The 65369-nt window shown below is 31.5% G+C and overlaps 4 protein-coding genes and 2 long non-coding RNA genes across 13 annotated transcripts in view; 1 reads left to right on the top strand and 5 right to left on the bottom strand.

Annotated features, from left to right (window-relative positions):
* Positions 1-5010: 5010 nt before the first annotated feature.
* On the bottom strand, positions 5011-9150 carry LOC118040642 (glycosyltransferase BC10). Of its 2 annotated transcripts, XM_035047625.2 has the most exons (3): positions 8849-9150; positions 7973-8546; positions 5011-5880 (listed from the first exon to the last, which is right to left on the bottom strand). In XM_035047625.2, exons 2-3 carry the CDS (start codon positions 8489-8491, stop codon positions 5242-5244), a joined length of 1158 nt encoding a protein of 385 aa, XP_034903516.1. In that variant the 5' UTR covers positions 8492-8546; positions 8849-9150; the 3' UTR covers positions 5011-5241. The 2 variants fall into 2 exon arrangements, with proteins under 2 accessions (XP_034903516.1, XP_034903515.1); XM_035047624.2 differs by having other exon boundaries at positions 7973-9150.
* A 2408-nt stretch (positions 9151-11558) lies between these two features.
* LOC118040638 (uncharacterized) lies at positions 11559-13331 on the top strand. Of its 2 annotated transcripts, none has more exons than XR_012168671.1 (4): positions 11559-11906; positions 12488-12590; positions 12714-12801; positions 13032-13331. It is a non-coding gene; the product is annotated as an uncharacterized lncRNA (long non-coding RNA). The 2 variants fall into 2 exon arrangements; XR_012168670.1 differs by having other exon boundaries at positions 12488-12595.
* A 729-nt stretch (positions 13332-14060) lies between these two features.
* LOC118040637 (uncharacterized) lies at positions 14061-19347 on the bottom strand. Of its 6 annotated transcripts, none has more exons than XM_035047619.2 (10): positions 19183-19347; positions 18769-18940; positions 18565-18696; positions 18405-18455; positions 18050-18146; positions 16696-16742; positions 15413-15629; positions 14769-14832; positions 14625-14667; positions 14061-14300 (listed from the first exon to the last, which is right to left on the bottom strand). In XM_035047619.2, the coding sequence occupies exons 1-10, from the start codon at positions 19248-19250 to the stop codon at positions 14223-14225; spliced, it is 969 nt and encodes a 322-aa protein (XP_034903510.1). In that variant the 5' UTR covers positions 19251-19347; the 3' UTR covers positions 14061-14222. The 6 variants fall into 6 exon arrangements, with proteins under 6 accessions (XP_034903510.1, XP_034903509.1, XP_034903507.1 ...); XM_035047618.2 differs by having other exon boundaries at positions 14769-14898; positions 18565-18654; positions 19183-19343; XM_035047616.2 differs by having other exon boundaries at positions 14769-14898; positions 18769-18935; positions 19183-19343.
* Positions 19348-28668: 9321 nt separating this feature from the next.
* Positions 28669-31101, bottom strand: LOC118040662 (myb-related protein 308). Its single transcript, XM_035047651.2, has 3 exons — positions 30749-31101; positions 29814-29943; positions 28669-29635 (listed from the first exon to the last, which is right to left on the bottom strand). Exons 1-3 carry the CDS (start codon positions 30885-30887, stop codon positions 28984-28986), a joined length of 921 nt encoding a protein of 306 aa, XP_034903542.1. The 5' UTR covers positions 30888-31101; the 3' UTR covers positions 28669-28983.
* A 33216-nt stretch (positions 31102-64317) lies between these two features.
* LOC118040676 (uncharacterized) lies at positions 64318-64887 on the bottom strand. The gene has a single exon (XM_035047680.1). It carries the CDS (start codon positions 64885-64887, stop codon positions 64318-64320), a length of 570 nt encoding a protein of 189 aa, XP_034903571.1.
* A 164-nt stretch (positions 64888-65051) lies between these two features.
* The window catches only part of LOC118040661 (uncharacterized), a 3172-nt gene continuing 2854 nt past the window's right edge, over positions 65052-65369 (bottom strand). The window contains exon 4 of the long non-coding RNA XR_004686120.2: positions 65052-65367. This is a non-coding gene — a long non-coding RNA (uncharacterized lncRNA). The remainder of the gene's footprint in view (positions 65368-65369) is intronic.

Here is a 65369-nt window from a genome sequence, read left to right as displayed (position 1 = left end):
TAGTATTTTAATTCGCGTGTTTTTTTAAACTTTTTTCTTAAATTATATTAAAATATATTTTCAGATTTTTTATTTTTTATTTTTAATATCAACCATTAAAAAATATATATTTATTTGACATTTTTTATATTAAACATTTTTTTTTAAAATATAAGTAGAAATATGATGACAAACAACTTGATCATCTCCATCCTTTAATCTGTAATGTAAAGGTGGTAAAAATTAATTAAAAAAAGTTGTGAACATGTCACTTAACATGTATATATCTATATTTAGCTGCATTATTTCAGCATTATCCATCCAAATTTAAGAGATGAGGACCAATGACAAGCGTGATTCTACTGCATTTTACATAAGCTTCAAACAATCATGTTATGTTAATTACACCTTTTTATTTTATGATTTATTAATCAATACATTTATTGTTGATTTTATTATCAAGCATATAAATATATGATATGATATCCGGCGAGCTTGATATGTGAAGCACACCTTAGCTTAGACTGACGTAATTTTTTCAAACCAAAGGCACTTTAAAGCTTATTTACTAAAAGAGGCTAGTTTTTTTCTATATATGCAGGCATTTTTTGTAATTAAAAAAATTACTATCCAAATTAAGAATAATAAATTTAAGAAATAAAAAAACATACATATTAAAAAAAAAAAAAAAAACTACGGGCTCTTTTGTTATCTTTTCCCTCAAGTTCAAATATTTATACAACCCAACAACCTTAGTTTGAATACTGTCAATTAAGGTACTTCCAACATTCTTTTGCTCTTTTTTTTTTTTTTTTTTTTTTTTTCCAGTTTGTATATTATACTTTGTAAATTTTAGGGTTTGCACTTTAAGAATAATTTGATTAGATGCTAAATTTGTCATGTATATATATATAACAAAAACCCTAATATTCATCTACTGATTTGATAGCTCAGAAGAAATATTAGAAGATAATGAATTTTTTCTCCATTCAACTTGACCACAAGTGCAGGATAAAGCTACCACACAAATCTGCTAAAGGTATACTGTTTGGAAGACTTTAGAGACAAATAAGCCGATTTGAGAGGAAAAGAAGATCACTAAAATATTTCTATCAACAAGTAAAGAAGAAACTTTTATAGTGAGTAATGTTTGTAAGTAATTCTCTAATAATACACATGAATAATTACTATTAGAAAATTGACAAACAGTCACGCAAACAACGATCAAAATTATTCTATATGTAATTTCCAATAAAAATATTAATGAAAAATTTTCATTGGTAATTTCCCAAAAAAATAACAATGAAAATTGATTACAATTGAAAATTTTTCATTAATATTTTAATGAAAATTGTTTCGTCAATAATTTCCAATTGAATTAGGGATGGGAGGTCTGTTAAAAATTAAGGTATTTATTTCCTATGAAATCAACAATGAAACAGGGGCATCTGTAGAAACATATAAAAAAAATCAACCAATTAAAATTTTGCACATTTCATTTTTATTTTATTTTTACATAAAGAAAATAAATTAAAATTGAAATAAATGATATGAAAAATAAATGAGTTTTTATATATTTCTTGACTAATGAAATGTTGACATATGAGATGATATATTTAAAATTTTTTTGTCATAAATACAAGATTTCATAAATAAAAATCTACCAATAAAATAATGTCATGTGATATTAGTAAAAGACCTTAGTATCCCCACAAATCTCTATAAATAAAAGATCTCACCTTAGACATAAAAAACAATTCTTCTTGGAGGTACAATATTTTCTTTAAGACAAACTCTTGAAGTAAAGAAACTCTCTAAAAAGCTCTCAAGTCTTTTTTATTTATATTTGAATTCTACAAAAAAATAAAATTTTATTGGATTAAACATAAACACTCCATAAAAAATTTTAAGCAACACTTGAAAGATATATCAAAGATATTTTTCAAAACATCAAATCATAAAAATCTTACTTTGCAATGCCTGTTTAAATTTGATTTCTAGCAAAACATAAATTATTATTTGATTTCACAGATAAATCAAATTTAAAAAAATAAGAGATCGTTTTATTTGTTTGTATGAATATTTTAAATAAAAATTGTATTCAATCAAATATTTTAATAAAATTAAATAGTTATATACGTGTGCTTGTTTAATTTTTAGATACTCAAAAATAAATTTAATGAGATCACGGAAATTTCATGGATCTAACTGAAAAAATAAATTAATCAATTAAAACTTCTAAAAATTGAACTTGAAAAAAAAAAAAAGCCTTGGAGGAAGAAGAGTAGAAGTTGAGGATGAGGGGAAACTAATAGACTTGTATATTTAAGATAATTGTACCTCTCTCTCTCTCTCTCTCTCTCTCTCTCTCTCTCTAAAAAATAAAATTAAAGGAAAGTGCACTTAATTTAATCCGTGGAGATTATGACGATTTCCATTTGAAAAAAGAGACACTTCCTATGCCTTAAATCTCAACGGAAATGAGAAGGGTAAGCGTTGAACAAATGAAGTTGTTTGTGAGTTGGAATTACTAAATTAACCCTAAAAACAAATGAAGGGTAAGCTTCCACAAGTCACGTTATATTACACATTTAAGGGAAGGCTAGAGACTTAGATTTGAAATTTTCACCTTTACAGTGCTCTCCTATTTATATTCTCGGAAAGATGAGAATATAAGAAGGATATCCTATATAAAGATTCATACAGGCCCTTTACAAAAAATCAAGACAAAATATATATATATATATATATATATATATATATATAAAAAACAACTGAAATATTTATTTATTAGAATAATTCATCACGTCATTTATAAGTTTCACTAATTCAATATTATATATAAATGTTTTTTCCTCCATATTTATCTTTTATCGTTTGGCATGCTTTTAAATCCACATCCATTATATATATTATATATAAAGTTAAAATAGCTCAATATTTCATTATATACTTTACATAATAAAATTACCATTTTACTTCTAAACAACATAGCTTTTAGGAGGGTAGTTCACTAAATTCATAAGGGTTCAAATATTATTATCAAATTTATAAGAGTCATTATAATAATCTCATATTTTAATGGTACATTTAAATTACTTAATTGTTATTGAAAGTTATTTTCATTTAATTATTGAAGGGGTATTCTCATTTTTTTATATATTTTTTAAAATATTAGAATTACTAAATTAACCCTAAAATTAAATTTTCTAAGTTTTGCGCTAAGGGGTGTTTTTGTCATTTTTCTATAGATTCTTTTATTATTATTAAGTTAGTTTAGGGGTGATTCACTTTTTTCCCATTTCTTAAAAATATTTATATAAAAAAGCTACCAGTGTATTGAACAACTCCACACTTTTTAAACAACGTTAGCCTCCATATGCTGGAAGAACACTAGGTAGTGTTTGGCTGTGCGTTTCAACCTGTATTTCGTTAAATTTTGATTTTTTTTTTTTACTAAAATTGAGTGCGGTTTGTATTTTTTGGATCATTTTGATGTGCTGATGTCAAAAATGATTTTTAAAAAATAAAAAAAAATCATTGGCATGTATTTCGACACGAAAGTTATTTGAAAAGCAACCGCTACCACACTGCCAAACATACTTCCATGACTTTTGAAGCTACACAATGCCATCTTTCATGCAAAGTAGCACATGTAGTGTTTTGAAGGGCAACTTCACTCTTACCTCATCTTCATTTTCTTTTCCTCTTCTCTCTTCCCTTTACATTGAATTCCGTGACAGCCATTAAAAAAAATCAACTTTGTCATTTTATTTTATGACATTTCATATTTGACCCTTAATTATTTTATTTTTAAGTTTGGTTTTTAACTCTTTTATCAAATCTTAATTTGTTTTCAATTTCATCATTGAATCCACAAACTTGATTTTTAATTTTTTTTAAGTTTGGTCCTCATTTTCTTGATTTCTATTTTTAATTTGGATTCTCTTATGAATTTAATTTTTTTTTAATTTTACCCTTCAATTTAAATTTTGAAAATAATTAAAGTTTGGCTCTCAATGTTTTGATTTTAAATTTCAATTCCTAACCCTTTTATCAAAATTTAAATTTTTTTACAATTTTATCCTTGAATCCATAATCTTGATTTTTTAATTTTTTTTTTTCAAACTTAATCCTCATTCTCTTGATTTTTATTTTTTATTTTGGATTCTTTTGTTAATTTTATTTTCTTTATAACTTTACCCTTTAATTTAAAGTTTTATGATATTTAAGGTTAGACCCTCAATATTTTGATTTTAAATTTTGACTCTAAACCTTTTTATCAAAATTAAATTTGCTTTCAATTTCATCATTAGATCCATAATCTTGATTATTTAATTTTTCAAGTTTGGTTCTTATTCTCTTAATTTTTATTTTTAATTTGGATTCCTTATATTAATTTGATTTTTCTTTTCAATTTATTTAACTTAAAATTTTAGATTGTCCTCTTTATTTTTTGGGAGTCAATCCAAGGCAAATATTGATCACATGCCAAGTGGATTGATCTAACTTAACCCAAGTCAAATGAATTTTTTATATATATAAAAATATAAGGATGACATCATTTTGAAAAAAAATAACGAAAAATAGTTAATGATTTTTTACTCGATCTTTACTAGATTTGTCACTGGTTGACTCGGTCATAGATCAACCCATATTTTTTATCATTTCACAATAAAATCAATTCTCCCCAAATTTTTTTTTAAAACCTGACCCACCCTAAGCCTTAGGTTGCAGGTTATCCCACCATTTTACCTTCTATTAGATTATTTCGTTCACATAATTCCTCTCATGAGTTTTGTTAACCTCACTTAAATTTGCTAGTGCTTTTTTTTAGATTTATTTTTATTAATTGATTTGTTTTTTTTTAATTTTATCCTTATATGTTTGGATTCTTTACAATTAACAATTGTAATTTTTTTTCAATTTTCTTTTTATAATGTCATGCCATTTTTTTCGTTTCTTCAAAATAATTAATAGAAAATATTAAATTAATTTATCAATGACTACCCATACTTCAAGAGAGATAGATACAAATAAACGGTTAAAATCATGCTTGTGGCATTAGCTATACCTCCTCTGTACATATAATTGGGCTTTTGGACATGGATTCCCCCAGGGAACAAGCATGAAAGCACACCACATCAACCAGGATGGTGACTGAAAAAGACCTAACGTCTAAAATGCAAAGAATGAATGTAGCATAGCATATTTCTCCAAACCATTCTCAACTGCTAATGGTTGTCTGGTTGAGTTCATTTATCAAAATCCCAAAACGTTTCGTGATATGTGTAACAGAGGTTCCAAAGCACTTGGTGCAAATTTCCTCGCAAAAAGAAAACAAATTGAAGTCGATTGATTATTGTAAATGCAATGCATATCTTCATGAACCTTTTTGAAGAACTCCTCCTTTATGTCCGCTCTTCCGAAGGTAGCTGGGTGAGCTCCACCCCTTGACCAGTCCACCCAGGTAAGGGTTCTGTTCGCTAAGAGAGGTGCTGTTCGAATGGTCAACATGGTGGGGAAATAATGTTCATCAACATAACAATGTGGTTTACAGAATTCCTCAAATTTTGGGTAAAATGTAGTATCTTCCACTATGTTGACTGCAAGCTTTCGGTTAATCTCAAACCATTGAGATCCTTTACGCCAGTTGGTAATATTCACCTCAGGTGCCATGTTCTCATTATACCGCCCTCTCCCATATGGCCCATGGTCGTCAAATGCACTAATGAAGCTATGCTTGGATCTCATTATGTATCCATACACGAAAGTAAAATTAAAGAGAGGAATGCAAGATTCGGACACCAGAACGAACCGCTCATTCAAGATATCGAGCAATGCATTGGCAAGGAGTCTTCGTTCAGCATCACACATACTCATCTTACCCCATTCAGAAATCTGTGTTGGGAAAGCACAAGATAAAATGTAAGTTAGCACAAGATAAAATGTAAGTTCCTTATATTATAAGGTCAAAAGTCAAATGGTTGGTAAAACTTCATGTAATAGAAACAAAAGATGTTACCTGAAAACCAAAGCTTTGTGCAAAATGTTAATCAGGTAAGAAATTATCTTGCTTGTGTAATAATTTAATTTCATGGACATTTTGACATCACAATTTCCAAGATTTTTTTTTTCTTTTTTGACAGTTAATAGGATAAGAAATTATTAAAAAGACGAAACAACTTTGAAGATATGAAGTGGCTACCTTCAGCAAGAAAGGAACCAGAGGTAATAGACAATTTGAAATACACTCAAAGTGATTTCATGTATCGACACAATAAGTAATGGATGAACATGGCTCCATCTTTTTTTCATTGCTACATGTGCAGTCTTCGATTCCTAACTGTACCATCACAAACTCCACACTTAGCTTAGAAATTCAACCTTAACATATTTAAAATTCTTTTCCAACCAGCTCCGGGGACACTAACTTGGTTCATTCAATAAAAGATAACTTTTGACTTGTGTACAAGAGAAAAAAGAGCATGTAGGAACCCATCAAATGGAGTAAAATTAATTGATGGGCTTAGCCAGCTCCATTCCATCACCAGCTATTGCTCTTTCATCTGTTTTCATTGTTAGATGTAGACAAGGTATGGCTTTGAAGCTTAGATATGGGCATCAAGGAAGGAATAGGTATGGAGGAGAAAAGAACGAACTCGAAGCATCAAGGTGCAAGATAGGAGTGCAACACATGGACTCGAAGCAAAAGATAGCAAGTTATCATGAGTCATCTTGCTAAAAATACTATTGCATGTATAATACAACCTAAAGAAGATCAACAATCATTAGTCAACAACCTAAAATGTTACAACCTTCTATCTTACTACAATATTCCAGAATATAACTCCTTGTACTGGCTTTTTCTCAATTAAGGTCAACTCTCCTTCAATCCAACTTCAAACAATGAAATGCCACCAAAATAGTTCCACAAAGATTCCAAGCAATGATGGCTCTGTTGTTAAAAATTTGTATGCAAATTCTAAGCCTTAGCATTTTCAAGGTAATTTTTAACCCAAGCAGTGGCATGTTATGGTAGCCCATAAAACTCTCATAGACTTATCACTAAAGGTATTCTATATAATGCTTTAGTCCATGTCAAACACTCTCAACTCCCTTATTTACAAGTCAATCTCACCTGCAACTGCCATCACACAAGTAATTTCCAACAGGCTTGTTCCAGAGTCTTATATCCTGTCTTGCTGGATATAAATTGTGTAATCACATAATACAGGAGTAAAAGAGTTCATTTACTTGTATAATTTCAACTTGCTATCTGTTGAAACAGAGCAATTGTTTGGGCACTTTTCTCATGGTGGGACTGCCACAGGCTTCCACACAAATTATTGCAAATCCCATTAGAAATTTATATGACATCTAATGACACTTCTATGAATGTTCTCAAAAGTATGCATTCATAGGTTAATTGTCATGAAAATCCCCTTTACCCAAAAGAACACAAAATTTCCTTAAAAAATGCAAGACTAACTAGAAGAATTCAAGTATAAACATACATCGAAAGTTGGAATGAAGAATGGAGAATCCTAAACTTTTTCAACTTCCAACCTAAAAATGTTGCAACTTCCAACAGCAAGTATATCTGAAGTCCTCAAATAAGTGTTAGGAAAAACAGACAAATGGAGAATCCAGTAGCTAGAAAACTGCATCTCTATCTCGAACATGCAGTTATTCTCAAGGAAACTGCTTTGAGCAGTGGAAACTTTTCTATTCAAAAATCCATGTTTAAGAAGTATGCAGATCCAAATAGACATCACAATTTTCAAACCACACTACATAATCGTAAGCAAACTAAAGTAGCTATTTACAGACAACTAGAACCCAGAAAAAAAAAAACCAAATATAGAAAACTGGAGCAATAGCATTTATAAACAGCTCTCAATCATCAAACAAATATCAACATGAAATTCTTAAATTACAGTGAACACTGAATGAAATAAAATAAGGATGTTTAACACGGGCATTCACACACCTGACTTGGGATTTGTCTCCGGTGGAAAACTGAAGAAGGTGGAAATTTGGCTTCAAATGTTGGCATCGAATGAATATAGACCGAATAGAGCCCTTCATGCCCCTTCAAAAACTTTTCCCAAAGAGGCGCCAGAGGCAATGGCCCCTTTGTCAGAAACATAAACGCAATCTTAGGAACTCTCTTGAAGGGATACTTCTTTATCCGAGGAACAAAAGAAGCCCTCCAAAAGAGCTCCTCATCACTCATTTTATGGAGCAGGTTCGATGGACGCCTAATCCAACGATCCAAAGTATTCGGTTCATCAAAGCAATGCTTAAAAGCAGACTTAACAGCTGTCCCTGCAGTCTGAACTCCAGAACGCTTGATTGTATACATACTGATGATTGAAAAGGAGATGCATATAGCTAAAAACAGCAAAAATAACTGGAGTAACCTTATTGGAGAGGACTTGGATTGGCTTGCTTTGATCGAAACTGCAGGGTCCTTCCCTTCCTCTAATGAAACAACTCTTGATTGCATCTTTATAACAGCACTATAATCAGAATTCACCTTCTGGGTCTGATCTAGCTACACCCTTTATGCATTAAAATTGCTTAGAACCTCAAAAAGCTAGAAAAGAAATCAACTTTTCTCTCCAAAGTAAGAACCCCAAAACTCCAAGATTGCATCTTTCAAGAGAAACAGTGAGCTCAAGTTTAAGACGCCACGCTCTTATCAAGCAAAAACCGATACAGATCTAAAATCCAATCCTAAAATACCTTAAAAGATAATGTTATGTTGAAATCCCAGTTTGCAGCAAATGGGGTTTTAGACAAATCAAAGGTTCTGAATCAAGATCACAAAGAGGAAACAAAAAGAACCAAAATTTGAACATACCATGTTACTATTCAGTGGTGCAAAATGAACAAAGTCAAAAGGAAACTTCAATTACGGCAAGATTGAATTTTGAGAGAGAATGGCTGAGAAAGGTAGGCAAAAGAGAACAAAAAGTCTGGTGGAAGAGAGAGGAAGGTGGGAGTCTCTATCTCCAAGAGAGCGGGGAAGAGTGGAAGTTATGTATACATAGGATGGAGTGAAATTGAGGGAAGGGGTGGGGGATTGATGATCTGTGAAATGTGGAGGTTTTTGTAAGAATGTTTTGTCACACGATGGAAGTGCGAGGGGACGGTGGGCCCTGGCTTTGGCTTTGTCGGGGATCTTTCCTTTGTAGTTTAAAACAAGAACTTTCAATAATTTACATCGATGTGATTGGTATGGCGACGAGTCATTCATAGTTGCACTTAGAACGGCTGAAATACCCTTATAAATGAAAAGGCGTATTATACTGTAAGAAAATCATAGAGCACAGACCTGTTTCTTTGTTTATTTCACTATTTATTTATTTTCTAACAAACAGCGCTCGTCCTCCTCGTATTCATACGACACATTGTAGCGACGGTGAAACTTAACATTCAATATTATTTCTCTCAAACGGAATCTCTCCCCCAAGACATGTCATCAACAAGCGTCCCCGGATCCATGAGATGGGCACCTCGTCAACTCATTTCACGTTGTGACACAAGGGAAATTATTTTTCTATTTAGCTAAATATATTATAAAATATACTTAATAATTTTATTTTTTCTGATTTATTTAAAATTCTTATTTTCTGATAAAATATACATGAATTGAAATGCTCCACCATTTACTAATATTTCTTTTGGCGATGCTATCATATTTAAATAACAACGAAAATAATTATATTGTTAATAATATTATCATTGATAAATTAAAGGTCGAGTGTAAATAAAACATGAAAGTGTTTAGTAAAAACACATTGCTGATTTATTTTATGTTGATTTTTTTTATTACAAATTTATTGTTATCACAAAAATATATTTATTCAAGATTTATATGGATACAACACATATTAGTAAAGTAAATTTAAAATTTGCAATTTATTACTTCAAAAACTAAAAAAAAAGGAAACAATTTATTAATGGTTGTTTTTTATACAAATTCTAAAATGTCTAAAATTTTTATACATATGAAATCAAGGAAAGAAAAAAAAGTTGGAAAGTTTTGTTTTGACATCCACAATTTCGAAGCAAAAGTAACTTAAACTCGAAAGAAAATAAGTTTTTTTTTCACCAATGGAGATTGATGTAGGAGTTTTAAAAGAAAGCTTAATTATTTTTATTCTTTCTTATTTGGTTTAGAAAATAAAAAAAAAACATTTGTTTAATAATTTTATTTTTCCTTGTTTGTGAGGACTTTTATTGTTTCTCCTTTATTTTTAAGTTTTTTAGTTTATTTAGATTGTTTTTTGTATTTATTTAATGAGTTATAAATCTTTTAGAGAATATTAAGTAATAAAATTAGAAATTAAAATTTAATTCCAATTTTATCTTTCTAATTTGCTACTATCTTGTTTGTGTTTCTTTGCGTCTTTGTAACCTCACATGCATGATCTTAACATCTTAGGCAGGAAAGGTGAGCTAGCTAGGTGGAGCAATTGAGTTGCAGAGTGAGATGCCTAAACAATTTTGGAGTTAATAATTAATAATAACAACATGGTTGTGACCTTAATCCCGAAGACAAATATATATTTAATAATACTGTTAAACATGTTTTTCGTCAATAACAAATATAACACTAATATTTTTTAAGGGTTTGTTAATGATTTTAATTTTGAAAAACACTCAATTTTTTTTTTCAAATATCAATGTTAAACAGTAATAAGTCTATTGCGGGAGCTCAGGAATTACAGAAATAGTAATCGGTCCTCGGAAGCCAAGCCACAATTCCACATGCCTTTCCGCGTTCACCAAAATACGGTGATGTAAAAGTTTGTCGCACGAGAATTCAACGGAATCTCCATGCAGACTGAAGAACCAAATAATTGTGATGGGGGCTCAGGCTCACATGTCAAGATCAACGGGCATCAATTGATCGTGTTGCCAAAAGCAAATTATAAAATGTACTTGAAAACATTACTAAATAAACTAATTTGCTCAGGTGTTTGTTTCAATATAGTTTTCGGTACTGTGGTGTCTCTAGTAGTTCACCATGGATTTCAACAGTGAATTTATTTTAGTCATCATTTTTTTATAAGGAAGCAATCTTTAAAGTTTTGGATAGGAGAGCGGTGATCAATGGTGAGAGTGAAATGGGTTGTTGTTGACTAGAATGTTAATGCCATCAAGTTTTACGAGGAAATGGGTGCTTTCTACTATGGCTTCACAGATGAAGCATTTGTTGGAGTTGAATGGAGGTTATAGTGAGTGTGGATCTATGATTGTTGTGGTGGGTAGAAAAGGTTGTTGGATAGCTTCGGTTTTGTGAGGAGAATGAATGAGCCATGTGTTTCCAGTGGCCGAAAATTAAAAGATGAACGTGGCAGTGTGAGTCTTGTGGCGGTGAAGAAACAAGGCTACCATGCATAAAAAAGAAGAAAATGAGAGCTGCAATGGAGATGCTGGTTCCGAGGAAAGAGGGGAGAGACGGGTTGCAACCAGCTTTAATCATGTAAAATGTTATTGGCTTTAGAATTTAAATTGTAGGTTATAAAGTGTAAAATGTTTTGTAAATTGAAAAAAAAGGACAAAGCATAGTATGCTCGGATTAATTTTCTCATTGATAAAAACCACCAAACAAAAACAAAAGGAGACATTTTTACCTGATTACTCTTCAGCCAACTCCAAGATCTACAAATTACTACCCCCTTCTCCTCGATCTCACCACTTCAAATCCTCTCTACATTTCACCACGAACTTTGCTGATCGATCATGGATTTCATGAAAGTCTTTGACCAAACTGTCCGCGAAATGTCAGCTTCCAATCCTCTCTTTTCCTCCTTATCTTAACAATTCTATCAATAATATACGGTTTTGTTTTTTTCGCAGAAAGAGAGGTCAATCTCAAGGTCTTGAAGGTTCCCGAAATCGAACAAAAGGTAATATTTCGTAAATGACTGATTTGATGTTTTCTTCAATTTAAATTGATAAAAACCGGTATTAATCTGGTGCATATTGGTTTTGTTTTTCGTGCAATGCTTGTTTGAGAATTTTTTATAGGGTTAATTTTTCCTTTCCGTGTAAAAATTGTTGATATATGCCTCCTCCGTGTTTATGTGATAGAATTAACTTGATTTGTGCTGCTGGATTTTATGATTCGATGACGTTCTGCATCCGTAGTAATATAGCTTGGGTTATGAAATTATGTTAAACGCACTGTAGATTTTCTGTTTCCGCTTTACAGTGCAGGCCACGAAGTTCTTACAACAAGTGGATCTATCGTATGTGGTTTTTTCTGCAGGTGAACTTTTTGTAAATTATTAATAAAGGTGTTGGATGCCACTGACGATGTGCCATGGGGTCCGCATGGCTCTGCATTGGCTGAGATTGTGCATGCTACTAACAAAACAGTGATTCATGACTTGTTTTTACGTTCCTTTACTAAAGTAGTTTGCTTATGCTCGTTTTGTTAGGGGAAGATGGGGCGTTGATTTTTGTTTGTGTATTTGTTTTCTTGCAGTATCGTGTAGCACGGAATGTCAAATGATTATGAATGTTCTGTGGACGAGGTTAGGTGAGACGGGCAAGGGCTGGAGTCTTGTGGACGAGGTTAGGCGAGACAGGTTAGGTTACCTTTTCAGATTTTCTGCTTTAGAGTTTTTTATTATACAGGCGTAAGCTCCCCAATCTTGTAATGTTATATTGCCCTTTAAAGCCTCTGATTTGTGAAATCATTTTGATATCAGGCATTGACTGTCATAGAGTATTTGGTGGCAAATGGATCTGATCGTGCTGTTGATGATGTGATAGATAGAACATCCATTCCAGATTTCAGTGAGGGCTATTTTCATATCCAGCTAAAATTGACCATGCTTGTCTGTCTTTACAGAGCAAGGTTGAATTTTCATTAACATTTAAGTTCCCTTTTGAGAAATAAGGATAAAATACTTGAAGTCAGAAATAAGGCTACTGATAACCGAGACAAGTTCATGCTTCAAGAACTGATATTATGTTTTAGACTCTCTTTCTTTTCTTTTTTGACTAAACTGTTAGCATTATCTTAGGTATGTTGGTTTTTCATCTAGTGCAATAAAGTCAAGTTCAGCGTTGTTTGGTAGCAGCAGCAACTTCCAAAATAGAGATGGGTATGGAGGTGGCGGAAGTGGTATGACAGATGAAGATAGCTATGATTGTTATAAAAAAGAACAGAGTCAAAAGGATTCCTACACAAAGTCACATCGAGGGGGTAAAAATGATTATCAATGCAGCACCTTGAAAGAGGTTCTACATGCTTTGGAAGGTTTTGTTTTTTATCATTAGATTGCTGGGAAATCATAATTTTTCATTTTTATGCCTTGGTGGGTTGCAATTCAATTTTGATGGTTCTGATCTTTTTGGTGCATTCACTTGTAGCTCCAATCCAGCTTCTACAGAATCAACAGAGTCCTGGCAGTTAACAATGTGGATGGGGAGTCTTTGGCAAGCTCCAATCCTCGACAAAAGGAGGGTTTTCAGGTGAAATCTGGAATATGGGCAGATTCACTGAGCTGGACTGATTGATCTTTTTTTTTTTTTTTGATTTACGTGGGTGTCCAGGCCAGCTTACGCGTACTACGACTAATCCCACGGCTCACTGAACATCCTGCAAACCCAATAAGCATATAAAGCACCGCGAGGGTGACAGACATGCACGGTAAGGTTTGAACCCAGGATACAGAGGAAGAGAACAAGTCCCTTCAACCGCTGGGTCAAGACCTCAAGTGCAGATATATAAAGAACTAGGGCATGAAAAAGGTTAGCTGCTGCTCTGGCTGGTTAGGGCCTTTTTGACCATGTACCCACACATGGTTAACATCCTGCACTAGATTTAAAGCAGAGAATTTCACATCCTATCCTATGGCTAACCTCTGGAATTTGCAATCAATCCCAAAATCACGGTTTGAACTTGGAAAAAAGACAACCCAGTTGCAGGTGCCCAAATGGGTAAGATAGTGGCTGATAATTGCCATCCCTTAAATTGGCAGCCAAAATTCCTAATTTTTGGAATTATTCGCCATTGAGCTTGCCTCTAAATGCAATATAGACACTGATAATTGTATCAAACCACATGAAACCCGCAAATCACTGAACAAATTAGCATTATCGTGATCAGATTGGGAGGCAAGTCATCGGAAGTTTAAGAAGGCAAATTTTGTCTCAAACTTGCCATTTTTACACTGAAGATTAAGTTGAACAAGCATGACAAATCCAGCTCCCTAAAATATATCCAGCATTTTCCCCCTCAACATGGCTTCAGCTTTCCTCACTTGTTTCACCGGTCCTACTATGAATACCTACATGAAAATAATCAACATTTACCCACGAGGATTACAATGAATAAATATTAAGTAAATCCTGAACACAGGCCGCATGGATTATATTTTACAGCTTTGTTTTGTAAGTCTCTCTCTACTAAGGTTACTTTTCTTTAGATTAAAAAAAAACAAAACACACATTATTTGAAAAATAGAGTCAAACACTTCCTATTGTGGTTAAATACAAAAATCTCAAAGCAGGTCTCATTTTGCATTGACTTAAATCCCAAGTTAGCTGGATTTTGTTCAATGCTAAGTTGATCACCGGGCAGGTAGTTACCAAAATTAGTATGATAGACTTACCTTGTCAGTTGGACCCTTCGCACCTCCAATGAAAATCTCCGCCCTGCAAAATAAATGCACATGCAGGAAATTAAAGAACAGGAGAACAAATTGAATATAAAGAACACAAAGGTTATGATAATGGGAGGGCAAAGAGAGACATACTTGCAAGATTCCTTTACTGACAAAATGGATGCTCCTCGCCTTCCAATAACACGTCCCATCTTTCCTGGGGGAACATCAAGAACAGAAAGGATTTCCTCTTCAGGAGCATTATCCTCGATGATGAGGTTATCTATGAGGAGAAGGCACGGCTAGATCAGTATTCAATTAAGAAGTAAAGCATCTGTATACTTTCCTAAACAATGTCCATCCAGAAGAGGTCAATGTTTATTTATTCACCCTTAGTTTAGGGTGCATGCTGTTGGAGTTCTGGTAGCTTGCTCATACATAATCCATTCTTTTCCAAAATTTAGACTCCCATTCATGCATTGTACTTGAACTTTAAATCTCCTTTCAAATCTATACATGGTTAGTGACATTATCTAGTGGAAAACAGCAAACTTAATTGGAAATCCTTCCCCATTGTTTCCAACAATGGAAACCCATTGTTATATCAGATACAGTGTAGAGCCAAACTCTCCTATTTAAAGAGTTTGGCACCGCTTCTATCTTCTTTAATTAATTTTTTTCAATACAGCAATAAAAAACAAGGCAGATGAACGAATTTCAAAGAGTTGGGTAATACAATTCCTCAAACATAGGGAAACAAGAGTAATGTACACTAATAGGTTGGTAAAACATAAAACCTGGAATAGGAGGGATATGGGGCCAATCAGCATAATCATTCTCATTGATGCAGAAACATCGACAATACAACACCCCACGAACTGCAAGATACCATAAAGATCTCTGGTTGAGCTTTTCCATCATCTTATAATAGATGCAGAGAAGAAAGCGAACATCATCTGCAGCTGCATGGATCATCATTTCAGATAATGGCCTGTATGTCCAGAACATAGGATCCTGAAAACAATGGAAAGATAAAAATAATGTAAGGAAACACTAGCTATAAGACACTGCACAGTAGTGTTGCAGCCGAGTGGGTGTGCAGTAGCTGGACAAATTTCTCTTACACTCTTAGAGAAGATGCAAGTACAAATAAACACAAAAAAGAAAAGAAAAAAGCATAGTCAAAATCATAAAAAGAGAAAGCCACAACTTGGTTATTGTAGCTATCCAAATTATGAATTGATTTTCTCTATTCTGTTTGAATATTTTCAAATCTTAAAAAACGGTCAATCAAGTAATTGTTCTGAAAATACCATTCTGAAGAGTTTTGCATATCAGTGATCATAAGGATCTTTTCAGAACAAATGCACTTGAATGATCATTATTTAAATGTACATCTTGTGTGGAAAATATTAGAGTACACGAAAACATAAAGTTTTTGATTTAAGTAAAAATACTGGCATCTCTTAACAAAATGTTGAGATGTATCTCCTTTTTAATTTTCATGGGATGAGAATAAGTATGGAGACTCTAAATATGTCTCATTAAGGTCACTGGTAAGATCAAATAGCTTGTGAAGGCTTCTGCTGTACCTTCAACTAACCATTAGAAAAGAAACACCTTCACTTGCCAGTAAAATTTAACAAGACAAGTGACTAACTCTCTGGTGAGGTTCAGATGGTAAAGAAGTCACTTGTCTAAATGCCAAATGCCAGCACATCACAAAACTCTAAATTGTAAAACGGAAGCATTCTTCACCAATCTAGCAACAGAAAGATACCCTCTTAGGGGTGCAAACTTGAGAGGCAAATGTGTTCAAAGACAAAGAAACAGTAGAACCAACCTAGCAACAGAGAGATAGCTTATTAGGGGTGCAAATTTGAGAGGCAAACGTGTTCGAGGACAAAGAAAGAGTGGAAGGAAATGTTCCTGGCTAGTGCCACTTATTAGTTTATCTTCCCAAGACACCAAAATGTTTTATAGAAACAAAACAAAGGCGGCAGAGAATAACTTTTCCAATATAGTTCTCTCCACTTTACCGGAGATAGGGATAGTGAGCATGTCAGATGTTTAAGCTAACCTGTCGGAGGAGAACACGAACCTCTTCCTTCTCAAGATAAGATATGCCTGGCATTCAAATTCTCAAGATAAAAGTCTCAGAAATACAATGGATAATACAGGAATTCAATTTTCTTGCCAACTATATACCACAAAGTATGTGCAGTTAAAAGGAAAAGCAAGCTGATATAAACATTAGTAGTTGAAGGTTTATGATATAAACAACATGAAGAAGCTTCTGAATACCTTAATTCTCAATCTATATACTCTAGCTTTTCTGTAAAACCTAGTCTATTCAGGAATTCATTATTTACAAATTATGGTTTATTTAGGAAACGAACTAGAATCGTTAGGAGTTTTATTTTACTTATGGTTTTGGTGCCTATAAGAAGAACACATGTTCTATGTCATGGAAAGGACTTGAATGATGTTATTATGAGTATTTTGCTTTAGTTTGAAGGCTGTGGCTTAGGGTGTTTCTTTTCTTCTTTCCTCTCCATAAATGCTATTTTCTTCTCTTCTTCCTTTTCTTCTACTTCTTTCTTGCTAAAGTAACCTCAGTTACTATTGACAGCTATGGTGAAAACCTTTTTCTTTTTTTTCTAAATTCCTTCTCCAAATCTTGCTCATCATGAATCCTTTTTAGGACACAAATCCAAAGTTTTCCTGCATCAATTTAACTTAACAAGTCAAGTATGAACACTGTAAGAACACTCAAATATTACTCTCATATGGAATCCACTTTCAATTACAGAACAGAAACAAGTGGTGAAAACTGTTAGGAAATGCTAGGGGAGTGAAAATAAGGTTGCAGTATTTAACTATTTATCAACTTTCTTATTAAATGTTAATCAAAAGTAATCATAAGGTCTATCATACAACAGCATTCCCACTGAACAAGCAAACATGGAACATAGATAATGAAGCTAAATGCTCTTATGATGCAGACGTTAACAAAAATTGCCCCTACACAAGTCAGAAGCCTCTTCATATTAAGAATTGTGTCTAGGAGCTGCTTCTCAATCCCAAACAGTTTTTACCCCATCAGCCCGTTGCAACATGATTCCAATTGAATGCTGAAAATTTCAAAAGACCTTTTCCCCAATCTCTTTCTTTCGTTTTTCTTTTTTCTTTTTCCTTTTTGACAAAGAGTAGTTAAAATTTCAAGAAACCCACAAGCATAGTTAAACTATAGGCATTAATGCAACACGAGTCCTTTAGCATGAGAGAAAGCAGGAAATGATGTCAAGATTAGGGAGTTATCATCCAAATGTTTTATCAAGAACTTTTAGCAAGTATGGAATATATTCACACAAAAATCAAGTTATATGACCTCAAACAGACAATATAAATGAATACCACGACATATAAAATACCACAATAGCGTGGATCTGCAAGGAGGCCAACAAATGATATATAGTCATCAGGCAATCTAGTCCGTCCTTCTTGCTCCTCTATCTGAGAATAAGCAATCTACATGCAAAATGACAAATACATATGCACATTAAAATGACAGCTCCTGATTGATAATTCTTAATGCCAGTACATGCAATTTCCATCAAATGATAGTGAACGCTCAAATGCTGACTCAGCAAACAAAAGAGAGGCATAGCTGCGTCAATTATAATCAATATTTGCTAGAAGCAATTAGTAGAGACAGCAATGCAAACCTAAAGCGAAACTGAAAGAAATCCCAGACTAGAACATCAGTTCCATCTATGAGTTACTCACCTGGGTATCAACAACATTGTGCAACTTGATGCCAAACTGAAAATATAATGCCTACAAAATAATAATTGATATTTAACTAAGTACACGAAATGTTGGTAATTGTACATATCATAAAAGCTAGTACGGTATAGAATAGAATGGAACACGCTCAAATAGAAACCTCGCTATCCCGTTTGCAGTCATGGATAACTTTTGTGATGTGACTAGACTCGAGCGCAGGCTTACATGCTCTGATGAGAGATTCTCCACCCTTAATGGCATCGACCAAATATATAGCATCCGGAAATGCAAGCTGCCAAAATTATGAACTTGTGGATATCTCAATTATTATGGGTGCAGAATAAAGAGTAAATCATTAGTTTACCTGCATAACACAGAGAGTTCCATGGCGACAAAGATCAACACCCTCACAGTCAAACCCAATGATCAATTGCTTCGCGGCTGAAGGGTTAAGGAACTCGGCCGGAAGTTGAGAAGGCTCGGTCACAACATGTATCGGAACCTCATGATCTAGTGGTTTACCACCGCCTGCTTTGCTTGCATCAATTTTTTTCATAAAGATTATAGAACGAAAGCTAAATTATATATAAAAATATGTCCATTAAGCCTGTAATTAATCGGTGATTTATCTGCTAAAATCAAATAATCATAAATTCATTTTGATCACGTACATCTTATAAAATAACGACGACGACGACGACGACGACGACGACGTAGAATCGCAAGCACAGAAATTAAATTAGTGGATTAAAAAAGGTAAAAGGGTAGGAGGAATTACCGGGGTCGGAAGGGAGAGGAGAGGGAATCTGGTGAGAAGAGGAGGAGGAAGCCATGCGATTGAACCATCAAGTTCTATAATTATTATTATTATTATTTTAATACTTTTGAATGCACCTGTACCCGTCTTTTCTTTCTCGTTGGAAATGGAAAAGGAGTGAGAGAGAGCGACTGTAGTCATAGTTTTAATTTCAATCCGTTCTAGATTTTGACCGAATTATTGGATCATTCAAGTAAATTTTATTTTAAAAAATTAAAATAATATTATTTTAAAAAAATATCAAGTAGTTATAATTGAATTTTTAACTGGGTCTTATTGGATTAAATAAATTATATTAATTTTTTTTTTATTTTTACCTAGTTTGATTTCAATTTCAGATTAACTGGAATCTAGATTAATTTACTGGCTCGGATTTTAAAATTATAACCGTAGTTATTATGGTGTAAAGGATAAAGGAAATGCCCAGGCGAGAAATCAGTTCGTATTGGGCTTCGACAGAGAGCTCATTTGGGTCCACAAAGGTCACACCAAATATGGACCTTCTATTCCTTTCTTTTTTGGGTCTATTAAGGGCCCCTTACAACTTGCGACTCAGTTTATAGTTATACTAAATGCATAATATGCCCGCCTTAAGGTAGAAATTATTAGTAATTTTTTTTTTTTTTTCATTGATGCGTTTTATGTTTATTCTATTTTTTTTTCCCAAGATATCACGAATAGTTTTTAAAATAATTTATTATTTAACTATATTATAATGAAAGCATACATTTCTATTTAGATTCTGAAAAAAAAATCTTATTAGATGAATTTTCAATTTTTTTTTTATTAATGCATTTTTTTTTGTTTTTATAGAAACATATCTTCTTTTTTTTAATTCATATCATGTTTTTTGAATAAAAAAAATAAAGGTTACTAAAATAAATATCCACAAAAATCTAGATCGTTTGAATTTGAATCAAGGAGGAAAACGTGTATCTCTCTTACCTTGTTAATTTTTTTTCTTTTTTGTTTTGGTGAAAATATTTTTTTTAATTAAAAACTAGTTTTTTAAAACATAAATTTATCATGATATAAAAAGTATGATTCAATAAAAAATAAAAATAAAAAAACAAATCATGATTGATAATTTAAGTGATAAAAAAATATTAAAAAAAATAATTAATTTTAAAAAATATGTAAAGAAATTGTAATAAAATATATATTTCACTTTTAATTAATACTCATGAGAATATTTTTATAAAATATTTTATATTATATTTGTATATAATAATTAACAATGTAATTACAAATTATATTATAAAAATATAATCATTTTTTAAAACAATGAAAAAATTAGATAACAATTTAAATATTATTTTAATTCTTTTATTTATAATGAATTTTATTTAAAATAAAAAAATAATAAAGGGTTATATTAAAATAAGATAGGACTTATGCCCATGATGAATAAGAAATCTACGCAAGCTTGACCCCTTTTTTTTTATTGGAAAAAAATGTGTAATTTACTTGATTCAATTTATAGCCATTGAGAATTAGGTTGTAGGTTTTAAGACCTAAAAAAAATTCTATACACCCAAATAAAACTATTTTTAACCTCAAAATACTATAACATTGGTAAAAAGAAAAAATTTAGGGACTAAACTATAGTTTTTCCAAATGTAAACAAAATGAAGTTTAGGATTTAAACATAAAATCTTCAAATAATAGGACCAACTATGCAAAAATTTGAAACTCCAGAAACCAAATTATAGTTTTTTCATAACTCTTAAAAAGTAAAAACAAAATGCTAGTTTTTTTTTTTTTTTTCAATTTTGATCTTGTTCTTTTAATTTTCTTCCTAACAACAAATTAAAATTTGTTTTCAAAAAATTTATAGCTAATTCACACAATGAACACATTCATAGACCTTGAGCATGTAGTATAATGCAAATAAAAGTGAATCAGCGTATATAAATTGATGCAAACACTAAGTAAAAGAAAAAAAATTGAAAAATAAAAGCATTAAAAAAAATCAATGTAAAATGAATAGTGTCATCCACAATAATTTTAGACAAACCCATAATAAAAATAAGTTCTATTATTTTTTATTTTAATTTTAATTTAACATGTTTTTATGATTATGTTTGCTTTTGATTAGAAAAAAAATACAATTAATTATTTAATTTTCATTAAATTTATGATAAATATATCATAATCAATTATTAAGTTCTATAGATGAAGATTAAAATTGACTTTGAAAGGATGTTTAAAGCAATTGACATTGGAATTTTAATACACAAATAATAAAGTTAAGTTATAAATTGTTTAATATAACTAACTCCCTACCTGAACCCAAATCTTATTATAGATATTGATACATAATGTTTTTTTATATTGAATAATTGATGTTTTAAAATAAATTTGTAACTGGATTTCCATTTTGATTATGTATATTTAATTCCTTTATATTTATTGTTTTATTGAATAGTAACTATCAAATATTAATTATAAATATAAAAAATCATATTGTTTTATTGATAGAGAATTCTTCAACATGTCTAACCCAATAGGAAATATTTTTTAAGGATAGGAGAGACAAAACTTGCTCAAAGCTCGTTCCACTACCATATTTAAAAACTCTTTTGTATTTTGTGATAGCTTTGGCGTTTTGATTAGACCACAACTATTATAGTGTTTGGTAACAAAAAAATAATAATGATAGAATTGATAGGACACACCAATAACTGAGGTACAATCTCAATTATTAGCAAGCATCCAATACCATGTTTTTCTTATAGATTATATGATAATTATTTTTATCTTTCTATCTTTTTACTATTAAGAACCTAACAAAACAAACAATTTTTTTTATCTTAAAATAGATACCAGAACAACTCAAGCTAGATCTATTGTAGATCTACAAATCTTCTCACAAATATTTCCTTAACTACTTCAAGAAACAACCTCAAAAAATCTACAAATCAACCATTGGGTTTTGATGAGTATAATTATGCTTCACACCAACAACAATATAAATTGTTTTTGGTGAGTTTGAATGAATTTTTATCTATTTGCATGTGTGATGTGTTGTTCTCTTGTGTTTGTTACTTGTTAGCTTGGATATATGCTTGCAACTTCATGAATTTATGAGTTTTATTTCTTGTCTTAGATTTGTCTTTTTAATTTAGAGATAGAACAACACCAACCTACATCTTTTATGGAAAGACTTTCATAAGGTAATTGATTTTACATGGATATCAAACTTATAGGCATTATAACATCTCCTCCTTCTCTATAGAGAAATCTAAGTTATTCAAGTTTATTATCCATGATAAATCAATAATTAATAGCTCAATAATTTAGAATTTTGTAAGCAATTTTTTTTTTTTTTTTTAATTTCAGTAAAGTATCCCTTATATCCTTATCATCCTAAGTTATTAACAATACTTCTTAAGTTTGCATCTCAATTCATCATCAAAAGTTCAATCATCATGAACTTCAATTGACTCACTTTTTAGATTAATTTATCTTGATAACTAATGTAACTTAAATTTAAAAGCAATTAATAGTCTATAATGAACAAAACATTTATACATACTAGGCAAAATATACATTTGTCCATCTTACAATACTATTTTTATACATTGATTAAAAGTCATTAACATTTAGTTTACTTACAAAAGTATGAATCATCCAAAACAATAAAAAGGTAATTCACTTTTCTAGTTATATAAAATGATAATTTAATTCGCTCATTTACTATTCTCAAATCTAGCTAGAAATTAACTAACAAAATCTACCATGTGGTATATAGCCTAACCCCTTTTTAGTATTTCATCCATATTTTAAGTTTCATAACTCAAAATAAAACAAAATTTATTTCAATTGAAAAGTAACATCTTTACCTACAATTTTTATGTAGAGTTATACTTCAAATTCTATTGTTTTTCTTTTCATTAATTAATTGGAATCTAGATATCAAAATTGTCTTGACTTGAATTCATAGACTTAACAAACAATGAAATATCTTATATGCAAATTTTCAACATTTAGATCAATTATTCTCAACTAATATAACTTAAGCTTTAACAAACACATTATCAATCAATTAAACTCTTTTTTAGTTTTAAAAGTTAAGTTCTTTCTTTCCTTAACATACTCACTTAATAAAATTCTAACTAACACATTCTTCATACTTTACACTTTCAACACATTCTTAGAAATGATTTTCTATATTATCAACATTCAAATTCACCCCCCCCTCTTTTCTTTTTGTTTGAAACCTATAAGAGCCAAAAGGTTACATTTTCTTCCTTATTTCACATAATTCTCCCTTATCCAACCCTAATTCCATATATATGAATAAGATTCTAGCACAAGAAAACAAAATTTGATTTTTCAAGTTTATAAGATATGTTATAATTCCTTAAGCATATAGAAATAACATAATCAATGTTTTCTCTTATTGTATTCAAAGAACACATAATACTGAAGAAAATTCTATTTTTTTTCTCGACTCAGAATTTATACCCCCTTTTAAATGATCCTAGGCCATGTTTGGTTGTATTCCAACTTGTATTTCAGTATTTTATTTTTTTTATACTATTAAGAGCCAAATTCTTTATTTTCTCAATCTAACATTCAATACAATTTTTATCATATATAATTATTCATTCGATACATATAGATATTTATTTATTTCTAAAATGTAGTATTTTTCCATCAAAATCTTCATCACCTCTCTTTTCAATTACATCTTTTCTATATATTTTTTTTACTTAATTCACATTAATCTCTACTTATTTCTTAATGTTACTTTCTTTTTTATCTTATTAGTCGAGGTTTACATTCTCTTCCCCTTTAAAGAAAATTTCTTCTTTTGAAATCTAAACTTCGTACATGAATTGCCAACTAAATAATATGGGATATCTCCTCATCATCTCTCAAATTCTCTTTCCCATGTTTCTTCCTCAACTTGTGAGATTTTTTTTTATAGAATCTTCTCCATCAAAATCTTTTTACTTCTAAAAAATGCTCTTTTATAGAATCCTCTTCTATATGGTTCCCTCAGATTATCCATCAGTCTGAGAATGAAAAACAATGCTTAGATCCAATCGTATTCCCAGGTCATGATGGATATTTAGCCACATTTAAGAAGTAAATATAAGATCCCGATCAGAAATAATTGATATCGGTATTCCATGTACGTTATCACCTTATTCACATATAACTTGGCCAATGTTTCCATTGGGTCTATTATTTTTATGGCTAAAAACATGGTAGACTTGATTAATATGTTCATAATAACCTATATCACATCATTCTCTTTCTTTCCTCTTGGCAATCCCAATATGAAATCCATAATGATGTCCCATCTCCACTTAAGGATTAAAGAGGGCTACAAAGCCCCCTATGGCTTCTAGTGTTCTACTTTCAGTTATTGGCAAACACTACACTTAGTTACATATTCTACTATCTTTTTTTTTCATATTAGGCCACCAATAAAGCTCTTGATATTTCTAAGATGAATAACAAGTTTTGATTCATGAGCTTCTTTTAGTACTTCATTCTTAAAAGCCATATCTCCTAGCACATACATTCATTTGCCCATCATCATTATCCCATCATCTAAGATCTAAAAAGGTGTCTCAACCCCTTTCTCAAAGTTACTTTTTACCTTTTCTACCTCCATTTCCCTTAATTGAGCCTTTAGAACTCTATCTTGAATTATAGGATGTATCCTAATTGTGCTAGTAATGACCTCCCGGGTCTTGAGCTTATCAAAGCATTCATTATCTTGAGCTCAACCATTTCCCTTTTACCTCCAATATTGGATTCTTTTATTTTTACCTAATTGTTCTTACTCAAGGCATCTGGTACTCAATTCGCTATAGTTAAATATTTTTTTAATCAATAAAATTAAATTCTATGATGCCAAATAAAATATTATGCCAAAATATCTTTTGACATTTAAAAAATCCTATAAGTATGTAATTAAAATAGATTAATGCAATTTGTAAAGATAAAATTGAAAAATAAAATTAATAACTGAAATAAAAACATCTCAAAGGATAAAAATAAATAAATTACAATGCATTGTTTTAATGAAGAATACACTATTAAAAGATCTACCATGATATCTTTACGGGATTTAGTTTTTCTTCATAATTGTGCTAACACAAAGTTATGTATGTAATGTTTTTGATTACTCTATGTCAAAAACCTAATCAATCCAAATTCAACTGTAGCTTTATACAATAATTGAGTTTTGATGGTGCCTTTTGCAAAAGATTATCCATTCATCGAATTGAACTAGATTTATTATGGAAATTGAAAGGGACTTTCTCATTTTAAAATTAAATAATTTTGACATTGAGTAATTGAATATTTATTTGAAACTAAGTTGTCCAATTCCAATATGCAAGGGGTGTTATCGATTTTCATCATATTCTTATGATGACAAATACTTATTCGCTTAAATTGCTAATTCATCACTTTGTTGTATTCATTATAATTTATTATAATCATAACAATCCTTTTCTCAATAATATTTAAAATTGACATGAAAATCATCCATATAAAATTAGAGCAATCTCATAATCCTAGTTAGGTTGATGAGTTTTTCTCTTTTTATGGAGTTACATGTATAATATTACTTGGAATTGAAAGCCACCTAAACTCTGAAAGGAAATAGTCAGGTATTTATCATTCATATTAAAAAATTATTTTTAATATCAGCATATTAAAACGATCTAAAAATATAAAAAAATAATTTTAAACAAAAAATAAATTTCAAAATTTAGTGAAACACAATTCCAAATAACCCCTTAACTCTTTTTTTTTTTCTTATTTTATAATAGCGTTGATGTTAAACTTGATTTGATTGTCGAAGTTTTCCAAAATAATTTTTATGAATCTTACTCCTTTATTACATTATTATTAAAATTAAGAAAAATATAGTCATTAGGACTCAAACTTTATTAAATAAAACTATTAAATTAAGCATCATCATGTAATGACTTGTTTTTTCAAATATAAGTTGTCATTTTCTAAAACCAATGTGTGAGTGTAATGCATTGTGCATGAGACTGTGGATTCTAATGGTGTTTCCTTTCCTTTTTTTTTTCTAATTCTTTTTTTATTATTATTATTGTTTTAAAAATTTAACATTAGATTAATTTAAAATTAAGCTTTGCTATTTATTTTGTTTGGCTTGGTATTGGCTACTTGTGACATTGAAAAAAAAAGTGCTCTTAGTTAATACTCGATTTGAAAAAATTATACAAAGACTAATAGATGGGAAGACAGAGACCAATAAACTTGGGACTTCACAAGCACCTATAAAACATGTTATTTATTAGATTTAGAGGACCTTCCGAGATTTAAGTTAGCAATAAATGTAGAAGTGAAGTTTTAGATATGGTGCTATGTATATTTGCAGAGAAGATGTAAAAAACAGAAACTATCACAGTTTTGAAAAGAAATGTTTGCTTAGAGATTGAAATCCTAATAGTTGATGGATATTAATTTATATATCCACAAGCCACACACCAACTGGAATGGAGATAAGTTAATAATTAACTGTTGAGTGGAAAAAGATACATACATATTAACTTCAAATCAAAGCTGCCTGCAGCCTCAACTTTAGGCTAACCATCCTTCTGAACTCTCAAGGGCTGCAACAAATTAAAACTATATACTAATCAGTATTGCACAACACAAGTTAATTAAATTCATTAATTATGAAAAGTTTCTGGCACCTTCATGAAGCCGGAGGCGCCTATTTACTTGACAATGTTGATCTATATATATATATATATATATATATATATATATATATATATATAGGGTTATATATCGAGCAAGAGAAAGAATGCTCGGCTACCCATAAAAGCCACCGAGAGAATTGATCGATGAAGGAGTCAAGAGAGCTATCAAAAGCCTCTACGTTGAATTCTGCTAGGGACCCAGCCTGCTTATAATATTGTAGTGAAGATTGTCCACCGAAGAAAGTTCACGGTAGAGGGTAATTAATTCGGTTTCGTGTTTAGATGTTAAAACGTGTTCTTGACTTGAAGAAAATATCTACGTTCCTAGTATATGTTTAGTTTAGTTTCCAAATAGTCACTAACTAAATAATTAAAATAAATATTTATAAAATTAGGTACTAGTCAAATATTAAGATGCTTGTTAGTGACTACAATAACCTCATAGAAAATAAACTGAAAAAAATTATAAACACCAATTCAAAATCAATCAAATATTTAATGATAAAACTTAATAAAAAAGGATTCAATTGCAAGAAAAAATTGAAAGATGAAAATTTTTTTTTTACAAAGAAAACTATTTGGCATTGTTATTAAACTCGATTTAGTGGATCCACTTTGAAACCTTTTGATATGACTCCTTACTTAGTCCATGTTTAAAATTAACACATATAAAAGTTGATTCTTAGTGATTTAATTGACTTGGCATGTTTAAAGGCAACCTAAATAACACGTAAAAGTATGATTTGGCTTAAAAAAACATACAATGACATTTTTTTTTTTTTAATATTGAGATAGCGATATATTAAATCAGCCCGAGCTTTGTGATTTAATTTGTAAAACCCACGACTCGGATCATAGATTTTATTGAGCTTAAAAACTTTAATTTTTTTTATTTTTTTTTAATGATATGATAACAAAAATAGACTCTTTCAAGAATTGAACACTAACCAAATGTTGTGATGTTTATTTAAAATTAGAGTAATGTTTTAGAAAGCAAACCAAATAAATTATAATGATTAATTCAAAATCAATAAAATATTAAATAATAAAATTGAAAGATATAATGTTTTTTTTTAAAAAATATTTTGAATAAAAAACCATGTTAACATTTAACTAGTGATTCATTGATCATATGCTACAGTGACCGCCATTCAGTCTTTTAGCATGGTGGGTAGATTATTAAAGGCATTTAATCAAATTTGAATCCCATTTAGGTCTTTTTTCCATCTATACTAAAAGATTATGCACGTGGCTTCTCTTGATTTATTTTATTAATTTAGTATTATTATTATTAGAGTCCTATCCTAGGATAGAATTGATCTGCCCCGACCGGGACTTGTTCAACTTGTCTTGCTTTGTAAGAGTAAGAAGCATATTAAACAGTAGAGGGTGGTAATGAGAGAGTTAAGGTGCGTAATCTCTGATCATGCTTGAAGAGGTCACCTCTTTGAAATGGGCAAACTGTACATGGAAGATGACGCAGCACTGTAATGACTATCAAGAGGAAATTTACAGGCATGGAGCTCATGAGAGAATCTTTTGTTGTTAGTGTTTGAAGGAGACGTTTTCAATACATGGAGCTTTGAAGAGGCCAGAGCTCCATGCAAGTTTCGTGAGACTGACTGGGCAGCCAGAAACAGGCATACATGCTGATGCCATCACTCGCATTCATGTGACGCCCTCCTCTTTCAGAGAGTAAAACCATAATGTGAAAACCCCCGGAGTTGACAATTCAAGGCACCTTAACTGACGAGAAAGAGAGTTATTGATAGTTTTTTAAAAAAAAAAACACTGGCTCTCGCTTTTGTTGCTGCGTTACACTGATCATGTTCCTAGCTATCTGTTGCCGGATAGTGAAACAAATTACAGGGTCCCAATTCAAAGAACAAATGATTTGGCTTGCCTAATTAAATCCTAATTCCCAGACTTGACCAGTTACTTGTAGGTGATCATAGACGCCTGGGTTCAAATTAATGAATCGAAGTCCATGCGAAAATGAAAGCCCCTAGCTAGCTAACTCGTGTCTCTCTCCATTTCTGGCCGCCTTTGTCAATCAATAATGGTTGGCGAGTCCTTGTGGCTTCACATCAACATAGCCAAAGTCAGCAAAATATTGGTAGCAATTAATAGCCGCTTCACTTGCTTCGTCTTGAAACCATAGCCCGTTGAAAAAATCACTAGGCAAACCAAATTCAGAATCCATTAACATCCCAGCACCCTCAAGACCGCCATTACTAGGCAATGGGAGACCCTTGTTATCCATAGCAAGCGAAGAGGAATCAGAAATGCTCGAACATTCTTGAGATGGAGAAACAAAGTGACTACTGTTCATTGAAGTTGCACCAAGTTCAGACATATCCATGACCCCAGGAAAATTAGAAAATTGGAAATGGTCTGGACTCAAGTTCTGACAAGTACTGTTGATAAAAGGTCCGTAACCGATATCAGATAAGGTCGGCAATGTTCCTGAACTTTGAGTTAATGAATAATCAGAGAAGGTGAAAGTACTTTCGCTTTCAGCTTTAGGGCCATTAAGAACAGGAGAGGTGAGAATATTGGCAATGCTAGTAGGGGCGTCGATGGACTTGTTCCTGATTGGGATGTTTATTTTTCCTGCAAGGATCTTCCTTTTCAATTTGGTGTTCCAGTAGTTCTTCACATCATTATCGGTTCTTCCAGGCAGTTGAGAAGCAATGACGGACCATCTACAACAAGACAAAGGTTAGGGCTTATAATTGATAATTAAGAATCAAATGGTTGCATGCCAGATACAAACAAATCCCAGACAGTAGGAAAAAAAAAGAAGCGAATATGATACAATAATTATGAAGAATCGAATAAAGCACCGACCAAAAATAAGAAACAAAGTAGACTAAAACTTGCCTGCTTCCCATTTGACTATAGAGAGCGCATATGATATTGTCTTCCTCTTCAGTAAAACCTCCATGTTTGATGTCTGGCCTCAGATAATTAAGCCATCGTAACCGGCAGCTCTTGCCGCATCGCTTAAGGCCTGTGACCGATAAGATCATATATTAAGCTTTAGCTCCTTAAATTAATAGATGTAGGAAATTGTGGGGTAAAACTTCCTTGTTGGCTAAACGAAGCAAGAAATTAATTTGACGAAAAACATAGCATAGAAATTGGTGCATTTCCCGTGTGCAAATCAAACATATGCAAAGTTGTAGAATTAATTTCATTATCACTTAATCTAAAATATTAGGCGCTAAACACCAATTAACTATAAATAAATCAATAAAAGGAAAGGAAAGGAAATGGCACTGATAAATGGACTTTCCAAAACTAGGAAAAGCTGCTATATACCTTGAATAATGTACGAATATACGAGTAATACCCTGGAACCTAGCTAGAACCAAGATCACTACTATACAAGAAGGAGTCAAACCATAGTCTACTTTTCTTACACGGCCACAGTACACAGGTTCAAGCAACGAAATCAGTACTGGAAAAGCTCTTTTTTTTCCCGGATGGGCTAGGGCTGAAAATGTTTGAGTAAAAAGGAAAAACAAAAAGGGACAAAGGGTGGGCATTAATTGTTGACAGTCAGAATGTCAAAAATTAACACTGAAAAACAAGAATTTTAATTGATGCATTCATGGTGAAAATATATATGGAACTAAATGAAAACAATCCCTCAAAGGCCTCTCAATATCTAATGAGACTGATGTTTAGTAATTAAGATAAATAGCAAAGACCAGTTAAAATGAAAAGGAATGAAGAGAATCTCAACATTTATACGTTTGCGCGTATGTTTGTCTGAGAGAAAGGAAGATCAGAGTGAGGGATCGGTAGAGTACCAGCTTTTTGAGGCAGAGCAATCCAGTTACCACCAGTGCCACGATGAGTCTCGAGGTAGCTTTTGAGAGTGGCATCTTCCTCGGGAGACCAAGGTCCTCTTTTCACGTTTGCTTTGTCACAACATGGAGCTCTCCCCATTTCTTTGCTTCCTATCCAACAACAAACAAGCAACTTACCTACAAGCCAAGAAAATTATAGGTACTCTCTCTCTCAAACAGAAAGAAAGATAGAGAGGGAGAGAGAGATAGAGAGGGGAGGGGAGGGAGAGAAGAAGGAAGAAAAATCAGTCACGCCAAAGCAAAATATGAGATAGGCAACAACAGTGGGGTAGCTTAATTAGAGAAGAACCTCCTCTTGACTTTGCATGCCTTCTTCTTCCCTGTATTTATTGAACATTTCTCTTTATGTTTTAGTTTCACATTATCTTTATTGTTTGTTAAGGTTGTAAGGAGGAAGCAGTCAACAATCACACCATTTGACTAGACTAGACTAGATATATATATATATATATATATATATATATAGAGAGAGAGAGAGAGAGAGAGAGAGTATCATCCACTTTCGTGTGAGCTCTAACCAGGAGGACGTATGATTATCAAGGTAATTAAGTTCTTTAATTTGTCACCGAAAGTGTGCTTTGTCCTCGTAAACGGTTTACAAGTATAATATAAAGGCACGGTGTGTGAATGAGTGAGGCCAAGCCCACCAAAGTAGAACTAATCTCTTATACAACAAAAAAGCCATGCCGTGAAAACTCTCTTAATTTAATCTGGTGATCAAGAGATTCATTTGTTCTGTTTGTTAACTTTTTACATTTGCTCCTTGGAATCTTAATATATAAGATTGATGTGACGGATCCCTTCGAAAAAAGTCTTAGTTTTTTTTTCCCTTCCTTTTCTTCTCGGACTTTTCAAACCTCGTGATAGATAGAAAATATTTCTAATATTAAATTTGATAGTTGACTCTAGCTTCATTTTTTTATATATATAATTGGTAGCTCATTTTTAGTTTATTTATGCACACTTATTGGGTATGGGATGATGCAATTCGTCTTATTAGAGTTGTCAATTGGTTGGGTTTCATAAATTTGAGTTAGAATCTCTTCAATACCATATTAAATTCGATACTTATGTATATGTTTTATCCCAACAAAAAAAAAAAAGGTTTTGTTCGTAGATGTCTCATTTGCATTCTTTTCTATTGTTTTGATTTCTTATATTTATTAGAGGTAGAAAATTTCTTTGATATGAACACAAAGTTTCCATTTTAGAAAATTACTAGTTAATATGGACTTGTGCGAGTTAAATCAAAATTTTTATAATGCAAAAAAAATAAATGTTTATGTGTTGTTAATATATTTTTTAACATCATGAAAAAAATTTAATTGTAAATAAAAAATATAATGTATATATTTAATGAAATAAATTAAAAATCATATATATATATATATTAATAAATACCAAAACCCATTGATAAAATCTCAAGTTAGTATTTTAATATGATAAAAAAATATTCCAATATTGCATATGCATTTTATTATATCATGATTTTTTTTAATTGAGAAATATAAAGATGTTGTTTAAGCTTAAAGAAATAAATTTAAAACTATATGAATAAATAAACTGATAAAGATTTGTTAATGCTAATAAAAAAATTGAAAAGCTAATTTTTTCCATAAAAGCAAAAGACATATAAGTATACAAATATTTAACTCCGACTTTTCCTTTTAATTTATATGTATTTTTTTTTTTTTTTATCTTAGAGGTTATTTTATCTTACCAAGAATATGTGATTTTTATTTTTATAAACACATCATGCAAATACAATTCATTTATATCAAATATAAAAGAAACAAATTTAAAGATAAATTAAAATAATCTTTTTGAAACATTATAAAGGTACAAAATAATTAAAATAATTAATTTTTATTTAAAAAATGTGAACAAAAAAAATTTTAGAAATTAGAGAGAGAGGATAGTAATTTAAATGTAAATAAAAACATTAATGCAAAATATAAAAATAAGTATTAATAAAAAAACGCAAATAAGAAAAAAAAAAGCAAAAATAAAATAGGCCAAACCCATGTGCAAACGACTTGTTATCCGACTAACGCATCATCCACTCCTTTTTCTTTACTGGATGATAGGTCGTCCATTATGCCAGACTACCTTTCATTGTTGCAATATTTTTCAATCACCTCCCGTTAGAAAAATCAAGGTCTAAGTTTTAGGACCCAAAAACCTATTTTTCAATCTATTTTCATCCAAAAACATCTAAAAACATTGTTAGAAAGTGAATAAACTAATTTTTTAACCCAAAACACCCCTAAATTGGTCCAAAAACACAATGACAATAGTGTACCATAATTTGTAGCAATATATGGATAAAGGGCATGAAATGTTTATGGTGAGGTACAACAATGGTTAAGGAATCAAATATAGCTAGGTTAAGAGATAATTTTGCATGTCATGACTTTGTTAAGATCTCATATAGGCCTTTATGACCCTAACCTGTAAATGAACCTTTACGAGCCTCTAAAATATCTTTTATACCATGAACAATGCCCTAGTTAATCCTATTGTTACTGCTTGATTTTTCTTTCTTAACCTTACTTTGCCTTTTCCTGCTTAACAAAGTGATGTGATCCTAACTTAAACACCAAGAGATATATTAGAAGTTTTATTTGGTCCAATCACGAGATTTAAAACAAAGAGGTTCAAGGATTCAGTTAATGGATTTCTTCAAGATATATGGGCTAAGGTGAACTTTGAGAGGATATAAAAGAATTAAGAACACACATTGGTTAATTTGATTCATATTCAAGAAGGACTTGTAGAGGAGCTTCCAAACATTACAGAAATATTGGAATAAGAAGATTCAAATCTGCTAGTTGTTTTGGCCATAAATGTAGCTATAAAATAAATTTTGATATGATTTTAGTTGCATTGAAAAATAGACATCCATACATTTTCATTGATATATTCTTTTAAATTTGCACTTCAATTCTGTCAGTAAATTATGAAATTCAACTTTGAGCTTATTTTAGTTAGTTGGGTTATTATTTATTTATATATTAGTTTATTATAGGGTATGTAGCATTTAAGCGTTATTTTGAATTAGATTTTATTTTATTATTTTACTTATTTTGGGCTTTTAATGTGTTAAGACCTTTATATCAAGTTTGGGTCCATTAAGTTAAATTACGGTTAACTTTCTACTATATAAACCAATTGTTAATATTATTTTAAGATTGATGAATTTTTATCCAAGGTCACAACCTATATTGTGCTTTTATGTCTTGTGTGGTTGAGTAATTCTCATACTCAGTTTTTGATAACTAGAGCTACATAATGAATTTTGATGTGATTCTATTTAAATTGAAAAGTCGGCATCCATACCTTTCCAATGACATATGATAGATTTTCTAATTTATCAATACGAGAGAGAACTATTCGTTTGAAGTTGGATTTAATTCTGCTAACAAATTACAAAATTCAACTTTAAACTTATTTTAATTAGTTGGACTATTATTTATTTATATTTTAGTTTATTATAGGGTCTGCAACATTTAAGCATTATTTGAGTTAGATTTTATTTTATTATTTTAGTTATTTTGAGCTTTTAATGTGCCAAGGTTTGTTTATCGAGTTTTGATCTATTAAGTCATATCAGGGTTAAAGTGAAAAAAAAGGCTTAAAGATTAATTCTCAATACATTAAATGTTGAAAAAAGAAGTTGAAAAAAAAATCAATTTTAAAAATAACCTAAAAAAAACCAAAGTCAACACGTGTTAACTTTCAAAACCTATGACCCTGATCATGAGCCCGAAAATAACACTATAGAAAGCAAACCCTAAAGAATATAACACAATAAAATTCTACATTAACAAAATATTGAGGAATGAAATTGAGAAAAAATACAATAAAAAAGATCCAAAACAAAAAAAATAGTAATAAAAAGAATGAGGACTAAATTTGATATAAAAATAATTTGAAATCATATGTTAAGGGATGAAAATTAAAAAAAAAAATCAATTGGAAAAAGGAAATAAAAAAAAACATTAATAAAAAAAGACTGAATTTGATATAAAGATTAAATGAAACAAAATAATGAGCGATGAAATCAAAGAAAAACTCAATAAAAAATAATAAATGGCAATGAAAAAATATGAACCAAATTGGATATAAAAAAATAATTAAGGGCATATTTATATTTTCGCAAGAAAAACATAGAGAAAAGAGAGAAGAGAAGAAAAAAAATTTTTTTTCAGTAGAGCCTAACCATTGCTCTTCCTTACACATGCGCATCACTAATGGAAAAAGAATGGCAAGGTGCTTTAAACACCTACCTAGAAGGCAACATTTGGTTGTGGGATGATGTCGCTTGCGTTGTCTAAAAGGTTCATAAGGTGCACATGCCAACTTTTTTTTATTTTAAATAATATTAATGATTGTTAAAATGTTAAATTGCCCCTAAGGCAACTTGTTAATAACTAAAAAATCAATTTGAAAAATACAAAACATCCCCTAAGTGTAAGCTTGATAAATTTTACTTTTAATGATAATTTAATCTTTACACTGTGCTTCAAAAATATAAAAAGACCGAATAGCTGCTCATTCTTTTAACAATTTTGCTTATAAAGAGTAGTAAAGTCTTTGTACTATGCATATAAAAGATACAAATATATAATTGTCTTCTATCAACCTTTTAATTTTTTTTTTCTTTTAAGGATAATATAGTTTTTACATTGTACATTTTAAAAATAAAAAGTGTTAATTCCATAATGATTAATGGATCAAATAGAAAGGATCAAATTACTCCTAATATCAAGTTTATTGTTTTTTATTGGAAGAGAAAAATGATAATTATATTATTCTCGTTTATTATGTCCATGTATATAATGAATTCACGACCCTAATCATTGTTTTTTTTTTTTTTAATAATGTAGTCTATACCCTTCCCTTTTTTTTTTTTTTTCCCTTTCACATTTGTATCTAAGACCTTCATAAGGAAATCTAAAATTTTAATCACTGGAATGTTAGTTGGACACAAAATGATCATGAAAGATTATAAATCACATTTTCTTTTACTATAATGCTATAATTAAGCATGCAAGCCATTTTGTTTGATTTTATGAGATTAATCAAGAAGGATGAAGATTTGAAAGACAAAATGTGTTTGTAAATGCTATTAAACAACATATCATATCTAAAAGAAGTAGAGATTATAAATTAAAAATCATTAAGGATATTATTCAAATTTTAGCATTAAGAGAAATCTACTCCTATTAATATTTCAAGTTAGTATCTACTATTATTGGCTGCGAGCGACCTGATCAACTCTATCGCTTTGCATGCCTCTCAATGTGAATGGTTGTGAGCTAGATAAGGATCTTATAAATGATGAAGGAATCACTTATTACACAAAAGACAAAGAATCGCAACTTAGAGTAATGGTACTAGAAACGCAATAATTGGTCTATCAAAATTTGAATAAGGAGTTGATTATGTAGAAGGAAGATGAACTCAATTAATAATATCCCTCCAACATCTAGCCTAAAGGCGCTCTTCAACACGAAACAAGCCACTCATTGATTGGCGAGTTAAACACAAGATTTTAGAATCAATTTGACAATTCTTGAAATTAATCTCATATTGATAATTAGAACACAAAAGTAACCAACTAAATAATATTTATTGACTCATTTATATTAAAAATCGATCTATATAATTAATTTTGATTAATACTCATTGAATCCTCTCGTATCAAAATTTATATAACACTTGCATAATTATATTGCCAAGTTTGAGATTAACATAATTTTTTTTTAAAGAAGCATTATATGTAAGCAATTAATAAATTATCAGGTGATAAAATGCAATAAAAATTAATTAGATCATCAGCCATACAAATCAAAGCTTAATCAATCATTCAAATATCAATCCGATAAATTAGTCAAAATCAAATTACAATCTCATCTTTCTAATTCTATTGCGGAACATTAATTTCATTTTTATTTCCCTTCAAAATTACTTGATAACCTCAAATCCCTCGAATTTGATGGGCTACGGTGTAATACAAACACTTCAATAACTAAAATATACACAAATATAATCCATGTGTAGCTGTATTTTTTTTATAATTATAAGTACAAAATAAAATGAATGAATAAATAAATAATAAAGAAAATTGGGTCTTGAAATTACCAAGATGCCCTTGGTCAAGCAGTTCAATTACCAAACTGTCCCTGGCATTGTTACATCACCAAAATGCCCTTGATTCACTGAATAATCAAGCAAATGTCACTCGCCGGCGCGTCAACACACACGCCAAGGCTGCCAGCGGTCCGGCGAAAATACGAAGAGACCTCGACGACCCAAGTAGTCCAAAAATAAGATCACGATCTCTTCTTTCGCATAATGATGGCCGTGTAAACGCACGGACAAACATGAAAGGAGATCGGTGGCTTGAAAGCTCGGGGAGGCCGAACGGTTTCTTCTCCCTTTTCGGCTGATTCCAGCGAGAGTAGTGATCAAGGCTGATCCGGTTTTGTTCGTATCGAGGCAGAGCACTTTCTGTGGTGGTCCGACTTTGATTGGTTGCAGGGGGGAGGAGATACGGAGACTGGAACCACTGGCGGTGGCTGACAGGATCAGGTGTCGCGTGGAATACGCTAGATCAGTGAACCCATTGAATTGTACGGTGTAGATATTCTTAGATTTGATCCAAAGTCCAGATCTATCTGATTTGAAACTGATTTGACGGATGCGATCTGTGAACTTGCTTTGGTTTTAACGGTTCAAATCACATCCTTTTGCTCCAACGGCCCAGATCTAATCTCTTTTAAGCAGATGTGATGTCTGTGATTGGTTTGGGATGGATCTGACGACTGTGATTCGTTTGGGATGGCTCAACGGTTGTTGTGGTCTGGGGTTTTGTTTAATGCGAATGGGCTCACGGTAAGCCTTTCAAATCAACGGCTAGGATCTAAAAGAGTAAATCCAACGGCTTTGATTTTCTCTCACCATTTTAATCGGATAGTCATAATCTTGCCATGTATTGTTTTTAATAATAAAAGTAAACAAAGAAAGACTAAGGGGCTTCAACTCACAAATCACAATAGACAATACTCTCTATCTCGAATCCTGAAACGGCAAACCCTTAAAATTAAAATGGTTATGAGACGCGTCTCATTGCCACCTCTTTACCCACGTGAAGCGTAATGATTTTTTTTTATATAACAATAAATCAAATTCTATTAAAAAATGATTATACATGCACTTGTTCTTAAAAACAAATATGGGAACACCAATATATTAGATGTACATGGCTTTACAGCTTAACCGGTAAAATCTGTGATTTAAATTATAGATTTTATTGGTTTTAATAATAATATTTTTATTTTAATTATCTTTTTTTTTTTTTTGCTAAGTATATGATAATAAATTTGTTTAAAAAAATTAAAAAGAAAAAAATAAAATAAAACCAGGCCAATCCTCGTCGGCCTACCCTGAGAGGCCCAACACACCTAAGCCTTTAATAAACCATACCCAAACTTGTGGGCATCTCAGCCTAGGCTTGCATACACTGGCATGTTTATTTTTTTCAAATCTTTGAGGGCCCATCGACCTGTTGTTGACTATTTTTTTTTTTGAAAAAAAATAAAGCAGACAAAGCCCAAAATCCAGCCACCTTTAAATATTTTTCTTCTTCTTAAAAACTCATTTTCAATTATTTTTTTACTTAAAAATACCTAATAAACACCCACCCACACACACACACACACACATATATATATATATATATATATATATAAAACCAGATAAGAGTTTTTTTTTTTTGACCTATATTTATTTTTGAGACTCAAAACAACTACAATTATATTCTTTTTATTTAATAGAATCTATTAACATCAAATTTGTTCTTTTTTTATGGTTGGGATTGATGTTGATTTTTTTTCTTTTCAATTAGAATCCAACAACTTTCTTTCTTTGCTCTTCAACATAGGGACTGAAAATAAGAAAAATAATGTTTCATACTAAAAGTGAAATTAAAAAATCTACGTGGACAAAAATATATCATTGAAAAGGTAGGAGGACCAAAATTAACTTTTTTTTACAAACTTTTAAACCACCATCTATTTTCTTTACCTTTTTCACTTTGAACCTTTGTTTTTTATTTAGCCTTCCCTTAACAATCTTACTTAAATAAGCCATCAATTTAGTCTAGAAAGAGCAAAATTAAAAAAAGAAGTGGGACTGGGGGGGGGGGGGACATTAAGAAGAATAAGTCCCCAGCGATTTATGAGATGATTTACCGTGTAATTTGACACCATAAACCTCACACCGTATAGACTAGTTGGACCAAAAATCCGAAATACAATGATCATCAAATATGAAAAAGGAAAAGTTGCTGTCAAGGAACCGTTCAAACTCTTTTCTTTCCTGATCTCACAGTTGGTGAGGTAACAAATGGATCTCTATCATGAATAGGTCCATAACACTTTCATGATATGATTATTTGGAGAAAATCTATACATTCAATTGCTTTTAGATTCTATTTAGGAATATTGATGTGATTATTTTTTACTTAGAAATATATTAAAATAATTTTTTAATATCAACACATCAAAACATCTGGAAACATAAAAAAAATATTAATTTAAAGTATAAAAATTAAAAATTTTAATTTTTTTTTAAAATATAAAAATATACATAAATATCTTCTAGACACGGATATATCCATTTATAGATATAGTCTCTTGACTGTAAGGCAAACCACAAGTTAGGACCAGAAAAGGCAGCCTCTCCTATAGATTTTCCTAAAGTCTGCTGTGCTTGGTTATATATTCAAGGATATTGTGTAGCCCACTTGAGGCCAAATCCCACAATACCCTTCAATGTATCTTGTAGGAGCAACTGTTATGGATCATCACGTTCACTGAGTATGATTTTAAGTAATTATTGTTAGTAGTAAGTAGAAGTATTTGTAAGAACAAGGGAGTCTCCACATGAAATTACATAGGAACAAAAGGTTATAAACTATACGCTTGTCGGAGATGTGGTCCACAGGAGGATGGCTGCCCCAACCATTGTTGAGGTGTTTAAAAAAGAAGAAAATGGAATATGTCACGAGGGAGGTTCATGTCGAATTCTTCAACCATTAGAACATTCTTCCCAATAAATCATGCTTTAGCAATATTATTTGTCATTATGACTGGTCAGTTCAGATATTAATTATACATGCTTGGAAGTATGGGAATAGCTTTCACGTTTCCTATCAGTGCTAAAGACATGGATACTATCATAATTTATTTCTAAGTTATTCTGTAAATTTATTTTTTTTTTTAAATTAAAAATTAAAGTTTTGGGGTCAATAAAAGGTGACACTCAATTAACTATAATCAGGAGTGAAATTAAAAAAAATTAAAAGTTTAATAACCAATTAAGAGCTAAACTGAAAAAATTTGAGACTAAAAACCAAAATAAAAAAAGCACCCAACTTCGGGGTTAAAATTGAAGTTTTTTAGGGACTCAATTACATTAAATCAAATGTTTAGGGTCAATTAGGGGTACAATTAAACTAAATTTAAAGTTGGAGGACTACATTGAACATTGACATAAATTCCCTAATTCAAAACCCAAAAAACTACCACCTCTCCACCAGTTTGTTCACCACCAACTCCACCACGCATCGCTAGCGTGACCATCGGCTGGCCACCCCCTACGTTTGGAATAGCCATCGTGAATGCCTCCTCCTCTGCAAAACTTCTAAGCCACCGTATGCAAAACTCTTCAATAAAAGGTGCCACTCTCTCTCTCCTCTGCAAAACTCTTCTTCATCCTCCCATGACCAACGCCGACCACCATTCCTTGCAGTGACATCTTCTGAGCCACCATCTGGAACTCCTTGTTGCGATTGCGATCCCTGAACTAGGTGAGCTCCCCTTCCTCTTCCGCCTCCTCCTCCTCCTCTCTCTTTGTTCACTTGAACAATAGGCGTGAATTATAATTCACATCCACTGTTCATGCAGTGAATGTTGGGTCGGGCCAATTTTGACCCAGCTCAGATGGCTGGGTCGAGCTCGACCCAGACTAAAAAAGAAAAAAGATCAATTGGGCCGAGATAGACCCAATCCCCTTTTCTAGGCCGATATCAGCCCAATACTTAATTGGTTTAGCCCGACCTGGTTATTTGGGTTGGACTAGCCCATAATAATAATAATAATAATAATAATAATAATAATAATGATACATTAAAAAAATGAAAATAATTCCAAAAAATTCAAAAATTATTTCAAAAAATTTGTGATTTTCTTGTGTGTTTTTCTATAAATTTTGTTTAGTATTGGGTTGTATTTTTACATTGTACTATATAAATCTAGTATTAAAATACCTGGTTTTCTCTGAAATATATCAAAAAAAATTCAAAAGTTTCAAAACTTTTAAATTAATTTCCCGTTTCAAAAAATAAAAAATATAGATTTTGTTTTCATGCATACGGCCAAATCTTGAAAAGTTTTCCAAGCATATTTTCATATTCTTTTTTCATCTTTCTCATGTTTTAAAAAGGAAAAAAAAAAAAAAAAAAGAATATCGTAACCAATTTATAATCATCCATTAGGACTTGGCCAAAATGTCAAAAACCCTTCACGATATTAGGGTTTAGATGTACATTTTAATATTCATGGGGTGTAAAACTGTACAATAGAGTACACTCTCAGCTATTAAAGATACAATGTGTAAAATAAATGCAATGCTAAAATTTAGACTTTAGAACAATTAGGACTTCACTCAGTAAGGTAGAGATTCTCTCACAATAAGAGATCTACCTTGAATCTTAGACGAGACAAATGAATAGAAACTTGACCTCGAAAAATAATCAAACAACAATGCAGCTAAACTTAGATATGGTGCACTGAGGGTGATACATCTTCCTTTGGTACAACCAGTCTCTTACCTAGACTCTCGCAGACTATAGATTCTTAGTGACCATAATATAAGGTGGCGACTCCTTAACTTTAATCATAATCTTATGTTTAAACCCAAACTCATTTTCTTTTCCAATAACAACACCTTTAAGGAGGCTCAAAAAGCTGGCCAATGCCTCGATGTTGCACCCACGATAGGATGGCGACTCCACTGGGAACACCTTGTCTGATCGGACTAAACTTTGCTTGTTTAATTGTTTGCCTTTTTTGTTAGTCTTTAATTTTAGCTCGTATTTTCATTACTTTACCATTTTTTCTTGTTCATGTATAAGTACATCGGGTATGGGTTAATGCCCTCATGCGTTTTGATTTCATGAGAAAACTAGATTAGATGGGGAGTAGCGGTCTACCTTATGACTTTCATTTAGGGTTCAAATTTGTGAAACATCCAACTATGAGTTAAGTGTTTACTTGGTAATGACAATCATATTGTGCCCTAACCATTCCTTGTAAACCCCTATATTCCTTTACGCCAGGTGGTCACAAGCAATTCATAGACCTTTTGAGAGCAGGTAAAAATCCTACCCATCATGTAATGTCCTAGAACTTTCCTTTAGAGTATGGACTCCCTACATATTCATTTCGCATGGGTTTTCACCATTCATACCCGATGTGTATGTACGTACAATTACATCCATATGCATACATCAATTCATTGTAAATAAAATACATACATTCACTAGGGTACAATATAGGTCCCCAAAGAGCTTACAATACCCGACTTCGAGTAAGAAACATGGAATGTGAAGAGTGAGCTCACTATGACTCTCATTTCAAAAAGAGTTGGGGTCTCTAATGGCAAGTGTGGCTTGCCTCACTTGCTTACTCAAGCAATCACTTAGAAATGCCTTTGGTGAAGGTCTTTTCAACAAACCTGTTATTTTTGTTCAGACTCCAATAATAGCTCAGCCTAAAGAAAGAATGAGTGAACGTGGTCAAAACCTCAACATAATCCAACTGTTGTGCAGTCAACAACACCAACCCCTCCAGTCATATATGTATTTGCCAACGAGTCTTACAAGACAAAGTCATTTGATCAAGATAAGATGAAAGCAATGGAAGCTAGAATTTGGGCCATTAAAGGTGTAGCGTTGTATGACCTAGTATGAGCAATAAAAATGAATCTGGTCTTGAATGTTGTTGTATTGAAGACGTTTCGTGTTCTTGAATTTGTAAAATATACTGTAACACAATGCCTTATGACTCATCTCAAGTCATTTTCAACAAAATGACAAAATCAGTTCATGAAGAGAAATTACCAATGCACTTTTTCCAAGATAGTTTGAGTGAGGCGACATTGAGCTGGTCTATGCAATTAGACAACACCAAGATCCAGAGATGGAAAGATCTGGTGGATGCTTTTTTCAAGCAATATAAGTACAATATAGACATTGCTTTTGGCAGACTTAGTTTTTCCAATCTAGAGAAAAAAGACAAAGAAAACATAAGGGAATATACTCAAAGATGGAAAGATCTAGCTGCTCAGGTGCATCCCCCACTTCTGGACAAAGAAATGGTTACTCTATTTGCCAACACACTTAAGGTACTATACTAAAAGCATGTGATGGGTAGTTTGGCCTAGCAATTTACTAATGCTATGGTTGTAGCTTAGTGTATAGAGCAAGGAGTCAGAAGTGATAGAATATATGTGCCCACCGAAAAAAAAAGGCTTTGAAGGGAAAAAGAAGAAGGTTGACCATAGGGGTAGGAAAAAACCATTCCAAAACTACCAAACTCCATCCTAAATTGCCAACATCAATCTCAACTCTCCATTTCCCATAAAAAAACCTGAGCCCTAAAACTTCAAAGCCAAAAGCCAAATTGAAAATTTTCCAAAGAAGAATTACCAAAAGGCCTTTAAAAGAACAACTACCCCATTACCACTGCCCTTAAATAAGATGTACCAAAAGTTGTTGAACAATCATTGTCATGTAGCTCTAGAACTACTCACACGTTTCTTAACAACCTTACGTTACCCTTAGTACAAACCCGACGTCACCTGCGAATATCATGTTGATGTTGCTAAGGACATAGCATTCATTCATAACAGTAAGCCTTTTAAAAAGAAGGCTCATAGTAATTAATAAAAGCTGGGTGGATAAAAACGTTCAAAAAGAAACTTCAAACATGAGTGTGAACCCCTTACCCAATCAATGCTACATATAGTGGATCAGCCTATAAATACATTAGAGGTTAGATTGTTTGGGAAAACCTTAAAAGTACTGCATTTTTTGAGCCCTCATCTCAAGCAGCTTGGTGTGAAGAAGGTTGCCTTTGCTTTTATTTTTAAGGAGCGTGTCTCCATGATTGCCTTTATATGGTACACTATTGTTCTAGTGCACAAAGAGACCCTATTGTGCTAGTTGAATGGGAGGACCTTTGAAGCTTTTATGCCCTATATTTTCTTTTGCTTTGATCATTTTTCTATTTCAACTTGTTTTAGTCTTTGTTTGCAATCTGACTCATAATACCATCAAGAAAAACATTTTCTATGTTAAAGGAGCCTTTTCATTTTTAATGAGATCAATATGTTTTCTTGTGTTTTGAATGATCAATGCCTCAATTATTTAAAATGTTAATTAACACACTTACATGAAGCACCAACCTTTACTCACAAAACCACTGACAGAACTTGCACGCAAAAGATTACCTGACATTTTTCTTCAATCCGGTATGGTTCGTTCAATTGATAACATGAATTAGCCTCATCAGCAGCCTTAAACTGTCAGATTTGACAGTTCATGATGCTTACTTTGAACCAACGGTTGGAACCCTTTCTAGTCGAATCAAGAGTGGAAATGTTTTCCTAGTGAAGATAAGATTACCCTTTTACATTCCCTATAAATACGGGTGGATTTGATGGCTTGAGCATGAAGACATTTAGGTTTAAAGTTGGCAAAAATCCAGACTCCCCCGTCAATTTTTTTTCCTAATTGACATTTCCCTCTGTCTTTCTCTCTCATCGCTGCTAACCACATCTCCAATAGTTTGTTCCCACCAACTCCACCACGTGTCTCCAGCATGACCACCAGTTTGCCACCCCCATGTCTAGAATAGTCATCATGGGGGACAGTTTGCAGAGCTTGCAAAGCCAATGCTGATTCATACATATTATGGGGAACATATATATCCCTCTCCATCTCTTCTATCTTGGTAAAATAATAACCATAACTCAAAGCTACGCTTAATCCATCCTTACAATCAAAATCACAAACTTGCTACACACACTTATCAACTTGGTCATAACATATGATAGACTAAACATTGCTATAAGGATATGCTATGGCATATCCAAAATTAAATTCAGTTTTTTCATCCCCTACCTCCATATACAAAGTATCCTTACCACAATTAATTTTTGTATTGGCAGTTTTCAAGAATGGTCTCGTAAACAATATAGGAGTGTTGTTTGATGAATCACAAGAATCATGTTCCATATTAAGAATATAAAAGTCGTATGGAATGACCAAACTATCAATCTTGACTAGAACATCTTCTATCACACCAAGTGGGTAATCAAAACTATGATCTGCAAGTTGTATTACAATGCTAGTTTTATTCAAAGGCTCAAGACTAAGAGAATCATCAACATGTTTAAGCATAACGCTAATGGATACACTTAAATTGCATAAGGCCTATTTAAAGCTAGCATTACCAATAACACTTAGGATAGTAAACGCCCGTAGGTCTTTTTGCTTCAAAGACATATTCTTTTGTACAACAACATATACAACTTTACCCATACTTACCATTTCATGACCTTTTAGTTTAAAAGCTCACTTGGTAGTACACAACTCTTTCAAGAATTTGGCATACTTGGCAATTTGCTTAGTAGCATCAAGAAAAGGAATGTTGAGTTTCACTATCTTGAAAACCTCTAAAATCTCTTTTTCTTTATCGTCTTTCTTTGACCTAGAAGAACTCACAGAAAAGGATGGAATTGTTTTAAAGCTGGAATTCATTGAGTGACGAGTTACCTTTAGAGAGTTGGTCTTTGTTTTAGTTTGTGGAAGAGGAGGAGGAGGATGTTTCTTCTTTGTACTCAATTCGGTTTCTATCTCTTCTTCTTCCTCCATCTCAATTTGTTTTGACCTTTGCTCTTCAAGTTCTTTCCCACTTCGCAGCATGATTGCACTAATATTTTCTATTGGATTCAATGCTTAGAAGGGCAATTTTCCATTTATTTGTGCTTTCAATTTCCCCATACTTGAAACTATTTGCCCTATTTGCTTCTCCAAGTTGTGAATACTTGACCTTGTTTCCTATGGCAAAAATATGACGTTTTGTTGCAAGGTTATAGTGTAAGAAGCCAAAGTTTTCATCATTGCACGAAGATCATTACTAGGTGACGACCCCATAACATTGGAGTTTGTGAATGGAGGGGGCTGTCTCGCTTGATAATTCTATTAGGATTGAAATCCATGGGGATGGAACTATTGGCCTTGATTGCCTTGTTAAAGTGGGTTCCCATAGTATAAGTTTGGATGATCTCTCCATCCAGGATTGTACGTGTTGGAAAAACAGATCATATTTATGCTAGGGTTATTTGTTGAATCCTCCATTAACTACATGAACCTGTTCAATGTAATCTTCTTACATTGTTGGGCACATATCTGAGGTATGTCTTTATAAGGAACATATGCTACAAACTTTCACTTGTTGTATATTTTCACCTGCCAAAAAATGCACAGGAGAAGTAAGATCATTAACTTTATTTTAAAGGTTAGAAATACTAACCTCATTTACTTGTTTGTTTGTGAAGTCTCCTTACGTGCCAAATTGTTTCGAGTTGGCTTCATATTTAAGATCAATTGGCGTGTAACCTCGGGTGTCTTATCTACCAATGCCCCTCTGCTTGCCGCATCAATGATACTACGGTCAATAGGCATCAATCCTTCATAGAAATATTGAATGAGCAGTTGATCCGGTATCTGATGGTGAGGGCATTCAATACATAGTTGCTCAAAACTTTCCCAATACTTGGAAAGTGTCTCTCCATGAGATTATCGAATCTCACATATTTCTTTTCTTATGTTGGTAACTCGAGATGCTAGGAAATACTTTTCAAGGAAAATCTTCTTCATGGCATTCCAAGTTCCAATAGAACATGGAAGAATAGAGAAAAACCATGGTTGTTGCCCTTTTTAAAGAGAAAGGAAAAGCTTTCAACTTAACTTGTTCTTTGTCAACTCCATTGGGTTTCATACCAACGCAAACCATATGGAACTCCTTGAGATGAGTATGAGGATCTTCACCTGTAAGACCATTGATTGTTGGTAGCAAATGTATAAAACTAGCTTTGAGCTCGAAGTTTACATTATTATCGATGTTTATGCTTAATGGTTGATTTTCCATGTTGGGAGCAACAAGCTCCTTAAGTGTTTGTTGTCGTGCAATAGCCATAGCATTGACACGAGCTTCCTTTCGTAACCTGCGTAAAGAGTTTTCTATTTCAAGATCCACCTGCACTTAACTTTGGTTAGTAGAACGAGTTACAGGCATAAATCATCAAGAAAACTTGAAATAAACCAACCACACAAGAGATAAAAAAAAAAAAAAAAAAACAATGCAAATTATATAGAAATCTTACACTAGAAAACTAAAACTGCCTAAAAACCCTAGAAAACAACGGAATTTGGCCTCGACAGGGCTTATGTAAAACGTCATTTCCTTTCAGGAAACAAAAGGCCGATACCTAATTCCATCAACTATTTTATAAAATAGAGACTAGGGTTTTTTAGGATATAAAAAAAAAAAAAAAGAGAGAAGTGAGGGGGGGTAGCCAGCTAAGAAGAGAAAAATGCCCCCCTCCTCTAAGAAACACGAAATGATGCATTCCTCCTTCTTTTTGATTAGTTTTTCAACAAACATGCAAGGCTAAACTCTTTTTCTTAGTTGAAAGGATGTAGAAACCTTCGGATCTCAAGAACTGTGAGATTTATTTTACATGTTCTTTTCAGTTTATATGATGAATATGTTTGTTCTCATATGTTTATTTTCCCTATGATTGTTTATTTTAATTGCTAGAGTTCACTCTAAGTTATTATTGTAGATAATCTATTGCTAAGTTTGATATCAAAACCGGAGTTGTGGTATATGAACTCGTGAAGCAACTGAGTTTAATAATTATGTCGAATCTACGTTATTAATCTTAGGGAGAACATTCAATCAACTCAAACATAGATGGCGGACAATTATGTTTTCTTGATTAATTAACTTATTTAGTTCTTAAGGATGCCATTGAATTCAATTACTAGTGCGGACACAGTGGTTGTTTGATGGTTAAGGTTAGTTATACGACAAATCCGTTAATTAACCAATGTTAAGAAGAGTTATAAATTGATGTGTCATTTCCATGATCAGTTCTGATTTTCGTAGTGGATGTTTACTTGCAACCAATGTTTATTCTCTTGATAGTTTTTTTATTTTATTAAATTTCATTTGATAGTTTTCTGTTTTCTTTTGCTTTAACCTAGATAACGTCCAAACCCCCATAAATTGCATATCATCTAGCATAAAAATCTAACTTGAACCTTCCTCGTGGGATTGACCCCTTGCTTGCTTTATACTATCTTGTGTGTTATGTTTGAAGCTAGGGTAATTAATTTGTGCGTCCGCAATATCGCAACAAATTTTGGCGCCATTGTCGGGGAAGTAATTTTAGTTAATTCTTGTGCTATCATTTTTATTTGCTATGATTGTTATTTATTTTTTTAAAAAAAAAAGTTACAGAATTTTTGCTTCTTGCGGTATTGTTCATTTACAGCAGTGATACTGTTCAAAACATTAGTTTGGCCCGGCAATTTACTAACATTATAGTTGTAGCTGAGTAGATAGAGCAAGGAGTTAGAAGTGATAGAATTTCCTTGCCCACCGAAAAAAGAGGCTTTGAATGGAGAAGGAAGGAGGTCAACCATGTTGAAGATGGCTACAAGGGTAGGAAAAAACCATTCTAAAACTACCACTTTATCCCAAATTGCCAACATCAATTTCAACTCTTCATTTTCCATCAAAAAACCTGAGCCTCAAAACTTCCAAGCCAAAAGCCAAATTGAAAATTTTCCAAAGAAGAATTACCAAAAGGTTCAAGAACAAGCATTAGTGATCCTTAGTCTTGAAATCCTTGAAACATATTTTGAGCCTATAAATATCATTTTTCTTTATAACTAAGAGCCCGAGCCTACGTTACATGCACAATCAAGTCCTTTCTGATCAAAGACATGCAATCCAGATCAGTAAGCAATACTTTCCTATGATAAATAAACCATATAATTCATATAGGTAAAATGAATGCTTTGAAGACTGTTTTTTTAAACCATCAGATGGAATCTTAAAGCCATTTTGACCAATAAAACATCACTTCACATTTTCACCAAAAGCAAAACAAAAACATAATAGGGTTGACTCCATGATTCAAAACAAGTTATGAAAACAAGTTTATTTTAAACAAACATTAAAATGACTTTTTTTATTGGAATAACTTTGAAATTCTGAAAATTCTCCATGAAAACAACTCCTTTTGAATAACCAAATCTTCTTTCACACAGCCTTATCCTTAAATAAAACCTGAATTGAACACTCGAGCACATGATTAGGTTGGGGGGCAATCTAACAAATACATAATAGGGTTAACCCCATAATTCCCTTTCAAAGAGAGAAAAAAATATATAGCAGAGCTGACAACTTTGAGATAAAGGCTAGCTAATATTGTGCCCTTCCTAGAGGTCAAGTTCATAAGATATGACCTAAGTAAGCAAGAGCGAAAAAGTCATCAAAGCTTACTATAGAGACTCAAACTCTTAAGAAAAGGTAAAATCCATGAAGAAAAGGGGACCTATATTTCTCAGGTAAGTATACATGCATATTGATCATAATGTATTTCTTTCATCTCTGACAAATTAGTGTCTCACCATCGCTTTTTTTTAGCACACCATTGAGCCCTTATCATTCAAATAGTGCGTTTTCTAGCCTTATTTTCCTCTTTTTTAGTGTGCCTATAAGCCTTCACCTTTCGAGTAATGTATTTTCTAACCCTGCCACTTTTTAGTGTGCTTTTGAGCCCTTATTTCTCAGATATTATGCCTTCAAGCCCTATCTTTTATTTTCGAGTGCACCTTTGATCAATCGTCTCTCGAGTAGCGTGTTTTTTAACCCTACCTCTTATTATGTGCGCCTTTGAGCCCTCATCTCTCGTATAGTGCACCTTTAGGCCCTATCATTTTCTTTTGAGCGTGCCATCACCTATTAGGTAGTGCATTTTCTAACCCTATCTCCTTTCGAGTGCGCTTTTGAGCTTTCACCTCTCGGGTAGTGCATTTTTTAACCCTACCTCATTTCAAGTGTGTCTTTAAGCCCTCGTCTTTTAAGTAGCACGTTTTCTAACCCTATTTCTTTTTTAGTACACTATTCAGCCCTTATCATTCAGATAATGCATTTTTTAGCTCTATCTTTCATCTTTAGAATGAGCCTTTGAGCCCTCACTTTCAGGCAATATGTTTTCTAACATTATCTCCTAACTTACCTTTGAGTGTCATTGAGCTCTCATCCCTTTTCGAGCCCTATCTCTTTTCTTTTTGAGTGCTCATTTAAGCTCACATCTTATGGATTGTGCGCTTTCGAGCCGTATCATGTCGTCCCTTCAAGACATCTCATATTTCACATGGGTAGGTCAACTATTACAATGAGACCACCTTGAAAACCTTTCACATGGGTAGGTCACCCGTTATAATGAGATCATTTTAAAAACTCTTTATATTTTTCACCTAGGTAGGTCGCCTATTATAATGAGACGTATTTGAAAAATCTTTGTTTTTTCCATCTAAGTACGTCACCAATTACAATGAGACCATTTCTGAAAAATCTCTATATTTTCCACTTGGGTCGATCGTCCATTACAGTCAAACCTCTTTGAGAAATCGTTATATTTTTTACCTGGAAAGGTCACCCATTATAATAAGACAATTTCTAAAAATCTTTGTATTTTTTACTTGGGCAGGTTACTCATTACAATGAGATAATTCTGAAAAATCTTTGTATTTTTCCATCTAAGCAGATCACCCATTATAATAAGATCAATTTGAAAAACCTTTGCATTCTTCACCACCTTGAAAACCCTTTTTCTTTTAGGGCAGGTCACCCATGACAATTCAACCATTTAAAAAATCCTTGAATTTTACCAATAGGCAAGTACAATTTCTTTTCTTAGTGCGCTTTCTAGCCCTCACTTTAAATACTTTCAGAAGGATTGAGTATTTCTTGATCTTATGAATCTATTACTACTATTTTTTTTTTCTTTACTACGCTTACTATCTAAAGTCTCTTACAAGACTTTCTATCATAAGCATTGTAAAGTGGAGGACAATTGTCCTAACTAATTTCTGGGTTATTCCATAAATTCACTTTTTCTTCCAAAATAAAAATAAAATAATAAAATAAAGGCTGACAACATGGAGAAAACAAGAGAAGAAGGATTCTAAAAAATTACATAAAAATCAAGTTGTAATTTTGGATGAAATTTAAGTCCTAATTGTACACCATGATACCTAAGATTGAAGAAACAATGAAGATTAATGGTCAAATTAAATCATTATTGGATGAATCTGCATAAAACTTAAGTCCAATGATATAATTAAATTTTAATATGTATAATTATGTTTAATAATTAATTTAGGTCTAATTGAATGATTTAATTAGGTGCAAGGATTTAACTGTACTTTAAATGAGTCGAATTAATTTTATCAGGAGATTAATTGATGAAAAATTAAGTTTAAGAGCCTAATTTAGGCTTAATTGAGAAAATTGAAATTTTAATAAATCAAATTTAATTTTTACCAAGTCAATTGATTGAAATCATGAGAAAAATCACAAGAAAATTAAAGTTTGATACTTATCAAAGTCCAATTCAATTTCTAAACCCATAAAAGGGCTCTGATATTAATTGTAACAACCCCAAAATTTATGTTCAAAGCAAAAGGCAAGAACATAATAATTCAGTTAAGATTAGTGACACAACCAAAATATTGATGTCTTCTCCCAAGTGCAGGAGTGTCGAAGTAATAAATAACCCGGCAAGACCGAGGTCGAACCACTAGGAGGTTAACTATATAAATTATAAATAACAACAACACAATGATAACAACTATAATAATAACAACGACAATAACAATAATAGTAGTAGTAGTAGTAGTAAAGAGGACTTTGAGATGTAAGATTAATGTGAGGATTAAACAATGATAAAAACAAATGTCAAGGTTAGAGGATTTACTAATGGTACTTCAAACAAGTATAGTATAAACTCTTATTACTCAACTAGAAATCACACACAAAAGAGGTTGCAATCAAATTATAAATTGTTAACATGATTACATTAATTATCTTATTTGAGTAATGTCAATACTTGTAAATATTATGAGGTATTCATGGTGATAACTTATGTTAACAATAAATCAAGTTCCTTTCATAGCATAGGTATCGGTTATACCATACAGTTGGGCTATGAAAGTGCCAAGTATTTGTTGTACCAATGGTTGTTCAACACAAATCTAAATTAACCATTTAACAAGCAATGTATTAAGAGTGAGCAAGATAATAAATATAAAACATGTTAGTATCAAGCATTAAAGTCCATGTTGAGTTTATACTATATTTATTTTTACACCATTAGTGTAACCTTTTCACCTTAACATAATAAATTTAGCTAAACATAATGAAAGAAAGAGACATAAATAAACAAGATAAAAACATAATTATATAAGTAAATGAAAGGAAAGGAAATGAAAAACATAAGCAAGAGATTAATATAACATAAAATAAAACTTGAACATCATAAAATACAAAGAAAAAGAGCAAGAGCAAGAGCATGATCTTGATCTGAACACAAAGATGCCTAAATACATGGCAAATGCTTTATTTTATCAGCCAAAATTTGGAACTATTGATTTGATGACTAATTGTTGAGTGGGTGCCCACATCTTGACTTGATGACAATCCTTATCTTCTTGTCTGAACAAAACATCATTGCCAACGTCAAAATTTGAACCAACTTTACTCATGAAAGTTCTAGGAAAATGTCTCAGCTTTCCAGAGGAAAAAATTGAGGTCATTTGGACTTCTAGAATTCGAGATATGGGTTGAACACTGAACAGTATCTGGGCTACAGGACAGATTCAGACTTCTCCATTTTTGTTATAATTTGGACTTGAAAACAACATTTTTAAATCTTAAACTCCACATGAAAGTTTTATGCCTATGTCTTAACTTTCCATCCATATAAAGCATACCTAAATTCGAGATCTACAGCTTCAGATATGGACCAATTATCAAACAGTGTTCCAGTTTGGATTGAACCAACATCACTTTTCTAAGCTTCACCCTCTCTTTATCTTCTCAATTTCAGTAGTTGAATTCATCAATCAATCCTTTGATTTATGTGATAGGCCTGCATTTAAGATGAATATTTACTATATATTAAGGTATCTTATAGTATCGGACATGTTATTATAAAACATACTTTAGTTAAGAAGTTATTGATACTTCAAATGCAAAATGATAATATAAAACCTTGATAAGAATGCACTTTTAAGTACTAATCAATTAGGGTAATTTTTTTTCTCAATCAATTAAAAATCCGATAGAGTTTCCTTTGTATTTTTAGGTACCAAGTTATCGACTTTTCTTCTATAATTTTTAATTATTAAATTTCCTACTAGTCCTATCATCAAAGACTTCCTCTTCTTATTACATCACCATTTCTCAATAATCAAAATAACACATGTTTAAACAATTCAATATAACACATTTACATAAATTTCATTCAATGAATTATTCTACAAATTATAACTAAAGTTCATTACACAATTCAAAGATTTACAAATAAAGACCATTAACAAAATTATAATCGAAATAAGTACATAATTAAAGAAGAACCTCATCATTACAAACAAAAAACTTTCGATAAATTATTAACGCATTAAATTATAAAATTTATATTACATAACAAAATAATAAATTTATTTATTACAAAATGGTACTCAACAAAATATAAGAAAAACTAATCTACGTAAAAATTGATTTAATACAATAATTCGATTAGACAAATAAAATAAAATATCAATAATTCTTTTCTTACTTTCTTTCTTCTCTTTTTTTATATATTTTCTCATAACATCATTAAATTAATTCATTGATCTAGTATTATATTTCAATTAAATTTCTGAATAATCCTTAATTCTTAAACATTAACCAAAAATATATTTCTTCATATCGCCCATTAACCCGGGCATTAATTCCACAAATAGATGATTACTTTCTCAATCTTCCCTTCAACAGGCACTAATTCCATCAACCTAGAAAAATTAGTTCAACGATTCGCCCATTCATCAAGTTACTAATCTCATTAACTAAAGAATTAATTTCTTATCACGCTTATTTACAAAGGCACTAATTCCATTAAACCAGGAATTAGTTCAATGATTTGCCCATTCACTAGGGTTAATTAGGAAATTAATTTCTTATCACGCACATTCATCAAGGCACTAATTCTATTAGTCTAGGAATTAGTTCAGTAATTTGCACATTCATAAGGGCACTAATTTCATTAATCAAGGAATTAATTCATCGCATCACATATCATATTTCCTCAAGCAAACAATACAACAATTACTAATTCATTGCCCATAATTAATAAGAAAAAAAAAATACATATTGACCAATAATATATTCAGGCATCACATAATTACCTAACGACTGAGCTTGAGTTGAAGTTCCTTGCTGTAGTGTCGACCTAACAGCCTCTCTTGGATTGATAAGTATATCACAACATTTCTTTTCTCATCCACGATATATATATATATATATATATATATATATAATCTTTTTACAAATTCCTTCTAAGTTCCTTAATAGTAACTTTTATGATTTTTGGATAAAAATTCTCAAATCCTAACACCTTTTTATACCAAATTTTACCGAGCTATTTTTAATTTTACTAAGTTTCTCGCTAGTATTTTCAATTCTATGCATTTCATTTCCATTAAAATTTTAATAGCATTTCTGTGTTTATTTATTTATTCATTATATATAATGAATCCTAACACCTTTTTATACCAACTTTTACCAAGCTATTTTTTAATTTTACTAAGTTTCTCGCTAGTATTGATAGTATTTTCAATTCTGTGCATTTCATTTCCATTAAAAATTTAATAGCATTTCTATGTTTATTTATTTATTCATTATATATATATATATATATATATATATATATATATTACCATTATTTCTGTTTTTATTTTTATTTTAACACCCATACAAAACATTTTATTTCATATTCTTGACTTTATCATCATTCTTATAATTTAATTTATCACTTTTCGTTATTTTTCATAATCTTGACTTTTATTATTATTAATGGTATTACCCTGGGTGTACACTTGATTAGTTGTAACAAAGGGGGAGTCTATGCTTGAGGAAACATTTTGCAGCTATGATTGCGACTTTCGAACGTTTTGGAGTGATTAGCACTTAAAAGTGCATTTTTATCAAGGTTTTATATCATTATTTTGCACTTGAAGTATCAATAACTTCTTAACTAAAGCATGTTTTATAATAACATATCTAATAATATAAGATACCTTTAATTTATGGTAAATGTTAATCTTAAATGCAGGCCTATCACATAAATGAAAGGATTGATTAATGAGTTTAAATACTGAAATTGAAAGAACAAAGAGAGGGCCAAACTTAAAAAAGAGATGTTGATCCAGTCCAAACTAGAACACTACTCGGTAATTGGGTCATATCTGGAGCTGTAGATCTCGGATTTAGGTTTGTTTTATATGGTTGGAAAGGTAATACATAGGCCTACAACTTTTATGTGGAGTCCAAGATTTAAAAAGTTCATTTTCAAGTCCAAATTATAGTAACAACGGAGAAGTCTGAATCTGTCCTGCAACCCAGACAATGTTCAGTGTTCAGCCCATATCTCGAGTTTTAGAAGTCCAAATGACCTCAATTTTTTTTTCCTGAAAAGATGAGATAATTTTCTAGAACTTTTATGAGTACAGGTGGTTCAAATTCAAACGTTATCAATGATGTTTTGTTCAGACAAGAAGATAAGGATTGTCACCAAGTCAAAATGTGGCCACCCACTCAACAATTAGTCATCAAATCAATAGTTCTAAATTTTGACCTATAAAAGGAGGCATTTGCCATGTATTTAGGCATCTTGTTTGTTCAGATCAAGATCGTGCTTTTTATTTTTACTCTTTATATTTTTGTAATGTTTAAGTTTTATTTCATGTTATATTTTTCTTAATCTCTTGCCTATGCTTTTCATTTCATTTACTATACTTATGTTCTTATGTTGTTTATTTATGTTTTTCTTCTTCATTATGTTTAGCTCAGTTTATTATTTCAATATGAAAAGGTTTCACTAATGGTGTTATTATCTTTTTATCTTACTAATTCTTAATACCTTCTTGTTAAATGATTAATCTAGATTTGTATTGTACAACACTTGGTATAGCAAATGTTTGGCACTTTCATAGCCAACCGCATAGTATAACCTACACATGTGCCATGAAAGGAACTTGATTTGTTGTTAACATAAGTTAGCATCATGAATTCCTGACAATATTTAAAAGTTTGGTGTTACTTAAATTAGATAATTAATATGATCATGTTAAAAATTTATAATTAAATCTTTATTATATATATATATATATATATATTATTTGTAATTTATATAGTTCACCTCCTTGTGGTTAGACCCCAGTCTTGTCGGGTTATTTATTACTTCGACACTCCTGCACTTGGGATAAGACATCAATCTTTCGATCGTGTCAAGTTTTTGGCACTGTTGTCGGGGAGGTAAATTTCTGTATAAATTATAAATTTTGTTATATTTTTCTCCTTTCACTTTTCTTTTATCTAACTTTTGTTTCTTGTGTTTTGTCTCCTTTTCTTTTTCTTTTTCTTTTTCTTTTCTTCTTTTTATTTTTTTTCTACACGTGCACGAGAGCTTGGTCATGTACATTAAATGATATACTTTATAGGGTATTCTCATCTTTTTTAGAAAACATGGCTGAAGAGGATAATCAGTCGCTTTATAATGAGAATAATTGGGTTAGAACACTTAGAGACTACACGAATCCAACAAGAACAATTGCGCGATCATGTATAATTTTTTCTCATGATGCATCTCATTTTAATTTTAAGCCAGACATTATTTAACTTTTACCTTCTTTTCATAGTTTAGATCTAGAAAATCCATACATGCATTTAAGAGAATTTGAAAAAGTTTGTAACACTTATAATGACTCAAATTGTAGCATGAACACCATCAAATTAAAGCTTTTTCCTTTTTCTTTAAAAGATAAAGCTAAAACATAGCTATAAAATTTGAGACCATGATCCATTCGTGATTGGGATGAAATACAACAATAATTTTTAAAGAAGTTTTTTCCATCTCACAAAACAAACTCTTTCAAAAAACAAATCACCACTTTCACTCAAAAACTAGAAGAAACATTTTACCAATGTTAGAATAAGTATCGAGACTTGCTTAATACTTGCTCTTATCGTGGTTTTGAAACATGGAGATTGGTTTCATATTTTTATAAAGGATTAACACCTAAAGATAGAAAAATTATAGAATTGATGTGCAATGGAACTTTTGAAGATAAATATCCTGATGAAGCAATGGAGTACCTAGACTTGCGAACTGAAAATGCTCAAAATTGGGACACTACGGACACTTATAAGGCACCGAGTAAAACTCAACCTCATACATCTAACGGAGATATGTACAACCTTAGGGAAGATCATGACCTCCAAGCCAAATTTGCATCTTTAACTAGAAAAGTTGAGGCACTTGAATGTAAAAAGAATGGTCAATTAAAATCTATTCAAGACATTGTATGTCAAAACTATGAAACAAATAAACATGCAACCAATGATTGTCCAACTTTGCCTTCTTTCAAGGAATGTCTCCATGAACAAGCCCATGTTTTAAACAGTTTTCAAAGGCCCAATCATAACCCATACTCGCAAACATACAACCTGGTTGGAGAAATCACCCAAATTTTAGTTGGAAGATTGATAACAATAATGCACAAACTTCACAGCCACCGTTTCAAACACACCATAATTTCTAAAATTCTCATGGATATGCACCTCATTATGCTCCACCTTCTAAAAGAAATCTTGAGGAAACATTGCATTCATTCATTGAAAAGCAAGAGACAATCAGTACTCAACTTACTTAAAGCATGACAGATTTTAAAGATATTCTTGCAAAATTTACATATGCTCTCAATACAAAAACAACAATAAGGAATGTTATGGTGACCAGTTCATTATAGCTAAGATTTATTCATTGATACATCAATGGAAATGTTACTCCCAATGAACCAGCAATCATAGATAGATTCACCATAGGTAGCAATTAAGTTTCAATTAAAACTAATTCATCTTCCTCCAAATCTTCCCACATGGAAGTGAGCCCATTTTTATTTGTATAGTGAGAGCATTATGGTCCTAAGTTTTATAAAGAGATAGGTCTTAACCTACTTTTCCTTATCTAGAAAAATCATTCTTTAAGAATATAGCATCTAGTTATTCAAATTCAGTTATATGTCTACTTTCTTGCTCGTTATGAGCACATGTCCTCTCATGTGTTTAGAATATCTTATAAGTATACATTTCTTCCCTCTTGGATATAGTTTTTCATATTAATGAGAAGAATCATAAGCATAAGTAATACAAACTAAGGTTTTAAAACACTCAAGCCAAGTATTGTTTTGTCCAATAATTCATAGAGTGTAATTGTAACTGACTTAGAAGGTACACGATTGAATTTATACATTTCAACTAATAATGCATCACCCCAATATATGATAGGAAAATTTGCTTATATCATCATTAACCTAACTATTTCAAGTAAAATTCTATTATTTTTTTTCCAAAACTCCATTTTGTTATGGTATTTAAAGAATGGTAAATTCTCATTTTATTCTTCTTTAATCACATAATTCTCTAAATTGATATTGATAAGATAAATAATTATGTTATCGATCGATTCTTAAGGTTTTTATTTTCATGTCTAATTAATTATCAACATGTTTAATATATTTTATGAAGCAATTTAAATTTTTTGATTTATGAGATATCAAAAAAATTGTTAGATCGAGGAATCGAACCCAAAGAGTAACCAAGTATGGCAACCCACCACTGGACTGTTGAAAATGCTGGGATTTGAACCTAAGTGGTGTCTAACCAAGTCTCTTGTAACTGGCTGTTACTTGTTTTTTTGGTATGAGTACATACAATATATTTACTTTATTTAATTTATTATTAAAAAAAAAAAAAAAGGATGGGTGTGCCTACAGCTATTTTACTCCAGCCTTTTGTCACTTTGCTTTGTTGCAACTTAAAAGGGCGTCTACTGGATGCTGGATGTTTACCTTTTTCTCTTGAACCAAATACTTTTCTATATATAATTATTTTAACATGCTTGCTATATATAGGACACCTAGCCCGAGTGGTCTTGAAAACAAACTCAAGAATGAGTTTTCCGGAATTTCAAACCGAACACGGAAAAGTAGGGATGATGGTGTTTTATATTTTTATCTATAAAAATAATTAAATTAAATTTTTTAAAAAATAAATTTAAATAGAAGGCGATTTCCATTTTCTAGTTTCAGTTTAATTCAATTTTTTATGTCAAAAAACCAAAAAAATCTATATTGTCTAATTTTCTTATAAGATTTTAAAGTATATTTAATTTTTTTACTGGTGAATATTCATTTGTATTAAATTTTTAGTGTCAATCTTGTGTTTATTAAGTTTTTTTTCCATAAAATATTCATTTATATTAAATTTTTTAGTGCCAATCTTACGTTCAATTGTTTTTTTTTTTTTTTTGTTCCTAATATTTTGCTTTTGTTTTGTTAGAGTGAGTTTAAATAACATACAAATAAGGTAAAATTCAAATTACAAAACATTGTCTTCAAAAGGTTTAAAGAAAACAACAAATAACATTATAATAAAACATTTCAAGCCAAAAAAACAAAATTCTTCATTGTGCACACATCCTAATCAAGAAGCACATCAAAAACATTGCATTTTAATTCCTTAATACTATTGACATCAAAACATGGAATTAAAAATCTAGAATTATAACATAATAAATCAAATTAGAAGATATAAAATAAAATAGTAGTATTTTTACCATATGTTTTCAATAAATATCCTGATTTTTTAACTATTTATCATCTATTGCTAGATGCAATTTTCTATCAAATTCTACAAAATAAAATATTAGACATTTTAGATTGAAAATGCATTAATTTATAAATCATAAAATAAAATGTGTAAGTTTATAATAAAAATTGCATGATTCAAAGTTTTTATAGATTTCAAAATCATTCATTAAGGTTCTACTGTCGTTTTAAATTAGTCCATGATGCAATCAATTTCGACAACAAACAAGTGTTTGAACTATTGTTGAAGATAGAAAACTTTGAAATTGGTCAAGTATATGATTGTTTGTGCTAAAAGCTGGTTTGGAAGTCAGTATGGATATAAAAATAACTAGAACATGTTGTGAAACCTTCAAAAGTATCTTATATTTGAAGCATTACTCTTTCACCAACCTAAAATATCTAACTTATCATCATTAAGATCTTCATAACCATCAACCAAATATGTCTCAATCTCATTTCTATTTTTCACACTATCTTCCTCCTATAAATTCCTTTTGAATCGAGCCAAAGTGTTAATAGCTACCACCAAGTCATCAATAGCATTAACATATTGTTTATACCTATTATTATTATCCAAAACTTTATCAACTTTCAAATAAAACTCATACAAGCTCACCAAATTATTTTTCACCTTCTTTGTTGGTAATTACGCTTTGTCATAATCATACAAGTCACCAAAATAAAATTTCATATATTTCAACTTAAGATGTGGATCTAAGACCTTAGACACATACAAAGAAAAAATCATGATTTATTTCTCAAACTTTAACATCATGTTCATCGACATTCCACTTAAGATACTATCTCTACTTTTACACAATTGCAACAAGTTTGTATACATGTAAATCAATTCATTAAAGAAAGAATTTGATGTGACATGTAGAGTGTGTTTGGTATTGTGGTAGCTTTTGTGGTTGCGGTTTGTAAAAAGCAGTTTCATAAAAAATACTTTTTATGAGGTTGATTTTAAAAAAAGTTGGTGTTTGGTTAAAACTGTGGTTGAAGTTGTGGTTTTAAAAAAAGCAGTTTTTAGTGTTTGGTTACAAAATTGTGGTTCAACAATTGTGGTTGAAAAAAAGCAGTTTTGTGTTTGGTAAAAACTGTGGTTCAAAAAAAAAATTTCTTGTGTTTTGTTAATATGGTTTGTGTTTTATATTTGATTGGAATTAAATATTTGATTGGAATTAATTAAAAGGACATATATAGACACATATATATAATTCCAAAACATAGGTGTTTTGTAATTATGATTACATAACAAAATGAAAAATCATTATACATTAATGTACTCTTTTATTATTCCATCAAACTATTTGCAATTCCATCGCGTACAAAATCCATACGTGAAGGCCTCTGTGAGCCTTGAACGGCCGAAACCTGAACAGTATCAGGCAAAAAGTCATCTGGAATAAAATTGGGGTTGCGATCATACTTAGAAAAAACTGCATCATCTTGCGATCTCCTTCTAATATAATTATGTAGTGCCATTGATGTAACTACAATCTCAACTTGTGTTTTGTATGGATAAGCAGGCATGTTTTGCAAAATTTTCCACCTTTGTTTCCATACCCCAAAAGAACGTTCGATCACGTTACGTAATGACGAGTGTGCACGATTAAACACTTCTTTCCAACCACTTGGTTGTCCACGACGTCTAAATTCTTGGAAGTGATACCTCTCGCCTTTGTAAGGACCCAAATATCCATACTCGTTTGGATATCCAGCATCAACCAAATAGTATTTTCCTGAAAAAAATAACATTGTAATTTTAAACAAAACTTAAAAAAATAATTATATTCCTTCAATTACCCAATCTTCAATTTAGTCAAAATCACAACCTTCTGGAGGTTTTGGAAAGTTGATATTGCTATTGTCAATAGCCTCTAGAAAAATACGAGTATCGTGTGCACTGCCTTCCCATCCTGCCCACACGAACATAAATTGCATGTCGAAACTACAAGTGGCCATTGCATTTTGTGTTGGTACACCTTTTCTTCCAATAAATGGAATTTGATTTGCAGCTGGTACGCATGCACGAACATGTGTTTCATCAATTGCACCGACACAATTCTACATGCCACAAAAACATTTATAGTACTCATATAAACATTTATAATATATTTCATACTCCTCCGAACAACTTAATTAAACTACTTAATTATATATATAAAAAATTAATCTTACCTTAAAATGTGGCATAAATCTTGGATTCATAGCAATTTCTCTTGGTGTGCTCGTAAATTGTGGATCTACTGGTTTTATAATTTCTACAGCAAACAAACGTAATGATTTAAGCACTTCTTTAAAACATCTACTAATAGTTTCACCTGAATGCTGGAATCTTTCCTGCACTTGTCTATTTGACGCCCCAACTACTATTGTAAATAGAAACATTGCCACCTTTTCAATAACGCTCATTCTTCTTGACGGCTTTAAGCCATGGTGCGTTTCCAAGTCAGTGCACAAACTCAACAAAGTCGTTGCGTCCATCCTGAACATGTTAACACTTCGTTTCCAATGACCTCTTAAAACCTCCGTCAACCAACGCATCCCTGTGTTATAGGAAACCATACATGGTTCCTTATACATATAATTAATATAATACGCGTTTATAGCTCCAGTTGTGCATATAATTAATTTTTTCTTATCAGAATGCCTCCTTATAATAAATGCATCGTCACCATCACTGTCACCGTCAACATCATCCTCACTATCATCGTTACTATCGTCGGTGTTGTTTCCATCGTTGTCATCTCCAGCACCAGAAAATGAGGCACCACTACCTTCACAACTAGGATAATTAATATGGTCTACAATTCGGTTCATTACATTATCATAATTGCCATCAAAATCCCCATTAAAGATGTCATTAAACCGTGAATCATCCATAACTTCAATTACATGAAAACAAAAACAAAATTATATGCTATTAATAAAAACATTTAAATAATTAAATATCATTCAATAAAAAAAAAGTATCAAGTAGGTGGTACTTGTCAGTTTTTTCATACCTGTAAAGCCAACAAAAACAATGTTCCACTTGCTTGTATGAAATGCAGATGAAGTTTGACAGATTTGGTATGAAGTAAAAATCAGCTCTGAAAGTAGACCACATTACAATCCTCTTTATATAGAAAAAAAAAACTCATGTTTTTACATCTCTTTTACAGGTACAATATCACGTGTATAGATTGTAAAAGTGACTTATACATTCTGACATATTTTTTCACCTTCTGTTCTCACTTTCTTATTCAAGATTCCTTGGGCCACTTTTTTATCTTTTGCTATCACCATGTCAGTGCACACCCACATGTACAAATCATCAAAAGCACAAAATATTTGTATTCAACTGTACCTGGAGATTCAATTTGCACCTCACAAAATAAACACATTTTATATATATATTTCATCCAACACCGTAAAAAAAAAACAATATTTAAATTTGTTCACAGCCATGCATCTCTTTTTATTTTCTTAACTGAAAGTAGCTCAGTAAAAAAATATAGTCCCGAACTCATAATGCTGAAAATGGAAAATTCCAGCAGCTAAAATAACATTGACAGTAGCAATTCCAGCAGCTTAAACATTCGAAAATTCCAGCAGCTCAAACAACATTGACAATAGCAATTCCAGCAACTCAAACATTCAAAAAATTCCGACAGCTCAAACATTCAAAAAATTCCAGCAGCTCAAACAACATTGAACAAGGCATCAGCTTCATTCTCACGGTAGAAAAGAATTGAAATACATATTATCACACTGCACAAGCACATGGCAGAAAAGAAAACAAATCCATCTTATCAAACTGCAGCTGCACATGGTATCTCAATTATTTGCAGTTTTCTTATCACCCTGCAGCACCCATCAACTCACAGCAGAAAAAGAAAACAAACAAATATTCACACAGTAACTGCACATTGTATATCAACACAGTGAAGTAAAATTACCAGCAAATTCAATCCAATGGTCAACTATCAAACATTAATAAAAACAGAAGTGACAGATTTTAATACATTGATAAAATACAACATTAAAAAAACCAACTATATCCTCATACAAGTATATTAGCTCCCGAAAAGCAGTTTAATATAAATACAACAGTAAGCAAATTAGCGTAAATGAAAACTTCCATATATCTCAACACGAAATGTGGAAGAATACAATGACTCGGGTTAAACTTCGGCAATTGGAAAAAACTCTTTTTAAAAACCAGCATCCCATTATTCTGCAACAATAAAATAAACTTATATCAATACATTAAGCAAGTGAACATAGTTAATATATTAACGGTTAAGAAAATATAATAATACAATGTCAGCTAAGCACGTTTAGTACGTGCATACATTCGTTGCAACCATCTCAACTTCTGCTCCTTATTACCCATACTAGCCCACATTTCTCTTTTCCTTCTTAAACTCAAATACTCCGTAGCAAAGTCGTGGAACTCATCTTCAATTGAAACTCCAGGAATTGAGTGCAACTCAGCCATCACCCCAGGAATACTACAGCCTTCGCGATCCATATTAACAGACGTCGAATCACTCTTAGTCGACATACTCTCAAGTAGATGATTGCACCTTGTCAGCAGCTGAACACCAATTCCAGATGTTTTCTTCTTTCTACATCGCACATCATAATGATCTTGTTCTTTTCTTTTGTCGCCACTTTTTGTATTGGTGCTGCTAGACATATTTATCCCTCCAACCATTCGAGCCATGTCAGTCTGGAAATCTGGAAGCACATCTTCCTCCGAATCACTGCTGCCCTCTTCTAAACCATCATCAGCAATGTCGGCATTGCTTGTACCAGGATCAACACCACTACCCGCAGGTACACCTGATGAAGGAGCCCATGCAAACGCTCCTGTTGCGATAATGTTGGAATACATTCGGTCAAATTTATTCTTCAAAGACGGCTCAATACCGACATGTCTGAATTTTTTGGCTCCTCTAATTTCCTGCATATAAATTAAATCAAGTAATGAAGGATCAAGACTAGTAAAATTTTAGGGCTGGAATTTGACTAGGTTGACAAGGAATGTACCTGAATTTTTGTTTCCACCACTCATCGCTAGCTGCAATTGTGCCTATTTCACTATTCCAGCCAACACCGGTTTCAGAAACCAGCTTATTCCATATCCTCCAATCCTTTTTGCATCCATCCCATTTGTTTTTCAATTGTGTTTTAGTGAATGCATGCCCAGTTTGTTCTTTGAATGATGTTATAAGAAATTTCCACCCCGTTTTATCGAAATGAGTATTAGGTCTCATTCCCATATCAATTGCCTTGATGCATATATCACAAAATATATGCAACATGTCCTTTGTCCAAACAGCCTTATCAAAAGATTCAAGACCTTCCATGATATCT

This window comes from Populus alba, chromosome 18 (genome assembly GCF_005239225.2).
Source record: "Populus alba chromosome 18, ASM523922v2, whole genome shotgun sequence".
Taxonomy (NCBI): domain Eukaryota; kingdom Viridiplantae; phylum Streptophyta; class Magnoliopsida; order Malpighiales; family Salicaceae; genus Populus; species Populus alba.
Note: the sequence above shows the minus strand (reverse complement) of the source record. Positions and strands in the feature narration are given on the sequence as shown.

Excerpts from the sequence above, each read along its gene's own strand:
- LOC118040642 (XM_035047624.2), bottom strand. The coding sequence starts at position 8,491 with ATGCAATCAAGAGTTGTTTCATTAGAGGAAGGGAAGGACCCTGCAGTT. Across the intron at positions 5,881-7,972 it reads GGAGACAAATCCCAAGTCAG|ATTTCTGAATGGGGTAAGAT; the intron begins GTGTGTGAATGC and ends TTCCCAACACAG.
- LOC118040637 (XM_035047615.2), bottom strand. The coding sequence starts at position 19,250 with ATGGTTCAATCGCATGGCTTCCTCCTCCTCTTCTCACCAGATTCCCTC. Across the intron at positions 18,697-18,768 it reads GAACTCTCTGTGTTATGCAG|CTTGCATTTCCGGATGCTAT; the intron begins GTAAACTAATGA and ends TAATTTTGGCAG. Across the intron at positions 14,301-14,624 it reads CGAAGGGTCCAACTGACAAG|GTATTCATAGTAGGACCGGT; the intron begins GTAAGTCTATCA and ends ATTTTCATGTAG.
- LOC118040662 (XM_035047651.2), bottom strand. The coding sequence starts at position 30,887 with ATGGGGAGAGCTCCATGTTGTGACAAAGCAAACGTGAAAAGAGGACCT. Across the intron at positions 29,944-30,748 it reads TGCTCTGCCTCAAAAAGCTG|GCCTTAAGCGATGCGGCAAG; the intron begins GTACTCTACCGA and ends TATCGGTCACAG. Across the intron at positions 29,636-29,813 it reads TATAGTCAAATGGGAAGCAG|ATGGTCCGTCATTGCTTCTC; the intron begins GCAAGTTTTAGT and ends GTCTTGTTGTAG.
- LOC118040676 (XM_035047680.1), bottom strand. The coding sequence starts at position 64,887 with ATGTATTCCAACATTATCGCAACAGGAGCGTTTGCATGGGCTCCTTCA.